At 35.7% G+C, this 72,089-nt stretch overlaps 1 protein-coding gene and 1 non-coding gene across 2 annotated transcripts; one reads left to right on the forward strand and one right to left on the reverse strand.

Moving 5' to 3' along the window:
* The first annotated feature begins 16,854 nt into the window (after nt 1-16,854).
* On the forward strand, nt 16,855-44,453 carry LOC143388729 (transport and Golgi organization protein 1 homolog). The gene is made up of 12 exons (XM_077108213.1): nt 16,855-16,935; nt 22,293-22,400; nt 24,245-27,044; nt 28,628-28,831; nt 31,066-31,214; nt 40,646-40,723; nt 40,810-40,920; nt 42,160-42,231; nt 42,429-42,533; nt 43,021-43,147; nt 43,241-43,348; nt 44,392-44,453. The coding sequence occupies exons 1-12, from the start codon at nt 16,855-16,857 to the stop codon at nt 44,451-44,453; spliced, it is 4,005 nt and encodes a 1,334-aa protein (XP_076964328.1).
* LOC143388733 (U6 spliceosomal RNA) lies at nt 34,229-34,335 on the reverse strand. Its single transcript, XR_013090065.2, has one exon. It is a non-coding gene; the product is annotated as a U6 spliceosomal RNA (small nuclear RNA).
* Nucleotides 44,454-72,089: the final 27,636 nt, after the last annotated feature.

The raw sequence follows: 72,089 nt of genomic DNA on the forward strand, positions 1-72,089 counted from the left end.
CATAATCTATTTGCAGATTAAAATGTTCTTCCCTGTATTATCTACAAAGTTTAGATACACCTCAAAATGTCCTGGAAAAGAAATTTCTTAACTCTCATCAAAATGAACTGCCAGGTTTTTTCCTACATTTGACATGACACAGTGTCAAGATTTCTAGTCCTGAATACACACTTTCTATAGGAAAGAGACATTTATCTTGGCAATTAACAGAACATTTATCTCATTTCATACAGCCAGTTTTTTTTCGTAAGAAAAGAAATGTTTATGTATTTGTTCTGCTGACTTTAATCTATAATCTAATCAGGGATCAACAAACTTTTCCTGAAAAGAGACTGATAATAAATATATTAGACTTTGTAGGCAAGTCTTCATTGCTACTCAAGTGCCAGTGTAGCACAAAAACAGCCTAGACTGTGGGTAAATAATATAAGCTTCTGTGTTCTAATAAAACTTTGTTTACAAAAGCAAGTGTTATTGTTGGACACCGTGGTGTACTCCAACAGTCGCAACTACTCAGAAAGCTGAGGCAGGAAGATTACTTGAGCCTAGGAGTTCAGACCAGCCTTGGAAATATGAAAGAAAGAGAGAGAGAGAGAGAGGGAGGGAGGGAGGGAGGGTGAGAGAGAAGAATGAAAAAAAAGAAAGAGAAAAAAGAAAAAAGAGAACAATTAAAAAAACTGGGGTCAGGCTGACAGCTATGATTTGCTCATCACTGTTCCAGAGTATTAATTAATGTTTATGCTCACAACAAATGTTTGGCTAAGCTGTGTATATACATACATACATACATGAAAGCAATTTTGTTCTTTTTGTTTGCTTTCTTTTATTTTTTCCATTTTTTTGGTGATACATCATAGTCGTAAATCATGGCGGTATTTGTCGTTACATATTTTCACATGCACAATATAACACTACAGTTTGGTCAATATCATTCCCCAGTATTTTCCCTTCACTCCTCCCTCTCCTGGTCCCTTTCCTACACTCTACTGATCTCCTTTTGATTTTCACTTTTCTTTTCCTTTTTCCTCTCTTGCTTTCACATATGAGAGAAAACATATGCTCCCTTGACCTTATGAGTTTAGCTTATTTTGTGTAATAGAATGTTCTCAAGTTTCATCCGTTTTCCAGCAAATGATATAATTCACCTTTATGCCTGAATAAAGCTCCATTGTGTGTATATGCCAAATTTTCTTTATTTATTCATCCTTGATAAGCACCTAGTTTGGTTCCATAGTTTGGCAACTGTGAACTGTGCTACTATAAACATGGGTATGCATGTACTACTCTAGTATTATGACTTTAATACTTTAGGATAAACATTGAGTAGTTGTGTAGCTGGGTTATATGGTGGTTTCCTGCCTAGTCTTTTGAGGAACCTCCATACTGATTTCAATAGTGGTTATATTCATTTACAATCCTATCAACAGAGAAAAAAGTGTCCCTTCTTCTCCACATTCTCTCTAGCATTTATTATTGTTCATATTCTTTTTTTTAAGTAGTTGGACACAATACCTTTATTTTTATTTATTTATTTTTAATGTGGTGCTGAGGATGGAACCCAGAGCCTCGCACGTGCTAGACAAGCGATCTGCTGCTGAGCCACAACCCCAGCCCCATATCTTTCGCATTCTTGATGGCTGCTATTCTGACTAGAGTGAGATGAAGGCTCACTGTAGTTTTGATTTGCATTTTCCTAATTGCTAATGATGTTGAACATTTTCATAGATTTGTTGCCCATTTTTATTTCTTCTTTTGAGAAGTATCTGTTTAATTCATTTGCCCAATTAAGCTAGGTTATTTGAGGTTTTGATGTTAAGTTTTTTTAAGTTTCTTATATAGTCTGGATATTAATCCTGTGTCAAAAGAGTAGTTACCAGGGCTGGGGATGTGGCTCAAGTGGTAGCGCGCTCGCCTGGCATGCATGCAGTCCAGGTTCGATCCTCAGCACCACATACAAACAAAGATGTTGTGTCTGCCAAAAACTAAAAAATAAATATTAAAAAATTCTCTCTCTCTCTCTTTAAAAAAAAAAAAGAGTAGTTAGCAAATATTTTCTCCCATTCTGTAGGTTCTTTCTTCATGTTACTAATTGTTTCCTTTGCTGTGCAGAAGCTTTTTAATTTGATGCCATTCTGTTTATTAACTTTTATCATTATTTTCTGAGCTTTAGGAGTTCTAATAAGAAAGTCATTGCCTGTACCTATATGCTAAAGTCTCAAACCTATATTTTCTTCCAAGGATTTGCATAGTTTCTGGTCTAATTCCTGGGCTTTTAATCTCTTTCAATTTTGTAAAGGGTCTAGTCTTATTTGTCTACATATGGATAACCAATTTTTCTGGCACCATTTGTTTAAAAGCCTGTCTTTTCTCCCAATATGTTTTGGCACCTTTGTCAAGGATCAGATGACTATGAACTGTGTTGGATCTTTTTCTGTGTCTTCTCTTGTCTCCCATTGGTCTATGTATCTGGTTTTATGTCGGAGCCATGCAATGGTTATTTCAATAGCTTTGTAGTATAATTTGAAGTCAGGTATTGTGATGATGCCTCCAGCTTGCTTTATTGACTTAGAATCGTTTTGGCTATTCTGAATATTTTATTCTTCCAAATGGATTTCAGGACTGTTTTTTCTAGTTCTAGAAAAATGACACTTCTTCTTCTTCTTCTTCTTCTTATTATTATTATTATTATTATTATTATTATTATTATTATTTTAAATATATGTATGACAACAGAATGCATTACAATTCATATTACATATATAGAGCACAGTTTTTCATATCTCTGGTTGTATACAAAGTATGTTCACACCAATTCGTGGGTATTTTGATGGGAATTGCATCAAATCTGTATGTTGCTCATAAAACCAATTTCAAACATATACAATCATATTAGTAGTGATTTTAGTGTCCAAAAAGAGATCTACTGAACAATAATTACTGGGCTGTTTTGGTGACTTGTAGTCCTAACTACTCAGAAGGCCAAGCCAGGAGGATTGCTTGAGTCCAGGAGTTGGAGATCAGGTTAGGCAACATAGCAAGACCCCCATCTTAAAAATAATAATAATTACTGATGTCAAAACACATCTCAATCATTATGATAGTCACTAACTCTTCAGTGTTTTCCTTGAAACTCTAATATACAATTAGTGAATGTCAATTTAGGACTAATTGTGCTGATTTATAGAGGAGAAAGTTGATTATAATGGTAAAAGAAATCAGCTATCATGAACTGATTTGTGTTTATTTAATTACAATTATCATGCTGATGACTCTACATATTAAGTCTCCACCTGTAGTCCCCTAGGTGCTAATATTAAAAACATGAGTTTTCATTAAAAATAAGAAAATAAACCCCTCCATATGCATTTCAATAATTCAAATTGTATCATAATTTGACTATTAACACAAAGAAAAATCAATGCAACTAATTCAGATTTTGATTTAAGATTACACAGTGCAAAAGAGGGAATAGTCTTGGAAAGGGAAGTAGAAAAATGTAAGATCTCTCTTAGATGTCAGAAAAACTAAATTCAAAAATGTGATTTTTTTAAAAGGTAGTGTTAACTTGAAGTGGAAAACAAAAAGCAAAAAACCTTTGAAGCAAAGTCAGTTGTGTTTACAAGGGCCTTTGGGTTTCTTTTTTGTTTTAGTGCTTCTGGTTTTTAAAATGTATTTGTGCAGGATGGGCACAGGGGATTGAATCTAGGTGCTTAACCACTGATCCACATCACCAGCCCTTTTTTACATTTTTTTTTATTTTGAGATAGGGAATCCATAATTACTAAAGGCCTTGCTAAATTGCTGAGGGTGACTTTGAACTCAAGATCCTCCTGCCTCAGCCTCCAGAGCCACTGGGATTACAGTGTGCATCATGAAGCCCGGCCTTAAATGTTCATTTTATAATCCTTTATTTTTAGCTGATAAGAGAAATTACAAAATACAGAATACTTGCAAACTACAAAATATAGGATACTTACAACTAAAGGTGCTTTGTTAAATGATCAGAGTTTAACTTAAGTTTCAGGCAGTGACTCTCAAACTGGGTGAGTGATACTATCTTATCAAGAGAAGTTTAGAAATGCCTGGGGGCATTTTGTTGTTGTTTCACAATGACTGAGGAAACTACTAACATTTTTTGGCCAGGCCCATAGATAGTATATAACCTTCAGCTAGAAGGAAGAGTCCAAACCAAAGTACCAATAGAGTTCTGTCAAGAAACCCTGGTGCAAAGAAGTAATCTACCAAGGTCTCTTCCTTAACTGCAAGGAAAACACAGTTGCAGTTAAGTAAGAGAACAGAGCAGGTGCCGGGTGCAGTACTGCATGCCTGTAATCCCAGTGGCTCTGGAGGCTGAGGCAGGAGGATCCTGAGTTCAAAGCCAGCCTCAGCAAAAGTAAGGCCCTAAACAATTCAGTGAGACCCTATCTCTAAATAAAATACAAAATAGGGCTGGAGATGTGGCTCAGTGGTCTAGAGCCCTTGAGTTCAATCCCTGTTACCAAAGAAAAATAGACCACCCAGGGGACTTGTTTGTACCAGTAGGTCTACCTAAAACGAAAAGGGATTTTATGCAGTCAAATTGTTTTATTATCCATTTAAATATAATTCTTTATTTCTTTATGTTTGCCAAGAAGTAAATATATTTAAGATAAAAATGAAACATAATAAAAGAATGACAAGTGTAGGAACCTAATGATGACTTACACTTTTTGATTACAGACTTGAGATTCATCTTAAATGACAATGAAATCCCTAGCTATTGCAACAGAAATCTTAACCTCTGAGTGAAAAAAAAAAGAGGGATGTTGAGATACCTTCAATCATCTTTTCTCACTTCTGCGTAAGTACCAAGAGAGGTTGGCCAAAAATATTTTAAAACCTTAAACATACTTTTAAACTTGGCTTTTCTTTAAAATAAGTGCAAATATATGATACGGCCTAGTGTTAATTTACGATCCCTACTTTCTTATGCTGCGACTGTCTTTAAATGTGCCCAGTTTGAACTGAGATGTGCCATAAGTCATATATCAAAGACTTATTATGAAGAGTGTAAAATAACAGTTATATTTTTATTTTTATTACAAGTTAAAAGGATGACATTTTGAATATATTGAATTATGTAAAATGTATTATTAAATGAAGCTCATCTGTCTTACTTTTTAAAATATGACTTCTAGAAAATTTAATTTACATGTAGAGTTAATATTATATTTCTATTGGTGGTTCTAAGGGATCAGTGAGAAATAAGAGAATGATCATGTTCAGATTCTCTATTTCATCATTTGGGTTTGATGTCATTCACTGATCCTCTTATGTATTCCAAACCATTTCAAATTTCATGTGGATTTGGGTAAGACTGAGCTTTCATACTATCGCAGAGAACTTTCCCATATATGTTTGATCAGTGTCCCCCGCTGAGTATAGTCTTCATAATAGTGTTTATGATCCTGTTTCTAATTTTATACTGCATGCATCAGTTAAAATGCTGAAGATTCAGGAGGGCTTGCTTTGCTTCAGTGTATGCTCTGGTAGACTATATGTTATCCCAAAGAACATATTTTCTCCTCCACTCTCCCTGTCTCCTCCAAGAGGTGCTTGTGATCTTCCAAGCACACTTTGGGAGGATGTTATCAGCCTTACTTTGTTTCAGTGAGAAGAGAACAGTTTCCAGAGTAGGCACTATCTAAAAATGGCTCCTTAGTGATGAAAGCATTTATTGCCAAGACTTTTGTTGCTTTGTCAATTGTCTATATTGGCTGTAACAGCCAGGATTTTGCTGTTTAATTATTTAAACCACATAAATGGCCAATCTTTCATATATTATCTCATTTTCTTCTTAAAAAATGAACTACACAATTTTAACTTTGACCCATATTTGTATAGATGAAATATCTGAGACTCAGAAAAGTTAATGATTTGCCTATAGTCACACAATTAGACTTCTGACTCTTACTACAATCCTTTTGGCTATATTCCTTACTTCTGCTGTTATTTTGGTAAGGAAGTAACTTATATTTCTGAAAACTAAATGGATGAAGCCAAACAGTGCGGGGCTGGGGATGTGGCTCAAGTGGTAGCGTGCTCTCCTGGCATGCGTGCAGCCCGGGTTCAATCCTCAGCACCACATATAAACAAAGATGTTGTGTCTGCTGAAAACTAAAAAATAAATATTAAAAAAAACCAAACAGTGCACTGTGGAAATTGAGATGTATAGGCCACATGTCCCCAATATCTGTTCTGCATTTATTTCAACACACCAAATATTTGACCTCCATGAAAAGAATGCCAAGGTAAATTAGGCAGAACCAGAAACAGGAACTCATATACATGCCATATATTAGTGGCAATTTCAGATGTTTGAGTTTCTTTCTTTGTACAATTGAAAGTGGAATAATATTTGTCAGGGCTAGACAAACAGTAGATGCTGGCAGAAGACCTTGCCTTGTATATGACTCACTCCCATTAGTACAGTATACTTTGACATGACTTTTTAATTGTGGGGAATGCCTCAGCCCTACTGGTCATGCCCAGCCTAAACCTCCATCTTCCCTGGATTTAAGGACAAGATACTTGTTTAAATTCCACTTAAGTTATATGATCTCTTTACTTAAAGTCTAATATTTTCTGCATTTTTATTCTATTAAGTCTAAATCCTTATGCTTGATTTTCAAGGAATTTCATAATCTGACCTAAGCACACAAATATGTCATCCTTTATAGAATCCTTTCCTCTTAGCAAAATGAGGTGTCTTTACTGTCCTTTAAACATATTTCTTTCTGCTGAGTCTTTCTTATGCTGTTTAATTCACTTGCTTTTTATTCTCTTTTTAGAATCTGAATCCTATGTACTTATCCAGGTCTAACTCAAATCCCAAGACTCATCTCTTACTTTTAACTCTTTAGTGTTTATGATTTGTACCAAAATGCATTTTAGCATTTATTTTGTGGCAGGGTAGGGCCCTTGCCACCCACCCACTGCACTAACTTTTACCAAAGAGGAAACTGGTGTTACCAAGAAAGACCTGTTTATTTTTTAGGAGTTCCCACTTTCGAGATTTTAATGAGGATCTAGAGTCACCTCCACCCTTGGAGATAGATCCAAGATTGGGTTCCTTAGGCACAGGTGTAAAGGTTGATCCATTGCCTAAACCTCTTACACTGGCACAGAAGATGAAGTACACACACACACACACACACACACACACACACGCCAAAACTCAGAAAGGAAGGAAGGAAGGAAGGAAGGGAGGGAGGGAGGAAGGGAGGGCAGGCGGGCAAGGAAAGAAGGAAGGAGACCCTTTGAAATCCATTGAGAAATGATATTGTTCTGGTCAACCTGAGAGAAAATGGATATTTGTTGTCATTTTCTGACTTACCATATTGTGACCAAGCATCGTGCTCTTATTTTTATTAAGTTTTTACTAAGACCTTTACTAGGATTCACCTGGTTTACAACTTTCTACCTTTAAATATAACTGAATCTGCTGGGAGGTGGTGGCAGAGTCTGTAATCCGAGGTATTTAGGAGGCTGAGCCTGGAGGATCTAAAGTTTGAGGTAAACTTGGGGAACTGAGCCAGACTCTGTTTCAAAATAAAACTAAACTGGGCATGGTGGCACACACCTGTAATCCCAGCGGCTCAGAATGGTGAAACAGGAGAATTGGGAGTTCAAAGCCAACCTTAGCAACTTAATGAGGCCCTGAATAACTCAGTGGGACCTATCTCTAAATAAAATACAAAAGAGGGCTGGGGATGTGGCTCAGTGCTTGAGTTCCCAAGAGTTCCATCTCTGATAGCCAAAAATAAATAAATAAATAAAAAAATAAATAAATAAATAAATAAAATAATAATAATAATAAAAGAATAAATAAAATAAAAAGGGCTGGGGATGTAGCTCAGCAGTAGAGCACCCTTGGATATTTGTACTAGGGAGTACAAAAAAAAGAATTTTTCAATGCATATTACTTTTTGTCTAGTTTATTTCATTCAGAATCTCCCTGTTTTTGCTATTATCAACAGTTCTTTATTCTTGCTAAGTATGTTTACAAAATTTATTATCTATTTTTCTATTGATATACATTGGGGATTTTTTTTTAAGGAAACCAGGTTATATTTATACAGTGGAAAATTATTCAGCAATGAAAATAAGAAGTACATTCACATTCAACAACTTGGATAAATCTTATAAAAATACATATGGAGCTAAAAAAGCCACACACCAAAGAACACATGTGTATGATTACACTGAATAAAGTAACAAAACAGGCAAAACTAATCCTTGTTATTAGAAGTTAAAATAGTGCCTAACTCTGGGGCTGGGGATGTGGCTCAAGCGGTAGCGCGCTTGCCTGGCATGCGTGCGGTCCAGGTTCGATCCTCAGCACCACATATAGACAAAGATGTTGTGTCCGCCAATCATTAAAAAATAAAAATATTTAAAAAAAATAGTGCCTAACTCTGGGGGAGCGGAGGGAATAATTAGGGGAGCAATGAGAGAGGTGCATTTGATGTCCAGTTTCTTGACCTGGGTTAGGGTTTAGTGGATATGTTTACTTTGTGATAATTCATTGTGCTATACGTGATTTTCTTTTGGCTGTTATATTTAATAAAAGAGAAGTTCTATTAACAGTAAAAAAAATCAATCTCTACATTCATGGAATAGTTAGTAATCAAATGCCTACTATATGGTTAATATGAGTATAAGGATTCTGAGGCATGACATGTTCCCACAGTCCAACATTGGGGATTTTTTGACTATTACAAATAAAACCACCATGAATAGTTGTGCACAAGTCTCAGTGTGGATGTATGCTTTTATTTCTCTGGAGTAAATATCTCGACAGATGTGATTTAATTTTTAAAGCAACTGCCAAACAGTTTTCTAACAGTTTGCCATTGTTTGTACTACATGTTATAGTCTGCAGTTCTAAGAGAGATACCATAGTCTTCATCTTTGTCAACATTTGTTATGATCAGTCTTAAATTTTGTCCATCCTACTGTATGTGTAATAACACTGCAGTTTTGATTTACATTTCATATTATGTTGGATATCATTTCATGTGCACATTCACCATATTTGTATCTACTTTGGTGAAGAAAAAAATCTTCTGCCCATCCTTTCAAATTGGGTCATTTTTCTTATTAATAAGTTGCAAGAATCATTTGTATATCCTAGATATCATTCTCTTGAGAGATATGTGTTTTGCCAGTACTTTGTCCTAGTCTGTCAGCTTACCTTTCCATTTCCATAACAATGAATATAGAATAGACAAAGTTTGTTGTTGTTGTTATTTTTAGTACTGGGGATTGAACTCAGGGGCATACCACCACTGAGCCACATCCCCAGTCCTATTTTGTATTTTATTTAGAGACAGGGTCTCACTGAGTTGCTTAGTGCCTCACTTTTGCTGAGGCTGGCTTTGAATTTGCAATCCCCCTGCCTCAGCCTCTTGAGCCACTGGTATTACAGGTATGTACCACCACGCCCAGCATGAGACAAAGTTTTTAAGTCTGATCTATTTCTGAGAGGAGAGAGAGAAAAAAGAGAGCATGAGGCAGAGAGAGTCTCTGCCAAGCAGCTTTTTATATTTTCTTCCAGAAGTTGTATAGGTTTAGCTGCTACATTTAGGTCTGTAGTCTATTCCTACCAGTAGTGTGTGAGGGTTCCCATTGATCCACATCCTTTCCAACTTATTATTACCTTTTTGATTATAACCATCTTAATAGATGTGAAGTAGTATCTCACTGAGGTTGTACATTTCCCTAATGGTGCTGGGTATCCTTTCATTTGCTTATTGGCTTTTGCTTATTTTCTTCGGAGAAATGTCTATTCTAATTTCTTGCCATTTGTCTTTTCATATTGAACAATAAGAATTGCTTTTGTATTCTCGGTAGTTATATTCTAACTACATGAATTGTAAATATTTTCTTCTATGATTGCATTTTTACTTTCTTCAGTGGTAGCCTTTAAAAGTTTTAAATTTGATGAAGTTTATTACTTTATTATTTTTTCTTTTGGTGCTTGGGCCTTTGGTGTATTAACTACGAAGTCATTGTCTTCTCCAAGATTTACTTATGCTTTCTTACATTTGGTTTTGGTTCTTACATATATATGTCTTGTCCATTTTGAGTTCTTACATTTATGTCTGTGGTCCATTTTGAGGTAATTTGTATGTGGGGTAGGGTTTAACTTAATTCTTTTGCATTGGGGCTGGGGATGTGGCTCAAGCGGTAGCACGCTAGCCTGGCATGTGTGCGGCCCGGGTTCGATCCTCAGCACCACATACAAACAAACATGTTGTGTCCGCTGAGAACTAAAAAATAAAAATTCAAAAAATTCAAAAAAAATTCTTTTGCATTAAAGACTACATCATTTTGAAATATATTTTTATTTGGAATGCTATTCTAGGATGTCAGTGTTTTTTTTCTTTCAGAACGTGAAAATATTGATGTACTTTTTTCTGGTTTGCATGGTCCTTGAATGAATTTTGACATTTTACTCTCACTCCTTTGTACATAATGGTATCTGTTTTCTGTAGATGCTTTTCAATTTTTTTCTTAGCACTGGTTTTAAGCATTTAGTGTATATTTGTGTCATCTTTATCATTTTTCTTGTTCATTGAGCTTTTTGAATCTGAGTGTTCATCAGATATGGAACATTTTTATTTATTATTTCTTCAAATGTGTTTTTCTCACCTCTTTTAGGAACTACCATAACACATATATTGGACTGGTTGAAGCTGTGCATACTGATGCTCTGTTCAGTTCAGTCTCTTTCTCCGTGTTTCATTTTGGAGAGTCTTTATCACTGCATATTCAGTTTGCTGATATTGACTTCTTCAATGTAGAATTTGCTGTTAATCTCATTCAGTGTAATTTTCACCTTAGCCATTGTTTTATCTGAGTTTGAATTAGATCACTTTTATATCTTCTTTTTGCTCCTTTACATGCTTATGCTTTTCCATAGCATCTTGAACATATGGTATACAACTGTATTAATGTCCTTGTATAATAACTCTGTCACAGTGTAATTAATGATCATTTCTATTAATTTTCTTTTCAACATGGGTTATATTTTCCTACCTCTTTGCATGCCTCATACATTTTTATTGGATTCCAAACATTGTGAATTTACCTTGTTGAGTATTGGATATTTTGTATTCTTTTAAATATTCTTGAGCTGTGTACAGCTTTTTGCTGAACTATCTTGGAAACATATTTTGTATTCTTTTATGTATTCTTGAGCTGTGTATAGCTTTTTTCTGAACTATCTTGGAAACATTTTTATCTTTTTAAGATTCTGCTAGACAGGAGTTACCTTCAATTATTGGCTGATTTTTGCCTTTTACTGACTATGTTACTTGATGCCTTTTTATTAAAGATTTTCCATTCCAGCTGGTGATTACAAAAATTGATCTCCATGCCAACAATTACCACCACCTTCCATCCTGTTCCTTTCTGAAGATTCTTTCTCTGGCCTTACATGTGTGCCCATTGTTACTTAACCACAGACTTCAGGGGAACCCTCCATAGATGTCTAGAGAGCTAGTACATGTACACACTCTCTCTCCCTCTGCAGTTCTCTACTCTCTCCTTTACTCTGATCTGTGACTTCTAGCTGCATCTGTCTCTTCAGACTTTAAAATCCATCTCTTCAACTCAGGAGATTTTCTATTTGAGTTTCCCTTCTCTGAATGTGGCCTGAAAAATTCTTTCCAGGGAGGAAATTGGGATAATCCTAGCACTCATCTCTCATGCTTAACTTTATTTTAGAGGTCACTCTTATGCTGCTTACTATCTAATATCTGAAAACTGTTGTTGTTTGTATTTTGTCCACTTTTTTCCAATGTTTCATATGCGAGGGTAAATCTGTTGCCCCTCTTGGAGAGATTTAGTCCTCCATAATGTTTAACACTATTCTCTGGCACATCATTTACAATAGATGAGGTTCTTCCTGGTAACGGCAACGTTAGGCCTTCTGAATGCTCCTAGGCAAGTGCTTTCACAAGTTTCCAATGGTATATGTTATTATGCTGCCAATTATTTGTTTCAGATATGTTTTTCTTGTCTCATTTAGATTGTACTCGGACATTAGGAACCCTTCATACTTAGAATTTTATGTCCCCTCCACCCAAACTGGATACATTTACCTTTAACAATTACTCAACCCTTACCCCGTAAGAATTCCCTTTGAGGTATTAAAGAATAATGCACTTGAGATTATTTATCTCCATGCCAACAATCACCACCACATTCTATCCTGTTACTTTTCTGAAGGTTTTTAACATAATCTTATATTAAACATCAATGCCACATATTTAAATGCTATGAGTAAAAGTGAATGCTGATTCATCCACTAATTGTATGTATCCTGGTAGAAAGAACTACCACTACCTTATTGTGGCCAGTTGAGAAATTTTCTTCTCATTATCCACCAGACTAGTTAATATGTCTTTAAGGCAATAAGTTTAAAAAATAATACTGATAAATCAAAATATTGAAAACTCTACAAACTAAGCAGCTAGTTCTTCAGTAACTGGAAGCACTAACTATGCATATAAAATTATATCTGATTATGAGTCAAAGTAAATATCAAGAAGATAATATGCAATTAGATCATTTTGCTATTCTGATTTTTCCACCAATGAATTATCATTAATCTCTATTCTATGATAAGAAAAATTCTACAACATACCATATTATATAATAAGAAAAATAAGAAAAAATTAAAACTAGTTTTTAAAGAACTACTTAAATATTCCAGTATCATGTAACCAAACAACTACTCTCCACAACAACTATGTTTTTATTCAACACAAACATTCAGGGGTACATCCCTGAAGTTGAGATCATTGGAACCATGAGTTTATTCAACAAATCATTAGTTAACTCTCTCATACATTCTAGGCGTTTCCCTAGTCACTGATGTAACAGTAGTGAACAAAACAACTAATTTCCTGCTCGTGTTGGAAATTGTGTTTGAGGTTGGGTTGGAGCACTCAAGTAGATAAACAAATGTAAGGCTAGTAGTAAGAGAAGTCTAAAGTGGTAAGGCAAGTCTGAAGAGAAAGAAAGGCAGGGTGATGGGCTTGATAGTCATGGCAAGAGGCTCTATTTTGTGTAGGGTGGCCAGGGAAGGCCTTTATCACATGAAATGCCACTGTTACAAAGACATAATAAAGTGAGGGGGGTAGTTAGCTAGTCAGATGATTTGGGGAGTTAAGGTTGAGGCAAAGTTGCAAGTGTAAATGCTCTGAAGTAGGGGTGGGCTTGGTGTATTTAAATGGAACTAACAGAGCAAGAGAAGAATGTTAGGAAATGGGGAGAAAAGGATGAGGGGAGTCACATTGATTAAGAGCAGTCCATAATAAGGCAGGGCAGTCCATAATAAAGTCATGGCTTTTTTTCCTTTTTTTCCTGATACCAGAGATTGAACCTCCAGGGGCACTTAAACACTGAGCAACACCCACAGTCCTTTTTAAAATATTTTATTTAGAGATAGGGTCTCACTGAGTTGCTTAGGGACTCACTACATTTCTGAGGCTGGCTTTGAACTCAGGATCCTCCTGGCAGCCTCCTGAGCTTCTGGGATTACAGATGAGTATGACCAGGCCTGGCTAAAGTCATTGCCTTTTATTTGGAAATGGGAAGCTATAGGAAGATTTTGAACAGAGAGACACAATCAAATTTATATTTAAAAATATCAGTCTAGTTGCCATCAGGACAATAGATATTGGGAAAATGAGGGCAGAAGCAAGGACAGAAGAAGGCTATGGAAATCATTCAGGTGACTTATGATGTGGGTTTGGCCTGTATATTGGCTTAGCAGATGCAGAGGAGTGGTCAGATTCTGGGCCTGTTTCAAATGCTTACTTGGAAAGAAGGAAGTCAGAAAAATAAATAAATAAAATGCTGTATAATTTATATCAAATTCTAGAAAATGCAAAACAATCTATAATGACAGGAGATGTTTGGAGACAGCCAGAAAAGGAGAGGGGAGGGATTACAAAGAAGGATGAAAGACTCTTTTGATTTTGGTGATAGTCTCATGGGTATATTCATGTCAAAACTTATGAAATTGTACACCTTAAACATTTGCAATTTATTGTAGGTCAACTATATCTCAATAAAATTATAAAAATAAAGACATAATATTGTCTAATGGACTGGAGTTGGAATGTGAGAGAAAAGAGATCAAAGATGGTTTGTAAGTTTTGGGCTTTGAGCACCTGGATAATGGGAATTAAATTGTCATTCTTATTTCTGAGATAGGGAAGACTGAAAGGAGCAGATTTTGAGAGAAAAATGAGTTCAGTTTTCAACATGTTGTTAGAGATGCCTACTAGATACATTTTATAACATAATAAATACATGGTAGAAAAGAAATGAAGAATGACTCAGACAGTTTCTCTCTATGATCCATTGGTTCTCCAGAAAGCGCAGAAGTACACTGGACCAACGGGGACCTCTCATGGCCCCTGTAGACAAATGTTTGTGCACACCTTTTTTCCAATGTTTTCTTTATTTAACATTATGAACATGGTGGACTACATTGTTTTCTCTAAGTTTTAAAGATTCAGTTAATTTGGGGAAACAACTGATGGGTTCATTGTTGGAGGTTGATGAATAACTTTAGCAGAGACTATAGTAACAAGCCCTTGGTCACAGACAAATGAGAATGGCTACACCAAGGATGGGAGCATTGCAGATACTCTTCCTTGGGCTGGCTAGCTTGTGCCTTTCCCCCCCCTTAACTGTACATATCAGTAATTCAGCTATATTATGATTTAAATCATATTTTGCTCCTCTTGTCAGAAAGTACAGCATTTGCTTGTTAGTTGATGGCTTGTGATGAAAAGGAGTCTACTCCTTGGGTTTGAAACTTAGCTCCATTACTCACTGTGTAAAGGTCAGGCGAGCGTTGGAGGAAGAGACCACCAAGAGACTATCTCATGCAATGGCAAAGGGTTTATTGACCAGCATGCTGGGGCTCAGAGCTCACTTGAACAGAGCAAAGAGAGAGCAAAGAGCCCTGGCAACAGCTTAAGCAGAGCTTATATACTTTCCTTGGAGAGGGCAGGGAGGGAAGTTACATTCTGCAGTTTGGCAGTTGGGGACAGCACATTCTGGGAACAAGATTAGCAAGCAGTTCGGCAGTTGGGGACAGAACATTCTGGGAACAAGATTAGCAGACAGTTTTTTAAGATTTCAACGGTGTTTTGTTGAGCATACAGAAAAACAGAGTAACAAGTACCTGTTTTATTAACCTTTAAACTGGATGTGTGACTGCCTCAATTTACTCTAAAATAAGGATTGGAATAGGACCTACTACTACTGTAAGGTCCTATTGTTATGAAGATTAAATGAATTGATATGTATAAAACCTTCAGAATAACAACTGGACATAAAGAAAGTGTTCAAGAAATGTTAGCTAATAGCTTTCTTCTCTGACAACCGGTTTTGACAGTTGGTTCCCACGAAGTTGTGGACTTTTTCAGACCAGGACCAGATATCTTGTCTTTTGATTTTCATCCACTCCCACACCATGCTAGGGCTTTGTCCAGCATCTGGCATGAATGGTAGCACAAAATGAAAGTTAAAAATATGCTGTTGAATTAAATGATTTCTTCCCTTATGGATAAAGATAAGAATCTCGAGATCTTAGCCCGAAGACTACTGTCTATCTCTCTGCCCTCACTTGTCCCCGCCTTAAAAAAAAGCAGGCCATAGTCTCCAGTTTACACCCTCACTCACAGTTCCATTCACTTTCCCACTTTCCCCTTTCCTAATCAGAGGGATCTTGGGGTGGGGCTTCAAGGAACCTCTAGGAGTTTGAAGGGGAGGGAGCTTGGAACCATAGACTAGCTGTGACAAGTCATGGGTGGGATTTGGTAGTTCAGAAAAGGTGGTACCAGACCAGGAATGGGGGATGGAAGTGATGGTGAAGTGGAGTAGGCTAGTTCAGGATGGACCACAAATGAGACGTTGAAGAAAGCCAGAGAAGACCGGTTGGCGGAGTGGCGGGGGATGGTGGGTGACGAATGGAATCACGCTGAGGGTCGCTTGTGAGGGCACCAAAGCAAAGGCAGGTGATTGGACGAGAAAGAGAGTCCTAGTTGCCACGGCAGCGACTAGAGGAGAAGGTCTTCAGTTGAGGAGCAGGTCTCCACTAGAGAAGGACGGGGAGCTCCGGCTCCCTGCATTCCCCAGTAGAGCCAGTGCATCGACCCCCATATATCCCTGCTGACGTGTCAACCGGGAAAGGCTGAAGCCTTCCCGGGTGCCGCCCCTCCGTGCCTCGCTACCCACCCGCTCCCTGAGCCCGGATGCCCGCCACAGCCTACTCCACCGCGTCACCGGCTCCCCGAGTTGACCACAACATGGCTGCTGCGCCGGGGCTGCTCTTCTGGCTGTTCGTGCTCTGTCCGACCTGGCGAGTACTGGGCCAACCGGACCCGAGCACTGGCCAGCGCTTCTGGAAGCACAAACTCTGTGCAGACGACGAATGCAGCAGTGAGTGCACAGGCAGGCGGGCGGCCCGGGGTCTCCGCGGTGGCTCTTCGGGGCTGCATGGGGCTCTGATCCCCCGGTCCCTAGCCCCGCGGGCTGGGCTAGGGGGTTGCAGGACGATGGGTGGGGTGCAGGAGTGAGAAGAGCCTCGGGACCCTGCGTGTGCCCCCTCCGGCTCTGCTGGCGCCCCCACCAGCCCGCTCCGGTTGCGGGGGCTTGGACTCCCACTTGTTCCCAGCATTTTATTTTTCTCTACTGACTGAGGCGGGGGTTGGGAAACAAGATTCCCCAGGGACTGCTCTCAGTTTATTCCCTTCCAGGATTTGCCTAGGATCTCAGTGGGTGATGGGGTTGTGCGCCACGCGCCCGGGGCTCCCCACACTGCAGCAGAGCGCTTTTCTGCCCCTGCCACAGGGACCTGAGCTGGTGCGGTATCAGGGCAGATGCTCTCCAGGGCTAGGTGGCCCTAATCCCAGTGGCAGGTTGATGGTGGGGCTCCTTGGGAAAGGCTCACTGGCCCCTTCGTTTTTTTGCTGCACTGGGGATTGGGCTGGTTTTGCCTTTTAACAGGGACTAGAGTTTAGGCTTGGGAAGAGCACCGAGTCCAGGCATGCAATGTGTTCCGAGGTCTCGGCCCCGACTCTGCTTCAACCTGTCATTTCTGTGCATAGAAGCCTCCCTTCATATTTGAGGTAGGGTAGCAGGTGGGCCAGTAATCTTTTGCTTTTGAAAGAGGCCAAGGATCTGCACGGGCCACCTGGGAACTGCAGCCTTTTCTGTGCACAGGAAGCGGACAGAATTGCTTCCCAGTCCTGGATTGGAGGTGGGCGGTGGGGAGTATGTAGCCATTCAGATTCAGATGAAGAGGTTTGTTGCAATAACAATAATAAATACTCCAAGATTTTTATAAGCCAATTCAGTTTTAGACTCAGTTGCTACTGTTGTTGGAACCTCTTTCCTCTATATATTTACTGGCCAGAATACTTCTTTTGGCCTCCCGCTTGGTTTCTAGTAACCTTGTAACTTGATGACCATGTTGTCCATAAATTGTAAGCAGTACATATTTTTAAATATTCATGCTGAAAAGGCCAAGAAGTTTACCTTTGAGCTCTTTATGCCTAAATTGGTGTTACCAAAAACAAATTTTATAATTTGAATTGTTTGTTCCACTCCAAGAAAGAAAAACGATGTCTCCAATATATGTTAAGCAGTTCCTAGAGGTAACCCTAAGGCTAGAGTAAATAAACACTCAGAAAAGCAAAGCAGCTGCCATATTTCCTTTCAGTTTTGGGTGAACAAAATCAGGCTTCCAGCATGGTAGAATGTTTGCTATTCTTTGCTATCAAGCGCTATCCTACGTGGGCTACCTGGACAATCTCATCACTGATGCTTCCTCAGTACTAAGACATGGTGTTGGTAAGGTTCAGTGGGGTAACATAACTTGAGAAATGGCCTGTGTCCAAACAGATGTGACCAAACACAACAGGTGGGTCTGTGTTGTGTTGTAGGAAGTAGTGAGGTGTGTATGTCAGGTGTCCTTGTGTGCCTTACAAATAAGTGCTCCAAAAAAAAAAGTACTTAATAGGTGCTCCATAGTATGCATTATGTTGTCACCTAATATATTACTGATTTGTAAATCCTCTATGACCTAAGGGGGAACAAGAGAAACATTGCCATTTCCACTTGTGATGAGAATTCCCCACCTTAAAGTTGGCCTCTTAATTATATATGAATTAGGATGCTGACAGTTTTGAAAATAGTCCTATTTTAGCTTGAAAGAAACAAGTTACCCTCTCCAAATCTGTGTTTGTTCCTCAGACATATATTTTTATAAAACACACATTCTTGTGTATTTTACTGCTAATTGGCTTTTAGAAAAAGTGTTATTTCCATTTCTTCTTTCTGCTTTTTACATACATCTATTGTCCATTTCATCTTAAATCAGAGACTGTGTATTTGGTCAACCAAAAGAAAAATGTTGCTTCTACCAGTTTCTAGATCAATTGTGATTCTAGTCCTGCATTTTAAGCATGAAGGTATTTCCTGACCTTTTCTCATGGCTAAACTTGTTCCTTGTCAGATAGGATACCCACTTTTGATCTTGTTTATTAAAAAAAAAAATACGAATGAGGATGTTTTGAAACAATCTTAATGTTGGATATAGTCAAAAATATTTGCTCAGAGAAAATACATTTCCTGGTAATTTACCCAGATCCTGAACACAGAGACAGCAACTCTGCTGCAAATGAAATTGACAGTGTTTATGGCTGCATGGTAGCACTTGCAGCCACTTAAAGGTAATGTCTTCAAGCGGGTAGTTCAAGTTAATTAACCCCTTGGGGGTTCCTGAATATTCTTCCCTCTTCCCTCCCTATTACCTCTGCATGAAGCCATACTTAAGCCTGTCCGTGTCTACACTTGGATTTACATATTTGCAAAATGAAGCTTTTTATGATTATGAAACAGAAAAAAATTGAGGCCTGCAAGAACCAAGAGTTTCACTGAAACCAGCCATGGTTGGTAGTAGCCACATTGCTTTTTATTTCTCAGCACAGAGAAAAAATAGAGAAGCTTCCTTTTCTCTTGTCTAATTGGAGGGAATATTGTATTTTATAGCAATAAAATCTCTAAGAATTTTAGATACTTTGAGCAGGTGAATTAAAAGTGATTCCAGGGAGTACTGGAAAAACTTGATTTTTGTTCATAGTGGGATTCATATTTCCTGATGGGTCAATGTGGATTGTGAAAAATCAAGTCCTAATGTTTGTTTTTCTTTTTTCAATGTTCATATACAGTGTTAATGTACCGAGGTGAAGCTCTTGAAGATTTCAGAGGCCAGATTGTCGTTTTGTGAATTTTAAAAAAGGTGACCCTGTATATGTCTACTATAAATTGGCAGAGGTATCACGAGAACTTTGGGCCGGAAGTGTAAGTAAAAGTTTGACAGGTGTTATATTCTTACTTTTGATGGGTTTTTCAGCAGTGTAGATTTAAATGACTGATTTCTTGGGGTCTTTGTAGAGTTAACCTGACCTCTCTGCCAGGCCCTGTGCTCCTAACACGCCTTAGGCCTGGCACAGCATAGAAAGTCAGTAGACTTTCTGAAACAGAACTGAACTGGTTGTGGTTGCTACCCCTCACATCATGTTCCAGAAGGCTCTACACATCATAAAGGTTGTCATGGTGAAAACCTGACAATTCTTAGCTTTGCTGCTTCAAAAGGGAAGGATTCATGGACATTAGAGTTAATCCTGTAAATTAAGTCAGGCATGCATATTTAAAGTTGATTTTTTGTGTATTTTACCTAATCATTTGTGCTGTTTTTACTCTAAAAAAGCAGAATATTATGTTCATTATGTGCTTTTTTTTCTTTTTTGCAACTTCTGGGTCATCCATTTTCTGCTTTTCCTATAATCAATGCCTGAAGGTTCCCCCAGGGATTCTACTTAGCCAGTTGTATGGATCTTCTGATGAAAGACATGACATTGTTTATATCATGCTTTGATATTTTAAATGGGGAGATTCACTAGGAGTGACCTCATTGAGAGACTGATGAGTATTGTCCTTTTCATTTAAAAAAAATGTGATATGTGGATTGTTTACTTAAAATAGTAGCAAGGGTCTTTGATGACTCTAGGAGTGTTCCAGTTTAGAGAAATTCCGGGTTGCATCCCTGAAAGTTCTCACCCTAAATAAAATACCACACAGCAGAAAATAAGACAGAAAATAAGAGTAATCCCTATGGGAAAACTAGTTTTATTTTGTTGCCATTTCTGATTCTTAGGGAATGATCTTGAAACTTGGTGCCTTTGGGTACAAACTTTATATTTAGACAGAATCCCAGTTGCAGTACTCCATATAAAGAACCATCTATTGTTTCTTTCAAGTATACCAAATAGGATTTGTAATCTTTAAACTTGGAACTGTTTTTCCATGTACCTAAGTGGCATTTTTCATACAGTAGTCATCTTTCTCCCCTTCTTTGAGCTTTTGGATAAATGGGCTTGATTTACAATTTCTCCTGTCACATTGTAGCCTGTTAACTATGTTCATCCCTAGGACTCTTGCCATTCTGGGTGGCAGCATTCATCCTGTCTTCCTGAGGAGCCCTGCTTTCAGCACCTGACCAGAAAGGATCTTTGCCGACTGATGAGTGTTTGGGTGGCACTTTGTTTGCATTGCTCCTGTGGCATTCATTTGTCTTCTTTGCCTTCAGTCAGGTTGTGTTTTATCTTAGCTCCCTATAAAGTGAAAAACCCAGTTAGGAAAGGACCCCTGTCTAATCCATCTTCCTTTTGAATATTTCCTTTCAGGGCAGTGGCACTTAAGTACATTTGTTCTGATAGTAGCTTATGCAGAATTTGTTCTCTTGTGGCAGTTCTTTGCTCCCCACCCACAAATCAAATCAGCAGCACCTTGGCAGGGATGATGTATGGAAGCAAAATTAGGTATAAAAATTATTTCCAGTCTGGAGCCTCCATGATTCTGCATCATTTTTTTTTCATATCACAAGAAATGGGATACCACCCAGTGTGTAATTATGGAGCTTTATATAATCTATGGTCTCAATTGACACAGATTAAGAAGAGATAAATGTGTTTCCTTTCTCCATACATCTCTGTTTTTTTTCCTTTTCCAAATTTAACCTTAATAGAATTTTCAGCAGAAGGGAAAAGTGTATTTCCCGTCAGACTCGCCTCTCATGTCATGAATGTTATACTTAGGAAATTAAAAACTCTTTAGTTTTCAAAATGATTCTCCTTTTGAGTTTTTAGTTTTCCTTCTGCAGTGTTGTTGGTTTTCTAGAGTCTCAGACTTTATCTGCCAGTGATGAAGCTTTTAATTGCTCCGTCTTATCTAATCTTCATGGCAGTATTCTACCACTAATACTGGCTCTCAGATGGTTTCTAGATATAACAAGAACATTCATGAACGGGGATATTTTGGAGTTAGTGATAATTAGTTCAAATAGTTTGATTTGCCTATCAGTTTCCTTTAATTATTGGCAAGAATCTTCTGTTCCTTTTAGTCAGTAGTTAGTAATAAGAGTGTCTTTCTCAAGGGGAACTTTATATACCTTTTGTACACTCTATGTAACTTCATAAAATTTAGCTGTTGGTGCTGAAAATAAATGGGGTTCTTTTCTGCAGAGGATTTATTTTGGGTGAAACTGAAGCTTGATATGTGGTTTAGTATGCATTATATTGTAATTTTATTTTCTCCCCAAGTACTTGTAAAAGTAGATTTGGAAAAAGCTAGGAAAGCATATACTATCAATACATTTGCTATAGTGGTAATACATTTTAGAGATTTTGTATTGTTTTTACTTATTAATTTTCATGACTGTTTTGTATTGGTTAAGAAAGACATAAATATTTGTTTATGAGCAATGCTACAAAATGTACAGGTAAATTCTTGCTAGAGGTTATTTGGAATTGCATTTATAACCAGCTTTGATTTATATAGTTTTAACCATATAATATACAATAATCTCCTATGCAGATCTTTTATTTACTTCAGAAGTTTTAACTTTATATGCTCTGTGTTGAGAATTAAACTAAATGTAAAATAGAAAACTTCAGTGGTTGGAAATGTTGTTTTAACAGTTCTGTACTTAATTTTTATTTGGAATAATAATCTCAGTGTAATTGTTATAGCAACTTTCTTTCTTGGTTATACCATATACCTATCTATTATGTGTATATTTCCTGCCACTTCTGAGAATCTCTTATTTATATTCCTTGTACAGAATTTATTTGATATTTGTCTCTTTTGCACTATAGGTTGGCCATATTTTGGCCATATTTGGCCATATTTTTGGATATTTTCCAAAAGATTTCATCAAGGTAGTTCGTGAATATACTAAAGAAGAGCTACAAATTTCAACAGATGTAAGTTATGGATTTCTTTTTTGTTCTCAATTGTAAACTGGCTTATAAATCCATCCGTTATATTCAGTTAACTGCTTCTGAAAGTTTTATAATGTGTTTATAACATTTGTGTATCAGATTTTCATTTGAAATCAGACTACCTATAAAAAAAGTTTGAAAGGCATTCAAGGGTGATTATATTATAATCTGAGAGTTTTCTAATATATTGAAACAGATATTCTTATAGAAGGCTGTTTACTCAACTATAGGGCTTTTCTCTTCTGTTTTATATGTGAAAAATAAATAATTTAATATATTTGTACTTGGCTATTAAATTTAAGAGGTAAATAGTTTCATTTTACTGGCAAAAGGAGGTATTCCAACTTGAAAACTACTCATTGGATAGTTATTAAACATTTTAAGTATATTTAGGTTAAATTAATAAACTCTAACTTTTATACTAGGCTAGAAATATGTACTTACAAAGGTTTTCTTATTCTTAGTCATATATGGGATCATAGTCATGTTATAGATTTGGAAATGGGGACCTGAGCGTTTCAGGTGATGTTCAGTCTCAGATCTTTTAAGGCCCCAACTGCTTCCTTTATACAGCATTCCTGTATTGTGCTCTGACTTAAATTGATTTTGTGACTGAAAGGATTTCGTGTTCTAGAATTCTCACTTCAGCTGATTATTTTCTAGAGTTTTAAATTGTGTAGTAATTGATGCCAACCAACACTAAAATATCTTTGTAGTGGCTGTAGAATATGCAAGCTGCTAGGCTAGGATAGTTCTTAGATTAGATGGGGTGAATGGATAAAGTCATCCTGTTTGTTGTTGCTGTTCCTAAAATTTCTTCATAATCTCAGGGGCCATAAAATCACTTCTGTTGCTTGTTGGACTTCATTGTAGGTAAAGAGAGTTAGTTCTTCGGATTTAAGCTGTGACAGCAGTTCACTGATTACAGAGAACTCATTTGTTTTGAACTCTGACTTCTCATTATGTTTCCCATTACATGCATCCCTCATGGCTTAGAAATGCATGTGATGGGGAGAGGAAATCACTCATCCCTACTACATTGAACTGCCTCCCCCACTCCCAGAACCCCCACAGAATATTATGAAGATTTAATTAGGAGATGGAAATTTTTTAAAAAATTTCATTCATACTATGACTCCTTTTATATGTCAATTTGCTTACTAGTGGCAAGAAGGAAGACTAGATAAATATATAGATAGTCCTGAGAGAGATCTTAGTGACTGTGAAACCCTCATGAAGAGGAAGGTGTATAACTTGTTGAATCTTGTTTTCAGTTTGTTCTTGTGGTAATAATAATGTGAGGAGCCTCTTTAATATCATTCTTTATTCCATCAAATGTACTTGTATCTCAGTAAGATACTTTAAAACTGATTCATCTTTCTCAATGCTGCAGGATCTTCCAGCTTCTCCTGAGCAAATGATTAAGAATTAAATTCCTGAAACATAGGTGTAGATATTAAGAGCTGGAGGATCCTATAAGTGATACCTTGCCTTTCCCTACTTATGCTCAGAGCAAATTGAGAGAGACCCAAGAGTCAGGCTGTTGGAGACCAAATTGTCACTATTTTTACTCATTATGCTTTTTAAAGAATATGACTCATGTTAAAAAAGAAAGAAAGAAAGAAAGAATAGACTTTCTAACACTGTAGTCTAGAAAAAGACAGATTTACTCAGCCATAGATGGAGTTAGCCAATGGGGGTTGGAGGAGAGTAATCTGGTTGACCACAAAGATTCTTTAGAACCAATCCTGAATTTGGGAGCGTGGATGAGTTTGCTTTTGTGACACTTTGTTATTGACACACTAATGTTTTCCTTTTCCTTACAGGAGACAGATTTTGTCTGTTTTGATGGTGGAAGGGATGATTTTGATAATTATAATGTAGAAAAACTTCTAGAATTTTTGGAATTGAATGATTCTGCAAATGAAGATTCTGAGAAAGCTATAGAAAAATTGGAACAATTTCCTGAAGTCTCCCAGGACGTTGAACCTGAACCTAAACCAGTAGTAGCAAACTCAGAGCAAATTGAAAGTGCATTCTCAGAAAACACTATGGATCTTGAGGAACAATTTTTGGCTCAGAAGAACCATCCTCATGCAGATAGTCAAACAGATAATGCTCAGGGTGAACAAACTTCATTTGAACCCTTTGAAGAAATACTACAAGATGAATTGAAAGTGCCAGAAAGTGAAAACAACAAAACCAGCAACAGTTCTCAGGTCTCAAACAAACAGAAGACTGATGTTTATACACTTTTGAAAAAAGAAATGACATTAGACTTGAAAACCAAATTTGGCTCTACTGCTGATGCACTTGTGTCTGATGATGAGACGACCAGACTGGTGACTTCATTAGAAGATGATTTTGATGATGAGGAATTGGATGCTGATTATTATGCATTCGATAAGGAAGAAGAGGAGAAAGAGGAAAGCTTGGGGGAGCTCCCATTACTAACCTTTATAAGTGAAGAAGGCATGAAATTCCCAGTGGAGTTTGGAGTGGAGAAATATTCAATAGGTGAAGAGCAAAATTCAAATGAAGAAGATAAGGTTGAGGTAACTCTGCCCCCAGGCATCATGGATGATAAAAATATACTGACAACCTTGGAGGATACTTTATATATTGGCACAGGTGGTGATGAGAAAACAGATATGATGGATTTGCGGAATTCTTATTCAGAAGAAGAAAAAGAAGATGAGGAAGTTTTAGTTCCAGACAGAAAACAGAAGAAACCACAAGCAGCAACAGATTATATTTATCCTGAAAGTGCAAAATATGGTATTTTTGTGGAAACCTCTAAGACAGATAATGATGAAGAGCCAAAAGTGGACTTCGAACTTCATATTAAAGGAAAAGAGACAAATGTTCAGGAGCCTAAGAAGCACCTGATGCAAGATGTTTCAGAATTAGAGGATGAGAAGATAGAAGGGATGATTGCATATACTTCTCCCCAAAGCAATAAGCTCAGCTCATTGCCAGCTGTTGAAAAGGGCAAGGACACATTAAAATCAGCCTTTGAAAATAACAAGAATGACCTAAAAGAAGCAGTTATCCGTATCTCAAAAGAAGTGAATGAAGAACTCTCTTCACCTGGAGAGAAGATTTTGGAAGATAGCTTAGAGAATAAATCTCTACATAAAGCTGTAGGGAGTCTGATGACCCAAGAACAGAGTAAACCACCAGAATCCTTGGGTATTGCAACATTCCTGGGAGATAATCAAAATGATGCATCCAAAGATGGAATGGAGGAGCCAGGTTCAGTAAATACACCAACCCTGCACATAGACTCAGTGGAGCATCAACCTCAGCAAATTAAAGAGGGACTAGTTCTGAAAACTGAAAATCAATCTGGATTCTCCTCTCCAGATGGAATTGGTTTGTTAAGAGAACCGGAAGAAGAGGTCCCCAGTCCCGGAATAAATCTTTCTTGGCAACAAGAAAGAGATGTGATTGTTACAGTTAGTCATGTAAATGAGAAGATAGGGCTTTCCAAGGACGAGGGTAAAGAGCAGTCCTCGGCTGAAGAATTGATTCAGCATAAGGCAACACAGGGGACACAGAAAATTAAAAAAACAGAGCAAACTGACGAGGTAGAAGTACCGGGTCTCCATTCCGAAAGGCCAGCAGCAGTAGAGGAGGGTTATTATCCCCCTGAAGAGCTTCTGGAGGATGAAAATGCTGTAAGTGCAAAACAGTCAAAAGAAAAACATTCTGGGATTCAGAATGTTAACCAGCACGTTCTTGAGAAAGCAATTTTAGAGACTATCAATCCTGATCTAGAAACCAAAGAAAACAAACAAGAAACGAGTATAATTTGGGAGATTTTTAAGAAAAGTGAAACCACAGCCAAAAGGGTAGACATGATGGACAAGGAACGAGGTGATATGGAAATGGGAAAGGAGGAAAGTCCTCTGGCAGATGAGGAAGCCCAGGGACTCTTTGACAGAAGTGATGAGGAAAACACTCAGACTTCAGGGATAAGTGAAGTATTTCAGGATAAAGATTCTGACGATCTTGAAAAAGACAACCCTAAGGAACATCTGAACACTTCAGGGTCTTCAGAAAAGGCTACTGGAAAAGAAATCTCAAAAGAGGACCTTGAGGACATAGGGCATATCACAGACACAGAAAGCCAGGGTCCTGCTTCTGTAGACCTTGAAGATGATATACTTCCACAGAGTCTACATACAGCCCTAAAGCCAGAGCTTAGCGATCAGGAGGAAGACTTGCCCATAATCCGCAGCTTCTTTACAGAACAAAAGTCCTTGCAACGCATCCTGAAGTACTTTGATGGCCAAGAACTGGAAGCCATGTTGCAGGAAATGTTATTAAAGCTGAAGTCGGCACAGCAGGAGAGCCTGCCCTATAACGTGGAAAATGTTCTAGATAAGGTCTTCCGTGCCTCTGAGTCACACATTTTGAGCATAGCAGAGCAAATGCTTGATAATCGTGTGAATGATATTAGAGACATAGGAATAAAGAAAAGTAACATATTTGAAGAGGCTGCCGTGCTTGATGATATCCAATACTTGATCTATTTTGTAAGGCACAAGCACTCCACAGTGGAGGAGACTGCTCCATTGATAACAGTGCCTCCTCTAGAGGAAATCTGGGCTAAAGCTGAAGGTAAATAACTGCCTGCGGCTTGAGCTGGAGAAAAGGAGTTGTTCCATCCAGGTGTTTTTGTGTATTATTGTAAAGTTCTGTTCAGTTTCCATGTGCCTAAAGGAGAAAGAAGGCTGACTCAGGAGCCCCATATGTTCTTTATTCATTCTTTTGGGCTAGAGCATGAAAGGACATTGCTTATTCTTTTTTTCCTTTAGGACAGTTGGGATTGGTTAGCATGTTCAAAGAGAAATTTTATAAAAAGCTAAAGAGAAAGATATGCACAAAAAGAAACTAATGGACAAAAGTAGACCTGTTAACAGTACAGATTTTATGTTAAAATTATAAAAGGGCTTTATTAAACATAATTTCTTAATCATAAAATATCTGTACTAGATCATGTGGGTGTGGAGTGACTAGCATAACTTTTTTTTTTAGAATTTAATCTCTTTTTATGTGGTGCTGAGGATCGAACCCAGTGCCTCACCTGCACTAGACAAGTGATCTGTCACTCAACCCTAGCCCTAGAATAACTTTTAATGGATAGCTTGCCTGAATTCCCCTCCCCAGCATTTATTTTTTGTGGATACCATGCTATTTCCAGTCTCTTGGGGGAGAGGTCACTTATTCTGGTTTTACTCCACTGGTTTCTAAGGTCCTTGCATTCATATTAATCAAGGATGGAACCAGGATGACAAGCCTTATAATGTAGTGCTTGACACATAGAAGCCTTTCAATTAAATATTCGTCAAACTGACAATGAGCCAATATCCTGATAAAAGCTTTCAGTTTCCTGGTTTCATATTTGATCATCTCTATCCATTGTTTTTCAAAATGAAATATTTCAACTGAGAGTATATGATAAGAATTCCAGAAGGACATAAAGCCATTGGAAAAATTTACTTCCCAAGAATGCTAATTTTACCTGATAATTTGGGGAAGAAAACAGTTGTACATTTAATCAAAGCAGATATATTTTGGATAAGAATGCAAAGTACAAGTGAATGTTCAGGGTAGAATATGAAGCTGTAAAGAGATAATCTTTGCTATGGATCCTATTGGTCTATGTCCTGAGCTCAGGAAGGAGATAGGTTCACCATTTGGCTCCTAGGTTACTTTGAACATATTTGAAAGGCACATTAGCAAGCTAGACTTACGGAATTCCCTTCTCTATACTGGCTCGGTGAGACCAGCACACTTGTAGATGAAAGAGTTCCTGTTATTTCTGTTCAGAATAGACATTTCACATTTTTGTTCTGGACCAGAATTCTCTTCTGCACATTTATTCATGTGGGTGTATGTTGGTTTGCCAAGGGAAGGTAAGTTATTGAAGCCTCTATCATAAATGTATTTGTTTATGAAATACTTTGGATTAAAGGCTTCTTTATAAATTTGACTGTATAGTTCAGTCATCCTTTAAATGGGATGAAAACAAGTAACCCTCCCGTATCCTTGCCCAGTTGTTCTCATGGGCGCATGCCAGGGCATGGAGGGCAGTGTTGAGGTTTCTGGAGCTGTGTGCTGAGGGGGAGTGCTGATCATTTGGCTTAAGTGGGGGTAGATAGTGTCATCCAGCTGGCTCAATGCATTCTTCTCCCCTGTAGAGATGCAGCCACCCCATGAAGATGATTTTCCTAAAGAGAACACAAATCATCTTAATAGAAATCTTCATGAAGAGCCTCGCCTCCTGAGTCACCATTTAAATATGAACCATCCTGAAGAGCCCAGCCTCTTGAGTCAACCTGTGACTGAGGACATGGGTGTCTTAGAAGTGTCTCAGATCCCAAATACTGAGAAAGTAGACCCAGGTAAAGCTTGCCAATTTTTCTCTACAAAGTAGAGGCATTATCATAATGAAGGCTTTCAAGGATATTTGTTGCCAAAGGTACAAAATAGAGCAGAGAGTGATATAGGTACATGTGAGTTAAAAAAAAATCTCTTAAGTGAGAGAAAATCAAGAATAAAGATGACTAGAAATCAAAAATAGGCCAGAGACTGTAACACACCTAAAAGCAAATGTTTAGCTATGACTAGCTTGTGTAAACCATTTACAACTAAAATATTATTCTTCAAAGGCCTTATGCTCTAAAACTAATTTTCAACCAGACCAACAGCAATAGAAACTCTGGGGGTGGGACCCACAATCTGTGTTTAGCAGGCCTTCCATGAAAGTCTGGCCTGGTACAAGTTAGCTTGAGAATCACTGTTCATAGTCTCATAAATTCTGTGTTTTTTCCCTTTTCTTCTAAATGGAATGTAATATAGCTCAAGTCCTGTTTTGACTTGCTTCCTGGACATGGTAATTAAACTTTTTCAAATGCAGTCAATGGTCCAGATCTTTATACTATATACTTACAGGAAACAGTACAGAACTGCAATCCATTTTAGACTGACCCTTATGAATACTTCATCATAGTGCACAGCATCCAGTGGGAGATGAGAAACAATTTTTTTAAAAAATCCCCAATAATGGCATCAACAGCATTCTACTTTTGTGTTGCTCATTCTCATTTTATCTGTAAATTAGATGATTACTAATTGTTTTATTTTATCCATCCAGTATGGTGCTATGAAGCCATAATTACTGTATTTTGTGTTTTTAAACGTTCTGGTCTGTAAGCATAGCTATAGCATTATCCTGCACCAGTGCAGGGCTTAGCAGCACTGATCCTGACCCCCCCCCATCTGCCCACAGAGTGTAGGAGAACTCATAGCAGGGGGGATTCAGTTAATTTGAGAAGGAATAACATATCAGTTCTCCAATTTTCCAGAAGACGTTGCATCCATATATGAACACTACTGACTTATCAACTGTGTTTAACTCCATAAGGTTCTGAAAATGAATAACGCACCATTAAGATTTGTTATTTTCATGCTCCAAAACTTTCAAGATTAGGGAACACTTGGCTTACAAAATTAAGCATGAATTATTTCCCTAGCCTTTTAGGTTCCACCACAAAATGATGTCAATCATCTTTATAGGTAAAATCTTCCCAAATGTCATTTAATGTGTCTCAGGTGCTGAGATGCTGAGCCAATGGGCAGACTTCACCAGCAGTCAAATTCATATACCAATAGTGAATGGAGGGCCTGGGGTTGTAGCTCAGTGGTAGAGTGCTTGTCTAACATGTGAGGCACTGGGTTTGATTCTCAGCACTGCATACAAATAAATAAAATAAAGGTCAATCAAAAACTAAAAAAAAATTTAAAAAGTAGGCAAAACTTAAAAAAATAGTGGTGAATGGAATCGGCGGACACAACATCTTTTTTTTTTTGTATGTGGTGCTGAGGATCGAACCCTGGCCGCATGGCCAGACGAGTGCATTACCGCTTGAGCCACATCCCAGCCCAACTGGTCCAACTTCTTAATAACTGCATGTTGGACTCCTAGCTGTTTAATCAAACATACTCCAGGCTCATGTAACTCATACTGAAATTCCACACCTACAAGCTCTCACGTCTAACTGGAATTCTACCTCATTCACAGAGCCTCAATGCAGGTCTGTACCCAATTCCCTTTAGTCTCTCTTGGTATTACTGTGTTCTTTTTAAATAGCTGTCATCTGTCCACTCAATAAATAGTTGTTGAGTATCTCTGCCAGGTGCCAGATGCTGTGTTAAGCCTTGGCTCATTCCACCTGTAAATCTGCAAACCAAGACTCCCTCTCTTTCAGCTTTCCTAAAATTTTTAACACAAAGTTTCACCAGCACTAAATCCATCTTTGTTGAATGTGACCCTGTCTATATCTCTCTGGTTTTAAAAATTTTCCTTTAGTAAATATTGTTCTGATAGCAGTTGTATGGCCATGGAAGTAGTGGAGAGTAGACTGGAGATTGTTCATTTTATAATTGAAGGGTCTAACAGCTTTAATTAGGATTTTGAAGTTTTTTTCTCTGTGTTAATTGTCTTTAGGAGAGCCACATATTCCAGGCACTGTGACTCATATATTTAGTGAAACACTCGATGAATATTGAAACTGAAGAGAGACAATTCTTATTCTATAGCATAAAATAAAATAGCCATTTCCCCTTTCAATTTTAGAGCTACTTATAACAGAAGGTACTCCTGTTGATGATGCTGATACAGAAGACCAACTAAAGGAGATAAAGGTGGAAGAGCCACCAGATGCCACCCTTTTGGACAACATGCTTTCCTTGTTATATTCATACTTGCTTTATTTCACTAAGATGGTAAGTTTGACATAGTTTCTTCAATTAGAATGTTGATTATTTATTAGTTTTTAAGTGGCTTCTGGTCATGAAGTGAAGAACTTAAAATGTCTTTATGAAAATGATTCCTGACCCTTTGAGTAGATAGCTCCTAAAACAAAAGCCATAGGGGTGTGGCTTAATGGCTACTTAGTTTAGCATATGAGGAAGATTTGCTGTCTACCAAGGCTGGACATTTGTACACCTGAAAAAACTTGGTTCTTCCCCTCAGAACCTTTCGTTCTTGAAACACAGTAAGATAATGGCAGAAAGAGAGGTATTTATTTGATGGTTGAACATTATTGTCCATAAATGCATTTATTATGGTTGGAAGGGTGATCAATAAGGTCAGAAAGTAGTTGAGATGTGTTTGAAGCACAGGCAAAGGGCAAACAGGAGTGTGTCATGTGGTTTGTTGTTGATTAGACAGGCTGGGGTGGAGGATGGTGGGGGAAGCTGGCAGTCAGAAGAAATGTGTTCAGAGAAATGGAAACATGAAGAAAAAGATATTTGGGGAGGCCAGGAAAATGTGAATAGTTGGTGTTGTATAACGTGTGAAGTTGGAGGGGGATGGTCTGTTGGAGAGGCCAGCAAATCTTAAAGGAAGTCATGAGCCAAAGTAGCATTAGACCATTAATAGTGGGGATCCTTAGAAAGTTTTAAGAATGAAAGGAATTAGGTTAGATCTGTTTCTTAGAAAGAGTCACTTAAGGCTGACCTTTCTAAAGAAAATCATGATCCAAACAAGACATTTAATCTGTCTAGAAGCTTATCTAAGCATTTTAGGACTTACCTCCCCCTCATGGTATTTGTTGATGTTGGACTTTTAGAGTTTAATTATAGGAATGAGAAAGCTTTTAGAGCTTGGAGGATAAGATGGTCCTAGGGCCATTGTGACAGTAATCCGTCTCAACTGAAGTTGTTTCCTGTAGGTTGTGTTATTTCAAGACTTGTGTAAGAAAAATGATGTTGTTGTTTTCCTTGTAAAATGTATAGATTTTGAAGCCAGGTAGATCTGGTTTCAAATCCCAAGGTTATCATTTAGAAGTTTGGGCAGATAACTAAACTTTTGAATATCAGATTCCCCATCTGAAAAATGTAGATAATGCTTACTCCAATCATAAGAATTAAATGATTTGACAAGGTAAAGTGTCTGGTGAGATGTCTGGCATTTTGTAGGGTTTTACCCCCACGAACCCCTAATTCTCATGTAGGCAGTCAGACGTGGTATAAAGACAATGAATACCTGGGGAGGAAAGACCACCAGGGTGGAAAAGATGTGATGGGGAGAAATGAATCATTTTTCAGTTGGCTCCATGTTTGTTCATGGTGGTGGCAGCCACCTGGGTAAGGAGTATGTACAAGCCAGGCAGTTAGAATAATGATATTTCCAGTGATTAAAGCCCAGTCTTCCACAGTCATAATTTGATTATCAGAATGAATCAACATCACTTGGAAAGTTTACAGCCTCACGATATGGGAAGGATTTCTTTATTCATATTTTTAGGTATGCACAGAGCACTCCTCTAGGTCTAGGTCGGGGTACACGAATGTGGTGCAGGTATGGTCAGTGATTTTGTGGTGATAGGTAAGACATTTACGTGAGTGGCAAAGAAGAGGCACAATGTTACGAGACTGATTTGAAAGGAGCCTTCAAAAAGGCATTTTGATGGCCCAGTATGTACAGGACATTGTGCGAGGACTAAAAGAGTCTAACAGGTATAAGGCATGATTGTGACTTTTGAAAGCCTTAAGAAAAGGACTTAACAAATATATGCAAAAATTATGAACAAGTCAATGTAAAATCTTAAACAAGTAGTATGATATCTGATAGGACTGGAGAGTAATAGGCTCTGATGTGTTTGGGAGTTGTGCACCAATCAGATTCATTGATCAATGGAATCTTAGTAGAATCTTAGTGTTAAAAGAAACCTTGGAAGGCTGTTAGTCTAGTTTCTCACTCATTGGTGTAATTTTCTTTACTGTGGCCCTGACGAGTAATTATGAGGCCTGTACACCAGTATTTCCTAGCATGAGTCACTCTCTTACAAGGCTATATGTTCTTCTGTTGTCTAGTTCATCCTTGTATTGACTCCAAATTTTCCTCCACATGATTTCCTCTATAAAATTGAATTCTTTTCTACATAGAACTCCTTTAAATATTTGAAGTTATATCTTAATTTAAAAATTATTTTTAGTATTTTTATCATGGAAACTTTCAAATAAGAGCAGAGAGAATAGTAGGGGACTATAGGTAACCATAACATATTGTACATTTCAGAATACTAGAAGAAAAGATTGTGAAAGTTTTACCATAAATGATGTTTGAGGAGGTAGATATATTTAACCTGATTTAAACGTTACATAGTGTATACATGCATCAAAATGTCATGTTACCTACTTCAATAATTAAAATGTTTATTTCTATGTACTAATTAAAAAATAAATTTAATTAGAAAAGCTTTAAAGAAAAGCATAGAGAATAGTATAATGAACCCATGGGCCATCACCCAACTTAACAGTAATTCCTTGATAGCCAATATCAGTGAGTTTTTTTTTAAATTTGTTCTAATTGGTTATACATGATAGCAGAATGCATTTCGATTCATTGTACATAAATGGAACAAAACTTTTTCTAGTTGTACACAACACGTGTAGTAGTCCTACATGTACCTTGGGTAATGAAGTTCATCTCATTCCACCATCTTTCCTATCCCTATGCCCTCTCGCCTTTCCTACCTCCCCTTTGCCCAAAGTTCCTCCATTCTTTCCATGCCCCTTGCCACCCACCTCACCCCCATTATGGGTCAGCATCCACTTTCAGAGAGAACATACAGTTTTTGGTTTTTGGGATTGGCTTACTTCCCTTAGCCTGATATTCCCATTCACCCGCAGATGCCATAATTTTTTTCTCTTTTAATGCTATAAGTAACATTTCATTTTGTATATGTACCACAGTTTCTTTATCCATTCATCTGTTGAAGGGTTGTTTCCACAAAACTATGGAATGTTTCACAAATGTGGGTGTCATCCTTGCTCAGGGACCATGCTAATTTTTTCTGTATTGCCCCAATTTTAGTATATGTGCTGCCAAAGCAATCACACTCTGAGTTTTAACAAATGTAGATACCCATGTAAAAACTACCATTATCAAGATATAGAACAGTTTTTTCACTAGAAAAGGGGTTTCCTTGGGATCCTTCTCAGTGAGTTCCTTCACCACCTGTTCCAGGCAACCACTGATAACTTTTTTTTAAACTATAGATTCATTTTTCCTACAGTACTATTTCATATATATGCCCCTATAAGTGGACTCATATCTAGGAGTGCAATTGCCTCCTACATTTAATGTATGTTTTTATCTTATGTGATACTGTCAAGCCATGCTAATAAATGACCACAATCATTTTATACTTCCACCAGCAATTTAGGAGACTTCCACTTGACTTCATCTTCACTAGCACTTGGGCCATTCTAGTGGGTATGTCTTTGTGAGTTTATTTCCTGATAATTAATGATATTGAGTGAACTTTTTTTTTTTTGAGATAGGGTCTCACTAACTTGCTTAGGCTCTTGATAAGTTGCCAGCCTCAAACTTGGGATCCTCCTACCTACACCTTCTGAGCTGCTGGGATTACAGACATGTGCCATCATGCCTGGATCAAATACTTCTTCATGAGCTGGTTGACCATACTGTTTTTGTATGTCAACTCTATCTGGTTAGCTGGAATCCAGACTTCTCCCAGCTCAGTGCCAACTGTGGGATTGGTTAGCTTATAGTTGTTCTTGGCCCTTGCAGGTACTGCTTAGAATGTAGCCCCAAACTGAAGACCACCTCCATGCAGATTTCTGGAACTCTTTTTCTTTGTGGCTCCCATCTTTCTGGTAGTTTTCTCTACATGTTTTGGCTGCTTAATCTCCTGGAACTCTGGTCTCTTTCTCCTCAGTGAGACTGTTAGGCCCCATTTGGGTTCCCCTTCCCAAACTGAGGTCTAGAGGGTGCCTGAAGGTAGAATGCTCACCTATTTGTTCTCCTGCTCTTAGGGGTGACAGTTGCATGTTCCTTGTGGCTTTCTATCTGAAAAATAGCTCTTTAAAATATATATTTTGACTGGGCATGGTGGCACATGCCTTAATATCCTAGTGGCTCGGGAGGCTGAGAGAGAATCATGAGTTCAAAGCCAGCCTTAGCAAAAGTGAGGTTCTAAGTAACTCAGTGAGACCCTGTCTCTAAATAAAATACAAAATGGGGCTGAGACTGGGGATGTGGCTCAGTGATCAAGTGCTCTTGAGTTCAATCCCTGGTACCAAAAAAAAAAACTATATATATATATATATTCCAACTTTCTGGTATCTATTGATTTCTCCTTTTGTTGTAACTTTTTGCAATAATTGAAAAAAATATGTTTGTGGGACTTCTAGGATATATTGTAGTTTTGGTGAATAAATGACATTCCCCTGGTACAACAATTTAACCTGTTTTCTCTATTGCCTTTTTTTTTTTTTGGTGGTGCTGGGATTGAACCTCGGGCTGCATGCATTCTAGGCAAGTGCTGAGTTAACAACCTCAGCTTCTCTCTGTTGCTTTATATTTCTTGGAAATTCGTAGTCAGGTTTAGGTTCAATTCTTTTTCTTATGAAAACTTAATAGGAAATATTGCATTGACATATGCATATCCTCTCCTTTGATGTTGACTACTAGTCAACAGTGATGTTGGTGAGATTTGCTAATATATTATAGGTTGCAAAATATCAATGGTCTGAGTTGCTGGATTTTTCTTTCTTCATTTAAAGGATGGGATGCCTACACAAATAAAAATTTGATTATTCTTTTTTCTTGGCGGCGGGGGTATTGGGAATTAAACTCAGGGGCATTTGGCTAGTGAGCCATATCCCCAGCCCTATTTTGTATTTTATTTATATACAGTGTTTCACTGAGTTGCTTAGCAATTCCCTTTTGCTGAGGCTGACTTTGAACTTGCTATCCTCCCTCCTCAGCCTCCCTAGCTACTGGGATTACAAGTGTGTCCCACGGCGCCTGGCTATGATTGATTATTCTTTACACAGATATTTGGTTTGTAGAGTTAAGGCAGGAGATAAATATTTGATTCCTTTTCTTTATTTAAACACTTTTCAGAATAGTAAGGTATTTTTCTAGCTTATCAAATGATACCCAAAGGGGCTTGAAATCTTTTTATTGTTTCATTGTTTTTATTTGTTGCCATAAAATTAATTAGTTCTTTCATATATTTAAGTTTTTGTCTTAGATGAATTTTTTAAATTATAAAAACCAGGTTATCTAAGAGAAAAGAATGATCCAGAGGGATTCTAGCCAGGTGTTAGACAACGTGATGATATAGGGCCTGTTACAAACTAGAAAATTTAAAGTATGCTCAATTTAAAGTATTTAGATTCAGGCTGGGGTTGTGGTTCAGTGGTAGAGCGCTTGCCTAGCATGCATGAGGCACAGGGTTAGGGTTAGGGTTAGGGTTAGGGTTAAATTTAGGGTTATGGTCAGGGTTAGGGTTAGGGTTAGGGGTTCGATCCTTAGCACCATATAAAAACAAAATAATGTGTCCACCTGAAACTAAAGATACATAAATAAATTTTTTAAAAAAGTATTTAGATTCATTATACTTGAAAACACTGCAAGTGAACAAAAAATATGAGACTGTCAGTATCCTTTCTCTTGAAGAAACTATTGGAAAATATTGAGGAGGTGGATTTCTGATGAGGAGGTTGGTTTAGAATTGCCATGATTCTTTGTGACTGTTTTGTTATAAATTTAAGGTTTCCCATTTCTTCTAATTTGTCTGTTTCAGCTGTTTACTACATTGCCTGATGAGTATCAACCTGGGCCTGATTTTTATGGACTACCATGGGAGCCTGTAGTTTTCACTGTTTTCTTTGGATTGGTATCCTTTGTCATTTTCTTTTGGAGAACTGTTCTTGTTGTGAGTAAATTAACTTACTTATACCTTAGCACATAAGCACAAGGATTATTTTATATAGTCACTCCCCCCCCCTCTTTTTTCCTTTTCAGTTGCTAAAACACAAATTAGTGGTTTAAGTCAAACTAACCTTATAAAATAATTTAGTGTGGGTGCAGTTGGTAGAACTGGTAATTCTTACAGCCATCCTGACCAGTAGTTTCATACGTATCAGAAGTCTTTAAAAGTGGTATAAAAGATGGTATAGGTTAGATAAATATCCTTTTATGTAGCATATATGTCTAGTAATCTATATTAAAGAAATAACTATGCTTTGAAGGTTTTGGTAATGTTTTTCAGTGGAACAGTGTATTAGATTGAAGACTTAGCACAACATAATTCATTTAGGGGATATTGTATGTTCGCTTAATGGAATGGTAGGCAGATTTATCTATTTCAAAGCTTTGAGGTACAGAAAATGCTCACAATTAAATATGAAGTGGAAAAAAAAGCAGAAACTAAGATTTAAATGTTGATGAACTGTATGTTAATATAAACACATATAAACAGGGGGAAATGCTACAAAGAAATACAGTAAAATGAGAAAAAGGAGATAAGATAATTTTTCCAGTCTTTTATATATATTTTTTCCAGATTTTATGATTTGATCATATGTTCAGAAAATACCTTTTTATTTGGAAGTATAGATTATGTGTTGTCCAAAAATCCATTAAATGTTTTGTTCATTAAGTCTTTTTTTTCTGAGCAGAATTAGTCTATCTCTGTGTATGTGTGTACATATATGTATAAGCGTATATATATAAGCTTATACATACATATGTTTGTACCGTAGGTCATTCTGTTTCATAGTTATTTAACATAATTCGAAGAAAATTATTTTAGGTAAATGGACTTTGCATATGAAAAGCCTAACAGTTAAAGAGGCCAAAAGCATTGGATACAAATCTTTTCAAATCTGAGTGTTCTTTTTCTGATTTCTTAACTATATCAGACATATCATTGTTAAGATAAGTTTCCTCTCCTTGTACAATTGAGTGTAAAATCTCTTAAAAAGCATTCCCTTCTTAAATAGAAGAATCGTTTGCCTGGATTCCTGTGAGGAATTTTCACAGTTCAATCTCATTGAACTTTTTCTCAGCTAAAAGGAAAAAGGAAATAAAGAGAAGGGAAAAACATGAAAACACTTTATATTTCTCTTTTGTTTCTTTCATTTCAAGAACCCCAGTACCTGTTTATCTTTTCACTAGGTTATGTGGGATCTGGTTCCTAGCTATTGCTCCTCAGTTTCAGCATTTGACTTTGGAGCTTTAGTCTCTTCCTTAGATGACTGCTTTTATGCTACTTTCCATTTTCTTCTGTTGTCATTTTGAGTAAAAGGTTAGCAAGGCTATGACATTAAAGAAATGCCATTTCTTTCTGTGTTGGAGTTTTCTGAATGCAATTTCCTATTACAAAGATCCCATGGATGATCCATGGACACATCTGAGTATCCCATCACCATTTATAACATTTGAAAGGACAAGTATAGCTAAGTTACAAAGAAATTTAATGATGTTTTTAAAAAAATTTCTGCTTAGGTTTTATTATCAGGCAGTTTATTGCTGTCTTTAGGAAATGATTGTTTTTGTCCTTTCCAGAATATGTTAATTGTCATTTCTCTTATTGCTTGTGCATTTTCTTCTAGCAGTCTTCCCTTTCAGATTTCTTGCTATATATTTAGTGGTTTGTAGAAATAAGATGATGTAGCCTATTAGTTTCTAAATTCAGCCAATAGCCAAATTTAAATTGGAGTTCTAAGATGTTTTCTGGTGAGTGAAAGTGGCATATCTTAGTACAAAGATTATGCCTTAATATCTTTTCCTCAGATTCCTTTTGAATAGTCATTGTTTCTAGACTTTATCCTGGTTATTTAGAATTCTCAAGTAAATGATTTTGAGTACACACACACACACACATCTTTACTGTGAAATAAGGTACATATCTTAGTGTTTTTATGTCAGAGCCTATTTATGAAATATAACTACCAATTATATTTAAAATGCTTGTTAACCTTTACTTATTTTTAATCCTATGAATTTATTATTCTGAACCAGAATGTTATTAAATTCTCACTTGGTTATGATTCTGACTGTTGTTTTAGGAATGCTGTTTCTATTGAGCAGATGTTTGACATCAAATTTAATCTTTTTTCTCTCTTCTAGGTAAAAGATAGAGTATATCAAGGTAAATTTTTAGGTTTCTTAAACTTCTATTGTATTGGTGTTTGATGTGTGTTTTATGTATGTTAGAAGTAGATACAGTGACTTTTAATGTCTATTACTTTTTTACCTCCTGAAAATTTTACTATTCCTAGATTGCTAGCATGGATAACTGAGTAGATGATGATGGTTCCAACTCTGAGATAGGCGATAAAGAGGAGGAACAAATTGTGGATAGGGAGATGATAAGTTTTAATTTGGGGCAGATTAACTTTGAATATTGATGTAATGCAGATGTATTACATTTGAAGAGTATTTCTATGCTAATGATTTAATCATGCATTAAGTAATTGAGTAGATAATTTAAAGAATTGTAATGTGAATCAGTATGCTTTCATTTCTGTTTTTCTTTGCAAAGAATTAAATGATTCCATTTTCTGAAAAGAAAGTGTTTTGAGAAGGGAGGAATATCAAGCTACAACACTTTACTGTATTTCCCATCTGTGAAATAAGCTTAAATTGAAATATCATTTTGGATGGGAGGGGTACCTGGGATTGAACTCTGGGGCACTCTACTGAGCCACATCCCCAACCCCCTATATTTAGAGACCAAGTCTCACTTAGTTGCTTAGTGTCTCACTCTTGCTGAGGCTGGCTTTGAACTTGGGATCCTTCTAGCTCAGCCTCCTGAGCCACTGGGATTACAGGTGTGCACCACCGCACCCAGCAAAATATCATTGTTCTTATATTTTTCTTAAATTTTAATAATTTTATACTCTTATTGCTAATAAGCATAGATTGCTTTTTAAAAGCATAATAGTTATGGTAAGAAGTATTTCCTCATAGTACCATATAACATGTCTTTGCTTTTAGTAGATTGGGTAATTGAATTTCATTTAGTGATTGTAATAATCTTGTGTATTTCCCCCTTTTAGTCACTGAACAGCAAATTGCCCAAAAGATAATCAATTTCATGAAAGAAGATGAAGAACTGATACAGAAATTTTCAAAGTATGAACAGAAGGTATAATTATTTTTTTGTTTCTTTCTCCCTTGGTTCTAGCTTGAATCATTTCTACCTGTTTTAATTTAAAAATCATATTTTAAAATTTTTATTTCATTATTTCCTACAAATCATCCAAATTCTAAGCAGTCATATGTATTAAGTACTGCTTTCTTCTGGAAAGGGTCACTTGTCTGGAAGTAACTTGTATAGTAGCACTATAATTTCTGTATCTTAATTCTGAATGCTTTATTTACATAGATGAAGGAATCAGAGAAACAGATCCAAGAAACCATAAAACAAAATATGATTCTTTCTGATGAAGCAACTAAATATAAGGTAAAAATCCCTTCTTTGGGGGGAATTACATTCTAAACTCAAAAGTAAATGTAATGAGTGAGTAATCTTGACACCTTTTTTCCCAGGATAAAATAAAGCTTCTTGAAAAAGCTAAAGAATTTCTGGATGAGAGAGCTAAAAGTCTTCATGTTATGTTAGAATCTGAAAGAGAACAGAATGCTAAGAATCACGACTTGGTAAGAGTTTTGCTGCTAAGTGTTGCTTTAATTTGGCTTTTGAAATATTTTGTAAAATTGGTTAAGTTGAACTTAGTCCAGCTGTTAACTAAAGTAAGATTAGGAGTCAAGGAAGTTGAACCCACGTCTGTGCCCATTTTGTGGAACTTTTAAGTACTGATACAACAAATGATTTTTATGGGCCTAGGAAATATTTTTATTCTCAACCTTGGATAATTTTCATATTGCTTTGCTCTGCCCTTGGAAACATGCAGATCAACTAAAAAACTATTGTCCAATTGAACAGTATTTGTTTACTTTTTACTTGAAAGAGTAATGAATTAATCAACTTTCTGTACTTAAAAAAATTTACTTACATATTTCATTTTCAATTTCTATAAGTTTCTGTAATTACATAAAAGTTGCAAAAGATAGTAGAGAGTGTGTTCTGAAATATCCTACCCCCAAGTAAGCTTGATCACCTAGCTGAGGTAGTATTTATCAGATTTCTTCACTGTAAAAATTCTTTCCAATCCTTTTTATATTATATTCTTTGGAAGTTACCATGCACAGCCCACAGTTAAAGTATGAAGAGTTATGAGCTCAGGATGCAGCTCATGGTAGAGCACTTGCCTAGCATGCATGAGGCCCAGGATTCAATCCCAGGCATTGCAAACAAAGATTGGGGAGTTATGTCCACTTCCTTAAGGAGCGAATATCTTTATAAATTTTTGGGAATTCTTCTGTATGTGAGATTAGTCTATACTCCCTTAAATTTTATCATTTTTTACTTCAGATAAGAAAATTTTAAAAATGATCTTGGGAAATTTTTTTCTCTATCACTAGAAAAAAAAATTACTAATTTGAACTGGTTTATTTGAAAACAGTAATTAATTAATTTTCTATGCTTTAAAACATTTTATTATTGCATTATGATTTTCTATACTTTGACCTTTTTTTCTGGTTATCTCATAAACAGTAAGGTTGTGGATGCCATGAAATATTTATGACTTCATTTTCCCTCATCTCTTTCAGTTCTTGATTTTTTGCTTAGTCCAAAGCTGAATCCCCTGCATTTACCTGAAATGTAATGGGATGGCTTGACAAATATTTTGTTGTGTTTATCTTTTTTAGTATATATATATATATATATGTGTGTACACACACACACATACACACACACACACACACACACACACACATATCACTATTTCTACTGAAATCCTAATGCATATTTTGTGTTCTGTTTTCACTTGGCAGATAATGGAAAATAAGAAATCTATAGAGAAGCTTGAAGATGTCATTTCAGTGAATACTTCTGAATTTTCAGAGGTAAAGCTGCCAACTCTTGCTAATGGGATAGTTGGCATAATGGGATATTAATATTACATCTTAGTTTTGTTGCAGACCAAAAATTTGAAGTGTGCTAAAATGTGCAAAAAATGAGAACTATATGATGTCTGGTTTGGGAAAGTATAACTTTGTTTTTTCTTTTGAATTAATTCACTAACTCTAGTGTTTTGCATTAGCTTCAAATTGTCTTTAATGAAGCTAAGCTTCGTGAAGAGAAGGTGAAGTTGGAATGCTGTCAGCTTCAGAAAGAAAATACCATACTTAAGAAGACGAAAGAGCAGGTAAAGAAAATTTGATGTCATACATAATGTAAACTAGAGAAGTGAATGTCATTATCTTGTATCTTTCTTGGATCTGTTTCTGAGGTAAGGAATATTCATGTAGGACCTTTTCTAGATATGCAAAGTTTAAACATACTCCCTAAATTGAGTGCATATATATGTTCTCCATCTGTTTTGGATTTTTGGATTATTGCTTTTCCTATCAAATGTCAATCCTGCTGGAGGTAAATTATTTGAATTGGCAGCAATTTTCTGGGGAATGCAATAAACAGGGTCAACTTCCTGAGAGCTCTGATGTTCTTACTGCAGCTGTGAGAGTTGGGGCCACTCTGCCCTCTTCCTTAACCAAGGTCTCAACCTCCTCGATTGAGGCAGGCCACCGAGGAGTATGGTTCTCTATTTCTTTGTCTAAGTCTTGTAGTCCTGTTGTATCCAGTGCATAAATCCCTCCCTAACCCATAGGAATTCATGTATTTTGACTTTTCAGTTGCAGCAGGAAGTCAAAGACTGGTGTACATCACACGCTGAGCTCAATGAACACATCAAATCATTTGAGAAGTCCCAGAAAGATTTACTTGTATTTCTTAATCACAAAGATGATACTATTAATGTAAGTTTATACTCCAAATACATGTTTCATCTCATGATTTCTCCTGAAATCTTCTGAATTAAAATCGAGAGTCTTCCAACCTTTTGCTTCTTTTTAGGCTTTGACTCATTATATCACACAGTTGATCGGTTACAATGTGAATCTGAATCTGAGGATCAAAATAGAGAAGATGAGTCAGATGAATTAACCAACGGAGAGGTAGCAGGTAAGATCAGTCTCAGGGAGGTTGAATCCTTTTTTTGCTTTCCTGTCTTTAATTAAGTATTTATACAGATGCCACTTTTCAGCTGGCTGATTTTCTTCTTAAGCTTCAGGGTTGTAGACACATATCACTGGATCTATAGATATGTCTGTTGCATTGGCAGAGGTGGGTTGCTGGGGTATAATGTAGCAATAGGCATGTGAAGAACACTGACTTTTTCTATCCCATTGAAAATTAGTAAGTACACTGCAGCTACAATAGTCACATCCTGTACAATACTTAGAGTATTGAACATTGTACAGTAAGAGAAATTTATTTCTTAACTTATGCAGATGATAGTTGATTTTGATACTCATCATCTCTATGGGTCTGTGGTTTTAAGGTCCACAGTCAGTCTTAAGAGTCTGGAGGTAGTTGGAACCATAAACTAAGGCTGTGAGAACAGAGGCTAGAGACTATCAGAAAGCTAGAGAGAGGGAGTGTAACAGTGTTTACTGATGAGGAAAATATTTCCAGATGTTTTCTCCCAAGTTGGATATTGCTTACATAGCAAGTATTTCAAACCACACCTGGTAGTAGATTCAGGGAAAAAATAGAGGATTGAATCTTTCTAAATAAGACACTTACTTGCCCAGGTGAAAATAGATCTGAGAGAGAAGAAAAGCTTTTATCTTACAAGAATAGCATAGATAACATTTTTAGTTGTGTAAACTAGAAATTCACCTTTTTTTTGTTTTGTTTTTAAGACAGACACAGTACTTTTATTTATTTTTATGCTGAGGATCAAACTCAGTGCCTCACACATGCTAGGTGAGCACTCTACCACTGAGCCACAATCCCAGCCTGAAATTCACCTCTCTCTCTCTTTTTTTTTTTTAAATCTAAGCTTGCAATTCTCTTAAAAGTCATTAGTCTAATCAGTTTAGTTATTTAATTGATTTTTTTTTCTTCTGATGATGAACACAATCATTATTTAGTTTGGGGAAGTTAGGAGAATATAGAGTTAAAAGTAAGGAAAGAAAAAGCTAAAGTCTTTTGTTTTTTAGGTGATCGGAACGAGAAGATCAAAGATCAAATTAAGCAGATGATGGATGTCTCTCGGGTATAGTTCTTTGTAAGAGTCCCATAGTGCCTGTGAATTCTTCCTGTGCCTCACTTTTAAGAATACCTCTCTTTTCTGCAATTTTTAGACACAAACTACAATATCAGTAGTTGAAGAGGATCTAAAACTTTTACTACTTATGCTAAGAGCCTCGATGTCCACAAAATCTAATCTAGAAGGTGGGTTCTTCTTGAGAAGAAATTGCCATGTTGGAAAGACTTAAAATTTTATTGGAAAGATAAAGAATGGCTTCTTGCTTTCATGCTTCTTACTTTTCTTGGCACTACTCCCTCAAACAAGTTCTTAAGTCCTTGTACACATATAGAGATAAGCTGTTTTATCCTTTACAGACCAAATAAAGAAATTAGAAGGTGACTGCAATTCACTAGAGTCTTCTAAAGTTGGACTGGAAGAGGAATGCAAAACTCTAAGGCAGAAAGTGGAGATTTTAAATGTACTCTACCAGAAAAATGAGATGGCACTACAAAAGTAAGATTTTTCATTGTTTGTTATTGTTATCACTGTGTGAACTAATAGATAATTTTATCTTTTCTTAAGATTATTTACAACTTCTTCTAGTTGCAATAAGTAGAGATTTGTCTTTTTTCCTTTGTGTTTTGTTTCCTATAAGTTGCATTTTTCTTTCCATCGTCAGTCTTAAGAGTCCTGAGGTAGTTGGAACCATAAACTAAGGCTGTGAGGACATCGTAATCAATTGTCAAATTCATATGAAGGCAAGAAGTGGTAAAATGCTATTAACAGTCACTGATGTGGAAATACCTCTCAAAGTTCTAGACCCTTTCTATGATCCCCCTATTTATTTTAATTACCTTTCATTGTGATCAGTTATGTTCTAATGTTTTGAACTTGTATCTCTAACTCTGGACCTTTAAAAATACTGAGTGATTTGGAATGACATGTTTTAGTAGAATAAAAACTTCAAAAAGGAATAATATTTACTTATTGATGGTACAAGTTTTGGACTTGAATATCTCAGATGTTCACACAAAATTGAACTGTGGCAAGGACCTTAGGAGTTATGATTACAGAAGAACTTGTTTGTAGAATATATTTATATATTAATCTTCTTAGTGTGGAGCTAGTTATTTTTTGAAAGTTCATTTGAAGTTTTTAATCCACAAAAATACTTGGATTCTCTAAAAATAGGTTGTGTCAGATTTTATTTGTTTGCACCTGATTTTACTCTTCGGTATATATATATATATATATATATATATATATATATATATATATATATATATATATATATATATATAATCTTGTAAAGCAAAAACAGACCTTCTTACAGACCTAACTATTTTTAGGTATTTTGACTTCTGTTGCCTAATTAATGCATTAAATATTGAAACCTTTCCATTAACTTTTCTAAAATTCTGTGATCTCCAAGCGACCTTTTTAGAATCTCAAATTTTTGTTCAGGCCAGTTCTAAATTCCTGGCCTGTTTCAAATAAACATTTCTCATTTTATCACTTTTTTTTAAAAGAACACTTGTTTTCTCTGTCACTACTAGTAATCTGAATGACCTAAATGGCAATTAATTTTTTTGTAATGCAGTTAAATTGTAGCACTATTTTTCTCAACTCCTCCAAAATTCATTCAGTCATCATCTGTGGTTTTTACTCTTTTTACTCATCCCCAGGTACTATGTTAGTTCATGCCTCTGCCATCTTTTCTGTTTCTAACCTAGATCATCTGTCTTCATTCTCCATTTTTTATATTTGTATATAACTTATTTCAAATTCTTAGTAGTTTTCTCTATAGCCGCTTGAGTGGACTTTCTAAAATATAAGTCTATCCATGTCAATATGTGCCTGTGGTTTATGAAGAATTTGCTTTCTATTTGATGACCTGTTCTTTTTTTCTTCCTTGTATCTTTTTAATAGTTTAAATATTTTTAATTATTTTCCTCATCCCCTGTATAAGCTTGATGTAATCATAAATTATAATGGAATTATAATTATATAATTATAATTTTATTCATCTTCTCATAATTTAAAGGCCATGGTATATATTCTGGATTTAATAAAAACCTGACATAGATTAATAGGTTTATTTTTTTTTTATGGGCTTTAAGTAGCTCCTGAATCAGATAACTGTTGTGGCATTGTATGTTAGTACTTCATATAGTGTGAACTCCACAAGACATTCATTCAATTTATACACATATTTAAAGTTTCTGTAGTTCTGCATTCTACACTGTTGGTTTCTTATTTGAAATTATTTTCATTTTATTTGAACATTGTCCTTTAATGATAGATTTGATTAGTGTATCAAAGGTAGTGCAAGGATAAACAGAGAATAGTATTTTATTCACTAAATATTGCTACCTTTATAATCTGTATTAGGTTGACATGAACTTCATGATTAGAGTTAAAACCAGTTTCCATTTTTAAAGGATCTTTCTTTTGGCTACTGAATTTTGACTGTTAGTTAGTTTTAGCAATTTAAAAATATCCAATTAATTACCATCTGTTTTAAATTTTTTCTTTAAGGAGTCCATTATCATTGTTGTTTGGTCTTATCCCTCTTCTAGTTTCTGTAGTCCTTTCTCTGTTTTTTTAACAGTTGTATTGGGAAATGCCTAGGTGTAGTTTCCCCCACCCCACCCACTTTTTCTCTTGCAGTTATGTTGCTTGGGACCATTAAACACTTCTTGAATTTTCGAGTCTTTTTCTAAATGTTGATTTTACCTCATTCTCTCTTCTGATTATAATAATGCATATTAGAATTTGATTTCCCCTGCCTCCTACATTCTGGATTTACTTCTTCTGGATATTTTCTTCTGACCTGTGTTAAAAGCTCTAGGATTTATTTCACTTCCCAAATCTGCTGCTAAAATCATTCATTGAGTTTAGGATTTTAAAAAATTCAGGGTTTAAAATATTATTTTAGTTGTAGATGGAAACAATATTTTATTTTTTATAGGATTTTTTTAAGAGAGAGAGAAAGAGAATTTTAATATTTATTTTTTAGTTTTTGGCAGACACAACATCTTTGTTTGCATGGGGTGCTGAGGATTGAACCTGGGCTGCACGCATGACAGGCAAGCACACTACTGCTTGAGCCACATCCCCAGCCCAACACAATATTTTATTTATTTTATGTGGTGTTGAGGACTGATCCCAGTGCCCCACACATGTGGGGCCTGTGCTTCACCACTGAGCCACAACCCCAGTCCTATTTCAGTACTACAGCTCAAACCCAGGACCTTGAGCCATGTGCTCTACTATTGAGCTACCTCCCCAGACTCCTTGATTTTTCTCATAAGGGACTAGGGTCTTACTGCTTTCCAAGCTATCTTTAATCTCATAATTCTGCCTCTGCCTCCTGAGTATCTTCGACTGTAGGTAGGTCACCACACCCAACTATTTCTTGGTTTTATAGTTTCTAATCCTTTGACAAAATTCATAATCTTTTTTTTCCTCTTTTGTGGTGCTGGGGTTTGAACCCAGAGCCTTGTGCATGTAAGGCAGCACTCTACCAACTAAACTATATTCCCAGCCCTGAAATTCATAATCTTGACTTTACTTTTTTGACTATATAAAGAACAGTGATTTTAAAACATGTGGGGATAACCCCATTAGCTGGTTTCCTTTTCTGTGGGATTTTTTCTCACAGAATTTTGTCTGATGGAGTGCCTGGTCAGTTTTGATTGGCCAACATTGTTGTGATAATTATAGATGAAATTTGAGGACTAAGACGAAGTTATCTTCTTATAGAAAAGGGTTGAGATTACTTGAATAAGATTGTCACTTTAAACTTAGTCAGAAATTAAGATAATTCAAAAATGACTTGTCTTTTCAATGTTTTAGTATTTTTCCTTTTGGATTTTTTTGCCTGTTCATCACTTAAGTGTGCAGTACTTTCTAATCTAAACTCAAAGGCTAGGGCTTTTATTAAGGGTCCCTTTATTGGTAGCCTCATTTTTCCTCTAAGCCCAGGAATTTAATGAAGGCTTGGTTCAGACTCATATCTTTGTGTTATCTTCAATAGGAGAAAAGATGTTTTGATTGTTCTTAGTGCTCTCAGACTAACTCTTTGATAATTGGAAACAAAATTCTCTCTGTCCTTTAAGATTCAGTTTTCTCCATATTCCTTCTTAAGCCAGTGGGGAAAATTATTATATTTCTTTAGGCATCATTTATACCTGAAACAGTGAGCTCTTTTATTCTTTAGCATCTTACAAGGTAACTAGTATATTATAGCCACTCATAAAATACTTGCTGAAGAATTAAATGAGAAGCTATATAAGAATATATTATGCCTTTTTCTATTTGGTATCAGTAATCCTTTTTTACTGTAGTTCTTCTGATTTATGGAAAATTAAGTTTCAAGTTAATTATCTTTTGAATTGGAACTATTTCTAAAGTAGTACAAAGATAGCAGAAAGTAGTATTTTTTAAATCATTAAATGTGGCTACCTTTGTGTCAGTAGATGAACATCTTGAGTTTCATGATCAGAGTTAAAACTTGTCAGTAGATAATACTCTGATAGTGGGTCAGTTTGGCTTCTTTTTCTGGTTGATAGACATTACCAAAACTCAGATTTTTCTTTTTGCTTAATTTACAATTCTTTTGAAATAGATATCTAAAGTGTGAAAAAAGTTCTGTGGTTAATTGCATAGCTAAAAGACATATTCTAGAAGATTTCTTCTTTGACTGACTATATGGTACCAGTCTTGAATTGAGAAAAGAGTTCCTCCATGACAAAGATATACTTAGTGTCCTCCCCATGGCAGAAATGAGAAAAGAATTATCCCCTGCTTTATCCTAATATGTTTAATTATGTTAGGTTGATCAGTCTTGATCTTCCACATTGAAGTAAAGTGAGTTTTTATTATCTTACACACAGGAGACTTGGCCTTGGGGCACATGTTGTTTTCACATTTATTTTATTTACTGGTAAGTAGAGAATTAAGAGGAGGAGAAGTTAGAAAATGTAAGTGATTTGCCAGAGTTTGATTTATGAAATTGCAGGTTTGAATTCCTATTTTATGTGCATAAGCATTTTATATAATTGTGGGAAGTGATATTCACAAAGAGAAACTTTTGATTTGATAACTGGCTTTATTTTAGGAAACGGAGTCAAGAAGAATGTGAGAGACTAGAAAAAGAGCAGCAGCTGTCAGCTGCAGGTGAAAAGGTGGTTTCTGCTGTACAGGAAGTTAAAAATTACAAGTGAGTTCAGTTTCTAAAGGAGGGTGTCAATGTCTAATGAATTAGTGTTAGCTTTCTTTTTAATCTTTTTTTTACATTATGTAGATAGAAGAAAATAGCATGAAAGTATAAATAATGAGAGGATATGAACACATTCAATTCACACAGGAGAAAAAATAAATTTCAACTTAACAAATGAAAAATGTTAACAAAAATTTACTTGTACCCAATGGGCAAGACCATAGGGAACCTGGTCAATGCAAACAGTTCTGGGGGTTTTGTATGTTGTAGTAATTCTTTAAGAAATCAGTTTGCTGTGTGTTATATCAAGACCCACAAAAGTGTGGCATTTGATAGACCTTGGAAATCTTCTATGGATATAATTTGAAAAAAAGAAAAAAAGTTTTAAGGAGGAAGATATTTATAGCAGAATTACTTGAGAACATACTGATGAACAGTTAAGGAAATTATAATTTATCAATTCAGAATCTCTAGCAATTAAATGATAAAGAAGTTATTAGTATTAGGTTTTTATTTTATTTATTTATTTTTGGTGCTTTACTACTAAGCTACATCCTTAGACCTTTTTTTTTTACTTTGAGACAGGGTCTCAGTTGCATATGTTCCCACTTAATTGCTGAGACTGACCTCGAACTTGTGATCCTCCTGCCTCAGCTTCCCAATCATTGGGACTACTGGCATGTGGCATTGCACCAGGCCTGTAGTATTAGTTTTGATCACACTGGATTCATATAACTATAGAAATGTTTTTCTTATGTATGATAAAAGTCTTTAAAAGTATAGCTGATGGAATAAAGGGAAAATGGTCAGAATGTTTCAAATTTTATTCAATTGTTGTAATTCTTAGGCGGAGAATTGAAGAGATGGAAGAAAAATTACAGAAAACCGAGCGCTCATTTAAAAACCAGGTAGTAATTAATACTGTCCTGTAGTTGCAGAATTCTTTGATATCTAATACAGACAATTATAGGCTATTATAATGAATCCCTAAAAACATTTTTTTTAATGTGTTGTCTTTTTCAGATTGCTGTGCATGAGGAGAAAGCTCATGATAATTGGGTAAGATTTTTTCCCCTTTTCTTTATTTTTTGCATAGCCTACCACAACTGAGTTTGAATATTTTCTCTTTAATAGCTCAAAGCTCGTTCTGCAGAAAGAGCTATAGCTGAAGAGAAAAGGGAAGCTGCTAATTTGAGACAGAAGTATGTGATTTTTGGTATCTTACAGTATGTTTTATAGTGTTTTAAGGTTATGCTAGATATTATCTATGATTGCTGTTTCATAATTCAGCCCATTCTTTCTCAATATTCAAGACTACTAGAAATGACCCAAAAGATGGCAATGCGGCAAGATGAACCTGTGATTGTAAAACCAATGCCTGGGAGACCAAATTTACAAAATCCTCCTCGGAGAGGTAGGGGGCACTTTGTAAAAGGAGCTATTTTATTTCTTGGTGCAGAATGTATGTAAATTACTTTATATTTCTGTGTATAATGGTTATGAAATAATCTGAATGATTTGCTAAAGCGGGAGGTGTGGGGGTTGGTGTCAAGGAGAAGGCTGCCTTAAAGTAGTAACACGGCATTGTTGTCTTTAGGTCCACTGAGCCATAATGGCTCTTTTGATCCATCCCCCGAGAGTGGTGGAGAATGTTCCCCTCAACTGACAGCAGAGCCAGCTGGGAGACCTCCTTCTGCTACTCTTAATCAAAGAGATATGCCTAGAAATGGATTTGGTGAGTATTCACATGTTGCTTTATAGTAAACTGCTTCAAGGTTTTGGTTTTTTTCCCTTTTGAATATTCTAATAAAAACATAGAATTTGGGCCTGTACAATATATAGAAGATAATTTCTTGCTTTATCTTAGTGAATGTTTTCTGTAAAATCTGTTCTAGAATAAAAAACATTTTTTTTTTCCTGGAGGTCCCTGTATTGTTTTTTTTCTTTTAAATTTTACACTAGGAAGTGTAAACCTTTATCTTTAAATTAAATCTCTATGGTGTTCCTTTTCCAAATATTATAAAAGTAGCCTTAAACTTTATGTAGCATACATATTTCCAATATGAAATACTGAGTCTTATTTCCAAATCTAAATAGGACTGTAGTCTTGGTAAGATTGGAAGTCAGGTTATACAGACTAAAGAAAAGCCAACCTACACATACTTCAAGTCTATAGCTTAAAGTTTAGGACCAGTACATTTTAATTTGCTGTTCTAACAACCCAAGGCAGTTCTTTATTTTACTTAAGTCTCTTCATAAATTGTGATTTACGTATTGGGCAACCCATTTTTTTTTAATATTTTTAATTGTAGATGGTGTGGTGCTGAGAATCAAACCCAGTGCCTCACACATGCTAGGCAAACACTCTACAACTGAGCTATGACCCCAACCCCTGGGTAACCCATTTTTAATGTTGCTTTCTAGTTATTGTTGAACCCTGACCTATCCACCAGTGGTTTATTTCTTCTGAAAAATACATACTAGGGCTCTGATCTTTCTTTCCCAAAGGTCAATGGATGGACCTTTACCTTGTACTCAATGGTCTTCTGAGGCATCTGGGAAATCCATTGCCTCTGGTAAAGAGACCAAGTAATTTCAAAGAATCTGTAATTGTGGATGCAGGATTTTTATTCTCTTCATGTTAGAATAAGTCTGAATCCATTCTTAGATCTCTAACAGACCCAGGATGTGGTCCAGCTCACATGAACAGCAGCTCCAGAAGTTCTTCTCCAGCTAAGGTGACGGATGAGGGCAAGGTAAGTTCTGTAGTAACTGTGAATCACGTAGTCGTGCAGGAACATGTTGCTTTCCTACAGTACTTGCTCTTTGCTTTATCCTTCTTTGTGTTCTAGTTGTACTATCCCATTTGTTTTTTAAAAAGCAAACTGTTCCCCAAGAACCTGAGACCCCCTCAGTTTCTACCATTACTTCTTTGACTGAGCATCCAGTTGGAGTAAGTACTTAGAGGTTGAGAACTGAATTGGGTTTTATTCTGTGCATTTCTGGGAAGGATATTCAGAGCATGACACTGATCTTGTTTGCTTTAAACTGCATGCAATATTGAGCTTACTTTTCTCCTTAACTTGGAAATGTGGCTTAAGTGTGTACAACTATAATGAACTATAGAATGTGAAAAGTTATCACTCTAACTTTATATGGTGTTTTGTGCTGAATGTTCTAAGGCAAAGTAAATTCATTAAAAATTATATAATTCATCATTTTTATTTTTGTTTGGAAGAATGCTATTTAAGAATTCCTCCATTTGTGCAAACCCTATTTTGAGTGATTTGAATTAGATTGGTATCAGATTTTCTGAAAATGAAATACTGTTTCAGTGCAACAATGATAATCTGAAATGACCTCTTGAGCCAGTCCCAAGCAATGGTCTCATTTGTTCACATAAGTGCATTCTCTGGTAACTGTGTTGCTATTATATCTGGTAGGTCTTCTGCAGCTCTATAATAAAATAAATTTTTAATTGTTTAGTTTCAAACCCACTACTCATAGGAAATGATAAATCAATATCTCAAATGGTGTACAGTAAATGAAAGTAAATATTAAAGCCTTGTCTTCCTAATTTGTGTATATAGCATTGTGTTGGAAAATACTTCTCAAGTTCCAGTGTATACATATTCCAGGAATATACATCTCTGGAGCAATCTAAGGGCAGCTTAGATAAGACCCCCCAAACCCCTTTGTAGTAGAAGATTTAAAAGAGAGCAAAGACCCGTTGTTAGAGAGGAATAGAGGTGGGAAAAGCATGGCTTGTAGGCAAACCTGGGATTGAGATCCTTTAATATGCAGTGTGGCCTTCAACAAATTATGATAATCCATTTGCTTTTGTTCCTTCTTATTTAAAACAAGACAGTCTACTTAAAGATCTCAGAGGTTGAATAATATATGAAAGACTTACTGAAGATACTCTGAATAGTAGCTATTATTACATGGGTAGAGAATGGATTTTTCATTTTATTCTGTTCATTCTTAATATGGAAGTAATGAGCTATTGTGATGAAAGGGAAGTGATGGGGAGGTGGGGGGGACTCCCTTTGAAATAGGTTGTAGTGAATACAGCATGACATACTGGTCAGAAATCACCTCTGTTAATAACCTCTGCCAGTCCTCTTGCCTTTCCCTTTCCTGTGCAGATATAATCAGTAACAAACTGCTTCCTTTTGTGGAATTCTTCTAACTTCTGTAAGCTGTCAGTGGGAATACACAGGAGGGGTGGGTAGAGTTTTGTTGCACTGATGGTGTTCTCTGGACAGGTGCCTGTTTTAGGTTTTAGCTTTTATCGGTGTTGGTACTTTGTCTTAATACATAGGAATTTTAAAACTTTTAACTGCTTTCAAATCTTAAATTGCAGGTTAATATGGCTATGAAAGGGCCCCCTCCTTTCTCAGGGGTACCCTTCATGGGCCCCCCTAAGGAACCCCCGATGGGACAACCTCCACCACCTCCCTTTTGGTATGGACCGCCATTTCAGCTCGGTGGGCCTTTTGGGCCTCGGCCAATTCCTCCACCATTTGGTATGATGATATGAACAGTAGTGATTGACTTATAAATCACATTCATCTTTCATTTCTATTGCTTGCTAAAACAGTTGGTTGCTATCTCAGGTCTTAACAATGAAAGGATACAGCTGAGTACATTTTAACGTTTCCTCCAGTTCTCTTGGATATATGGGACACTACATAATCTTATACTGAGATAGGCAATAGCTATCTCATAGACAAGGATAAGGGGCTATATAGAGAAAAGCCAGAAATATTACTTCTGCAGATGTTTGTTGAAAATATGTTGATATGCACTGCAATAGATGGAAAGGTAGATGAGACACATGCCATAACTTAAAATTTTGTCACAGATATGAAAATCCTATAACATAAAGTTTGTAATCACCCATAATGGAAGCATAAGCAGTAGGTTATAGAATATAGAAAAGGAAAAGTCAAACCCTCCTTACCTTGAGAAAAGTCAGAGGGAAGTGTTAAAGAGGAGGATTTAACAGTGACCTAATAAATGTTGCTGATTTAATTAGGTAGCTGTGGAAGGCCTTTTCCAGGAGGGCATGCACCTTGATTCTGATGGCATGTGTAAAGTCCATGCTGAAATACTTCATGAATTTTTAATGGATACAGTAATAAATAGTGGGATTTACTTTTATCAAAATTTCTTTGATGTAGTAAAGTTCTTATTTCATAATCTATCATCTTGTCATGGTAATATAGTACTTCCAAATATAAATGGAGCTCTTGTGAGATAGAAATAATTCTGCAATTATATAGTAGGGAAAGAAAAAAGATAAGCCTGGAGCTAGGTAGAGCCATGTTTAAATCCTTAATATGTTGCTTCATGGCTGGTTGGCCAGGCTATAACCTAAACTTGTTCCATTTTAGTTTGCCTCATCTGGCAAGTCAGGATGTTCACCAGTTGATGTTCTAGGCTTGGGAGAAATTAAAGACTATATTAACATACTTGAAATCACCCAAGTTCAGAAATTTCTGGGTATTTACATAACTTCCTTTTTATTTTCCAGGTCCTTGTATGCGTCCACCAATAGGCTTCAGAGAATATGCACCAGGTGTTCCACCTGGACAATGGGATTTGCCTTTTGACCCTCGTGATTTTTTTCCAGGACCTGCACCATTTAGACCTTTAGGCTCATTTGGCCCAAGAGAGTACTTCATTCCTGGTGCCCCATTACCACCTCCAACTCATGGTCCCCAAGACTATGGGCCACCACCTGGTGCAAAAGACTTAATGTCTTCAGGTTTTAAAGATGAACCTCCACCTACACCCGATTCTCAGAGTAGTGAGGGCTGTTCACAGGCCTTAAAACAGGGCCCAAAAAATTAACCTCTGACACTTAGTCAGAAAGTGGACTATGAACTATTCATTGTGTTGAAGGATTATTGGCTTCAAAATATAAAAGTTTATTTTAAATGGTTTATGTTTTTAGAATGAAGCTGCCTTGGCACAGTATACATTTGGAGCCAAAATATTTTCCCCCTAAATATCCCCCACTTAAACTAGAGTATCCTTCCAACTTTAAAATGTGCAATAAGGAATACCTTTGTTTTAGTTAATGTAGCATATACAATTGCTAAATGATTTAGAATGTCATAGTTATGGACATTTTCTGTGGAAATGCTTTAAGAACATGTATTTCCATTATCCTATTTTTAGTGTATTCCAGCTGATAACAGAGAAATAGTGTTTTATAAGCTTGACTTTTCTCTTTAAATATCTGGTCGCAGAGACTGTTACGCTAAAAATGTTTACTCAAAGATCATAAACTTCATTTTCCTTCTTGCTGAAGTTCTTTGTTGTAATAGTTCATAAAAAATTGTTTATTAATATTTCCCAAGTGTCTGTTGATTCATTGGATCATCATGAGACTTTGTGCCATTGGGGAAGCATGTAAACTCACTCTCAGAACTAAAGATGGTGACTTGGCAGCATATTTTCTGTTGCTCACTGTTAAGGAGGCTGGACCTTGGTCAACTGTGGATTTATACAGAGGAATTTCTTTTACTTATGAGAAGTCTTGTGGCTCTATTTTTGTAGCACATTCATGTACTTTTTTCTAACCACTGTCCATGTGAGAATGGTTTTCTGAGAATGAGTTTACATTAGTAGCAAGAGTTGTTTGACCTGAAGTTCTACTGCTTTTACCATTATTGCATTATAACAGTAAAATATAGGGTGGTATGTTGTGTCTACAAAAAATAAGAAAATTAACCAACAATAAAAATTAATTTAAAAAAATAATAAGGAAATTTCTTTTTAAAAAAATGTACACACACACTCTTCTCTTTCCCATACCTTGCCACTGATTTTCAAGGAATATGATAAAAAAATTAGAAAAGTATAATCCTCTGAGAAAGAATGAATGAAACTCTAAGGCTTATAATGTCTTTAATCAGCAGCTATGGGCTGAATTAAATTCTTTTTTTTTTACAGATACTCAAATATATTTTATTTAAAAATCAATTAAAGCAAGTCCTGAATCTGTAACTACTGTCTTTAAAACAATGTTCCTAAGAACTAGCTCTCCAGAGCTGTAATTTTAATTACAGCAATTTTAACAGTACATTTTAAGAGGTTTAAGATTTAAATAAAATTATAAAAGCCTGGTACTTTTGTTTACTGCTAGACCATATTCTTCCATTCTTTAAAGTTCTAGAAAGTAATTGGATTGTTGGAACCTAGAACATATCATTGTTCTTTTTATGTCCCCTAAGTATTCTCAAAATAGGGGCAAAAGCTTCAGTGTGAAACAAAATCTCTGTGAAACAAAATCTCTAAACTACTGAAGATGACTCAGAATCAAAAAGAATTTGAGTCCGTTAGGAAGAATTCAATCTACATAGCCTCCATTTAATATCAGAAGCAGCAGCTGTGTGTAAGAGGAAAACCATATAATACCTTATGCCATTTTTAGCCATGTAAAATAAAATTTATGTCACAAACACCAATTTTGAATGTATCTTTCAACCTCTACAGGACACAAGGCAATGCTGAAATTACTATAACTTCTAATTTTAAAATAGCATTTAAGTAAAGGTGATGTCAGCTAGGAAGATAGATTTTCAAGGAAAGGCAGATTTATTTTTTTATTCAAAGCAACAGTAGTTTTCCCTCTAAAGCCTTTTTTGTATTTATTCTATTAGTAAGCTATAACGCGTTCTATGTAGTTTATCTGAGCAGTTCTGAACCCACCCATAGTTGCCTCTCCTTACATCCATCTGATTGTACCACTTCTGTAGCAAAGCCCAAGGTAGCTGCCCATATACCGGTTGTGAGAGAATACTGTCCCTTGATTCAATTATACTTTTGTATCTCAAAAGTTTTAGATGTCCTCTCCATCAAATTGTGTTTGAGTTTAGTTACTAAAATCATTTCATTTGTGAAGCAGTAGTGTTTCAACCTGAAAGTATTACTGCTATAGTTGTAATTATTGTCCAGTGACTCATCCCCTCCCACACTAGAAAGTAAATTTAAACAACTAATTTGTGAGATACAGATTGTTTTGTGTTAATTGCTTCAAGATAAAACAACCTTTTTTGGCGGGGGAGGTTTGGTCATTCAGGTCTGAATTAAAGCTAAGCTAATGACAATGTTCAATTTAAGTTTGTTTAATGCTGATGAAAGACATTCATACAAAGCATCCTCTTTTTTTTTCATATAACCCCATTCTTTTTGGCAGCTGGGGATGTGGCTCAGTGCTAGAGTACTTGCCTAGCACAGGCAAGGCCCTGGGTTTAATCCTCAGCATCACATAAATAAATAGAGGTTAAAAAAAGCATTCTTATGTGAAGGATGCTAAATGTTTCTTCATATAAATTATTACTTTGAGGGGCTGGGGTTGCGTGTGAGGCACTGGGTTTGATCCTCAGCACCACATATAAATATAAAGGTACTGTGTCCATCTACAACCAAAAAAAAAGAGGTTTTTTTTAAATTATCACTTTGATATACATGTTTTATAGTCTATGAAAAAACAGAAAGAACAATGTATCAGTTTTGCTACATTTTAATAGTAGATTTTAAGGGAGCAACTTCAACATCAGTAACATCAAACAAAAAGGTACTGAGTACTCCACAGGGTACAGAGTGCTGCCAAGCACCTTGGAAAGTTTACATGACATGGAGAAGATGAGGCCCTTCTCTTGAGAAGTTTACAGTCTGGAAATTTTGACTACTCAGAGTTTCAGTTGAGTGAACATTTTATTAAGGCAAATTCTTCATTTCCTAGAACTACTGTAGAATGAACTATTTTTGCACTTGTGAAATTAACCCAATCCAGATGAAAGAAAAGACTAAATTTGGTTGAGAATTCTTTCAGGCTCATATAGTTTTATTAACATTCATCTAGTAAACAAAATTGACCTAACAGACAACTGAAAAATTAAAGACTAGATCTCTTGAAGTGCAAGGGCTAAAATAACTGTTATTCGTTTTAAAAAGCAAACAGATGGTATGATTAGGGTTTACACTAGTTTAAAAATAGGCCAAATATTGCATTCCCTTCATGCATTGTTCATTTAAAATAGTGAATATTAAAATACATGGGTTCTACATGTAACCCACAAAAAAGCTCCTCACAAAACTTTATGTTCTGTGTATCAAATATCCACCTTGTGTACTATGAAAGTTTTATTTATGTCTCATCATTAGGTTAAAAGTAATGTAAATGGTGAAATTATAATAGGCTAATGACCTGCATATTTTCATATGAATGTCAATATATCTAAATAGGAAATAAATGGCAGTTGTATCTACCTATATTAAAAAAATAGAATATCTTTCCAGATTTTGCATACTCATCACTTTATAAAGACAAGGTATGCAGGTTTTAAGGTTTCACAATCAGTTGTCAGAAAAACAGCAGGTGTTCCTGCAGTATCTCATTAGCATCTGACTCAATTATTTTTAGATGACATGATTTAAACCCACCCAAAAATTTGTAATTATTTTGAGAGAGATGATTTTAATGTTAACCCTAGAATCGTTAATGTTAACCGTAGAAACAATAGCAATGTGATGTAGAACAACTAATCAACATGACTAAAAATATGCTTACTTTCAGAAAAACAATCTGGTCATCTGGAAAAAAATCACAGCTACAATCTGGGGGGGCACTCCCATATAAGATATTGATCTGGTCAAGGCACACTATTTCTAAGTAGAACTATCAGATGAGGGTGAATTTAGGCCAGCTCTAAGGAACAGCCTATAAGACAGACCATAACTGATCCAATTTCCTTTCAAAGCAATCTGGTACTATCCTACCCAATTCAATTCAAAAGTTTGAAGTTAATTCAAATCAAAAGACCATATTGGAGCAAAAGTGAGCAAATGTGTAAACTCTAGCACATTCTTATTGCTGTATTTTAAAGTTTGAAGATGAGCATACCTACTACAGCAGTATTGTTCCAGGAAGCAGGGTAGGAACAATGGTAAATTAGGAAAAAGACTATTAATTGCACAATTAATAGAAAAGTAAAAACATGTTTCAAAATCTACAATAAACCTTGTATCCAAAAGAGTCATAACAATGAGGTTCTGGACTTTAGTTCTGTAGGAACAGTGGTAAATTAGGAAAAAGACTATTAATTGCACAATTAATAGAAAAGTAAAAACATGTTTCAAAATCTACAATAAACCTTGTATCCAAAGGAGTCATAGCAATGAGGTTCTGGACTTTAGTTCTGTGGTACAGCTTTGCAATGGACTCACTGGCCTATAGGTATGGCTCACTTCCTGCCTCCTGAAAGATGAATATGCTACCCAGAGCTATGATGGTTTCTACTGAGTGGTAAAATTCACAGAAATTCCACATTACTCATGTCAGAATCATTCATTGTGCAAAGTTTGATGTAGATGAAGATAAAGTGGTTTCTTGGTCAATAACTGCAATTTCTTTCTTTTAAAGTCAGTGGGTTTCTTGTATCTGTAACCACAATAGAAAGATGATTGTTTAAAATACTTTGATGATTGATTTACTCCATTGTTACATTCTAGATAAGAGGGACTAAGAAGAAACATGAACTAGTAACCATTAATACAGTATGAATCCTATATGTATATCACAGTTCTATTACAATTGGCCCAGGTTTAATCTCATTCATCTCCATGAAAGCAAAACACTTGGTGCTGGTAAACCTTTTTTTAGGCTTGTAGTGTTTGAATTCAAAGAAGATAGCTGCACCTAAGGAATTAAAACAAACCACATAAGCCAGAGACCACACATTTCTTATGTGTCACCAGAAGCCTATGATTTTACAAAGTAACATGTGTCAAATAGTCTGATGACACAACTGTTGACAACTCACTGTGGCTGTCACTCCAAGCTCTTCTACCATGTCTGAGTGACATTTCTCCATATCATTTAATTCTACAAAGTACAACAAAATTGTATGGCAAGAATGTAAGTTATGTACACAGGTAGAATCATAAACTACCAAAGAATATAAAATATTAAATACCACAAGAAAAACAGAAGTTACTTAAGTATCAGCAGTACCTATAGAAATGGTTTCAATAAGCACCTATATTACAATAGAAATTTAAAAGAGTTCCTTTGATATTTTATTTCTCTCCCTCCTGAAACCTCCATGCCCAGATTGTCCTTTCCATATTCTTACAAACTAACTGCCAGTTATAGTATCTTTTTACCCAATGCATCTTATTGAAAGAAAAAAAAATAATTCCTTAACTGTTAGAAAGTAATCATTAGGTTCCTAAAAAGACTTAAGGTAATTATTAGAGAACCTGCTTCCTTAACTCTGTATTATGAGAAATACTTCCCTGTCAAATAATATTTAACCACATTATTACACAACTAGATAATGCAACTGCTAATTCTCATATTTTAAAAAAAATGTTGATTTGACTTTCTTTAAGTCAATATTCATAACTATGTGACATAAGATCTTGTTTTAAGTACACTATCAACACAAACCCAGGTAAGAACTGTCCTTAAGAAGTCCTTAAGAAGTCAGTAACTGATAATTACAAACCTTTGGTTAATTTTTCAATTTGCTTCTGGAGCTCAATGTCCACATTAAAATGAACATATGTATCTTCTTGAAGCCACAGGAGTATCTTGCACAGGAGTTAAATCTATGCCATTCAGATCTGGAGAAACAAATAAGTTTCTGCTTATGAACATTCACATATACAGACGGAAAATCTAGAAACTGCAAAGGTTACAGTTCCTAAAGAGGCATGGAAAGAGCTGAGAGGAGATTCTCAGGCTAAGAGATTCCTATTTGGTGTGAGCAAGTATGTGAGAGTTGTTGAAGTTCATGGGGTATGTGGAGAGAAATGAATATAGACTGGATAGGAGACCTCATGAAGGGGACAAGGAAGCCTTTACATGGCCAAGTGGACAAAACTTGATCTTCATAGTGAAGTGGAAAAAGAACAAACATGTTTTCCTTAGGGAATAGCCCACTATATTTTTCTATGCAAAAAAAAAAAATCTGGAGTATATAATTTGCCACAATGGAGCTCTGCCATCAATTTCTAACTTTGATCAAGTATATGGCTTATTTAGAAAAGCCTTTAAACCTAACCTTATCATAATTTCCCTGTTAAGAACCAAAAATGGATGAGAACAGCCAACAAAAACCCTTTGGTTAATGAATAATTTTTCATATATATTATCTAAATTCTGGTTATACTGTTTACAACATACCCTGAATTTACAACAACCAGATGGTATGTTATAGTTTTAATTTTCTGGGTTTTAAAATCTCAGTTTAATCAAATTCAACATGGACTCATTTAATAACTCCTCAGTGTTTATGTGTTATTCATTTATGTGTCTCAAAAAGCTCAAAAACAATTTAGTACATTTAATAATTAAAAAATATTTACATAAAAATATTTCAGTTTAACATATGCAAAGGTAACTTAACATTTACAACATCATTAAATATTTTTGTGTTTTAAGTATACTTTCTGAATGAGTATGCAGTTTTACAAATGGTCTATCAAACAATGTAAATATTTTCCAGTATACTATATATTTGATAACTGGTAACATCAGAATTTAAAAGTGTACCAGTATTAGTGCTGTGGATTATGTTCTTTAAATAAATCTCTTTCTTTGTGGTCATATTTTTCTTTTAATTAGCAGTAATGAACCCATGGATCTGACTTTATTTCTGCAATTGATAAAAGTTCCTCCATTAAATTTCAGCACCGATCTGTTCCTTTGGTGCAAAACTACAGATTAAAATAAGCCATTTGTACTAACTATAGTTATTTCTGTAAAATGGTATAATTTATTCCTTAATCACATCATCATCCCACGGGATTGCTTTCAGGGCATGGATGTTATGGATGCACCCTACTTCCCTGTCCCCTGATTTTCATCTGCCTCTGTAGGACTCACCTATGTAGATACCTCAGTAGCACAGGAAGAAGAGGGGCTGAAGCAGGAGAGATGGGAAAACAGGACATGGGGCTTTGTATAGAAAACTACACACGCATGGAAGGTGAGAAGTGCTATTGTTAATCTACATCCTGAAGGCTGTAGCTGCTGTTAAGGACAATGTGTATGTTTAGTCCGCACATTAGCTGGAATCTGAAGAGCAAAAATCTATACAAACTCAAAAGCAAGCAGGAAATATATTTTGTAAGTCATTCAGAACTATGTTCTGTTACGATCTCTTCTAGGATTTTGCCTCATTATAGAATGCATTAAAGTAAGTTGTCACATATACAAGACCATCCCCTGTCAAAAACTTGGTCCCATATGAGAAAAAACATAATGCAATTTGCCAGTTATTTACCCTTTACACTAACTGTAATATAGGGATCGATGCACTGTCCAGTGTCTTTCAGACCAATTTTCTCAATCCTGATAGTGAGTAATGTCATTCCCGGTTCTGATGGCAACCTTGGTAATAAAGTACCTGGCAACAGAGAAACCTCAATAAAAGTTAGCTCCACCAATAATTCAGAGTAAATACTTTGACAAACAGAAGATATAGCCTACCTCTTAAGAACTAGCTAGGCATTATGTATTTTTATTTCCAAAATTCATGAACATCTGATTTATACTTTTTTAGAAAAATATTTAATTTTACACATAATATATCTGCATTTCCTAACCATACAATCACCTTTAAGCAGAAATAATAATTTCTATAATAATAGTGTATAGTATGTATAATAAAAGTTTGTTAAAAACATCACTTGAGGAAGCCCAACTATACATAATAGTATAATATGCTCACATAATATTTATATTCCATATGTACTTCTATATTATTCTCAGCATCTTAATATGAAGTGGTAGAACAAAGACAAGAAAAGCTTTTAAAATACTTGTTATTCTGTTCTAAAGTCTGAGACATTTAATATCAGAGTTGATCAATACATTCTTTCCTTTAGTTACTCCTAATAAAGAATAATTTACAATTTGATATTTATGTTTTAATTTAACTATATAGTCTAACTTCTATTCTTCATTCTATTTTGTATGATTTATTCTCAGAAATTAGTACTATACAGACTGCCATATAAAAGGGCCATTTGTATAACTGAACATTTTCCCCAAAACCAACTAAAATTTTTAAAACTAAAAACCCACCCAGAACAACATGACAACATTCACCCACCAAGAACATATGAAGGAAGAAATCAACTGTTCAGTATGTTCCCTTTTTTGAAACTACCAATAGAGAACAGATGCAAATAAGCTGATTTTAATCAAGTATGTATACAGAACCTCAAAATACATTTAACAAAAGATTTTGGTAGATGTTTTTCAAGTTTCTATTCATCAATGTGTTATGCTATTTTTAATGATGAGTTATTTGAAATACATGAAGCAATCAACACACTATATTTGAAAATATACATTTGATTGATGGCAAATGTGGCTTGAGAAAATTTTGGGAGGTGATGGGCATGTTCTGAACTTGTATAGTGATGACATATGCAAAACTCTATAGAGGTGTCAAAAATCAATGAATTTTATTCTTACAGAAGGGAAATGTTATGATATACAAATTATACCTCAACAATGCTGTTAAAAATGTATTATTTTCTAATTTAAACAAATATGAAGACAATACAGACAAATGCAAGAATGGGAAGGCCTGGAGGCTGCATTCCACTGTTGCATTAACAAACCTAAATGGGCTCAGGCTGATATCATTAAATATATACATAATACCATTTATGCATCTTCTTTGATTGACAAATGAGGGTACTTTTTGAAGAGGGGCTTGTACCTGGACATCTGGGATGAACTTCAGAGAGCTAAGAAACACCTCTGAAATTTTATGAAAAATGTGAATATGTATACATTTATATTTATATACATACATATTCACATGTTTGTATATCATATATGAATTTTTCTGCAGAAAAGTTCATTCTATTTTGTAGTACATGGCTGTATAAATATGCTACAGTTTATGTACAAATTCTTGTGTTGATAGATATTTGAATTACTTCAACTGTTTGGATATAGTTAACAAGGCTATTATAAATACTCTTCTGAACATCTTCTGGTGCCCATAAGCACCCATTTCTGAAACAGAGGAATCACTAAGTCACCTGGCATGTTACCTCCATACCTACTATGTAACGACAATCCATTTCCCAAGGTGGTTGTGCCAATTTTTATTCCTAGCCCAAGTGCAGTAGTGTTCCCATTGCTCCACTTCCTCATTAGGTACTGTTTTCTCAGATTCTTCATGTTAGCCAATTTTGGTAAAAAGAGATCAATCATTTTAATTTGCATTCCTCTGAAGATTAATAAGGTTGAGCACCTTTTTGAATAAATCAAATAAATGATTTCCTCTTTTATGAAGTGTGTTCAAATATTTTGCTCGATTTTTTATTGAGATGTCTATCTTATTGAGCTGTAGGAGGTCTCTATTATTTTGCTGGACAAATGTTTTACAAATAGCTTCTTAGTAGTTTTCTTTTATATAGACTTTTTGTTGAAGTAGAGCATATACATTTTAAAATGTACAAATTGTTAGCACAGTTTGCTGAACTTTCACAAAGTGAATACACCTGTATAACTAGCATCAGATCTAGGAAAGATATGATCAGCCTCCTGGGAGTGTCCTTCCCCACACCCTATCCAATTCACTCTTCCAAAAGACAGCAACCGTTGCTAACTTCTAACACCAAATATTAGTTTTGAATGTTAAGAATGACTTTTGTCTGCCATGGTGTCTTCTGATTATGATAAATACTTACTGCTAGTAATATCAAATTTCTTAATATCTTCCTTTACAATCAGTGCTTTTTATGTTATATTTAAGAAAACTTACCCCACTCCAAAATCATAAAGGTATTATCTTGAAAGCATTTTATTGTTTTGCCATTCACACTTAATTCTATATGTCACACAGAATTATTGTCTATGGTGTATAGTAGGAGCTTTAATTTCATTCAATTTCACATAAATACTCAATTGTCTCAGCACTACTTATTAAAAAGACTGACATTTTCCACCACTGATCTGCAGTCCCACCTCAATCATAAATCATGCGGCAATCACTTTCTGAGTTTTCTGTCTTACGGAACTGTTTATCCTCTTATCACTAATACAGTATCTTAATTCTATAGCTGTATAAAAGGTCCAGGAACTGCAATAAAAATTCAGATGAGTTTCAGAAAGAGTCTATCTTTATAAATTACTTCTTCTAATTTATGAACTAGTATATATCTTTACATTTTAAAAATCATAACATTTATTTAATAGAAGTTTATTTGACCTAAAAGCCTTCAGAAATAAAGACCTACAGATCCAGGGAAAACTCCTGTTTTTATGTTTATGTTCCATGAAGAATGGATGGCCATGTAGAAATGACTAGAAAGGGGGTGTGAGCTAATGGTAAAAGGCTGCCAGGGTCCTAGCAAGCCCTGTCTGGTCAGATTCTTCTTGGCCTCTCTGTATAGCCTTCCTTTCTTCTGGACCTAAGGCAGGTCCTGTCTGAAATGAGGGTTTTTAAGAGAGGGGGGAAGGGAGGGTAAGGGGACAGGAAGGGAATAGCAGGGAGGGTAGAGGAGAGAGAGAGAGAGAGAGAGAGAGAGAGAGAGAGAGAGAGAGAGAGAGAGCTTTCTAGGTTTTAGGAGAGAAGGCTTTGGGAGAGAAGGGTGAAGGACAGGAGGGCTGGAGGAGGGCAGAGGCTTTGCTGCTGAGGTTGCTTTCGGGATTCCAATCTCCTTCCGTTAGAAGTTCTCAGCAGGCCAAACCCCACCCTTTGGGCTATCATATTCTGATCTGACCCTGCCCACCTTCCCCCTCTCCCTCCCTCCTCCTCCTTTTCTCCTTTTAAGAAGGGAATGTGTAGATCTTTCCATCTTCTAAGATCTTCTTTGATTTCTCTGTTTAGGGTTCTGTAGTTTTCATTGTATAGATCTTTGACTTCTTTCGTTGATTCTCAAGTATCTTATTTTTTTTGAGGTTACTGTAAATGGGGCAGTTTTCCTCATTTCCTTCTTAGAGGCTTTGTCACTGATATACAGAAATGCCTTTGATTTATGGGTGTTGATTTATATCCTGCTCCTTTGCCGAATTCATTTACTATTTCTGGAAAGATCTACCTTGCTCTTGGGATAGGCAGAATTAATATTATCAAAATGACCATACTACCAAAAGCACTATATAGATTTAATGCAATTCCAATCAAAATCTCAATGGCATTCCTCATAAAAATAGAAAAAACAATCATGAAATTCATCTGGAAAAATAAGAGACCAAGAATAGCTAAAGAAATCCTTAGCAAGAAGAGTGAAGCAGGGAGTATCACTATATGAGACCTTAAACTATACTACAGAGCAATAGTAACAAAAACAGCATGGTATTGGCACTAAAACAGACTGGTAGACTAATGGTACAGAATAGAGGACACAGGGACTAACCCACAAAATTACAATCATCTTATTTTAGACAAAGGTGCCAAAAACATGCACTGGAGAAAAGATAGCATTTTCAACAAATGGTGCTGGGAAAACTGGAAATCCATATGCAACAAAATGAAATTAAACTCATAACTCTCACCATGCACAAAACTTAACTTAAAATGGATCAAGGACCTAGGAATTAAGACAGAAACTCTGTGTCTAACAGAAGAAAAAGGTAGGCCCTAATCTTCATCATATGGGTTAGGCCCCAACTTCCTTAATAAGACTCCTATGGCACAAGAATTAAAACCAGGAATCAATAAATGGGATGGATTCAAACTAAAAAGTTTTTTCTCAGCAAAAGAAACAATCTGTGAGGTGAACAGAGAGCCTACATCCTGGGAGAAAATCTTTACCCCTCACACATCAGATAGAGCACTAATCTCTAAGGTATATAAAGAACTCAAAAAGCTAAGCACAGAAAAAACAAGTAACCCAATCAAAAAATGGGCCAAGGACTTGAACAAACACTTCTCAGAAGAGGATATACAATCAATCAACAAATATATGAAAAAATTTTCAACATCTCTAGCAATCAGAGAAATGCAAATCAAAACTAAGATACAACTCTAATCAGAATGGCAGCTATTATGAAGACAAACAACAATAAGTGTTGGCAAGGATGTGGGGAAAAAGGCATACTCATACATTGCTGGTGGGACTGCAAATTGGTGTAGCCAATCTGAAAAGCAGTATGGAGATTCTTTGGAAATCTGGGAATGGAACCACCATTTGACTGAGCTATTGCTCTCCTTGGACTATACTCAAAGGACTTAAAAACAACATACTACAGGGACACAGCCACATCAATGTTTATAGCAGCACAATTCACAATAGCTAAACTGTGGAGCCAACCTACATGCTCTTCAGTGGATGAATGGATTTTTTAAAATGTGGCATATATACACAATGAACTTTTTAAAAAGAGAATAAAATCATGGCATTTGCAGGTAAATGGATGGCATTGGAGAAGATAATGCTAAGTGAAGTTAGCCATTCCCCAAAAAACAAATGCCAAATGTTTTCTCTGATATAAGGAGGCTGACTCATAATAGGGTAGGGAGGAGGAACATGGGATTAATAGATGGATTCTAGATAGGGAATAGGGGAGTGAGGAAAAGGGAGGAGGCAGGGGATTAGCCTCCTAATGAATGTGGAATGAATGTGATGGACATCATTATCCAAAGTACATGTCTGAAGACACAAATTGGCTGTCAACCTACTATATATACAAACAGAGATATGAAAAATTGTGGTATATATGTGTAATAAGAATTGTAATGCAAAAAAAAAAACCAATTACATGTATAACGTGAATTGGCATGAATATGCTTTATACAAAGATATAAAAAATTGTGCTCTATATGTGTAATAAGAATTGTAATACACTCCATTGTCATGTATTTAAAAAAAATAAAATCAATAAAATAAAAAGAAAGGAATGGGGAATGGTTAGGAAAAAACTGTGGAATGAACCCAAACTAACTTTCCAATGCACATATGTGAATATACTATAATGAAACTCATCATTTTGAATATCTATAAGATACTAATTCTTAAAAATGTAAATAAATAGATCAGTAAAGTGGATCAAAGGGAACAGTGGGAGGGAGGATGGGGAGGGTGAAGGGACTGAATTGGAGAAAATTATATTCCATTCATTTATAATTAGTCCAAATGAATCTAATGTCAAGAATAACTATTAGGAACAAATGAAAAAAAGAATAATGACTTCACTGTTTTTATAAAATGCATTCTCATAAACAATTCAATCAAGAGAAATGAAAAAAGTAAAAGAGAACGTACAATTAAACATCTCACCAACCATAACAATTATTAAGTCACTCTTCCATCTCTTTCCCTAATTTCAAGATTACTCCAGTTTCCTTTTCCTTTTGATATTCTTTTCTTTCTTTCAACAAAGGTTTATTTTCTATATAAAATTCTTATATTTATTTTGTTGAATTTATAATAAGGTCCTTGATATTATTTAATACTACTATAAATATTATAATAGTTCATTTTCTAAGCAACTATTACTTGTTTGAGATAGAATTGATTTGTCTGTACAGATTTTATATCCAGAAACTGCATTATCTTATTAATGAGTTATGAATAGGTTTTTTTTTGCATATTCTCTATATATTCATAAATATGCAAATAAAGAACATCCCCCCTTTTATTTCATTTTTCTTATCCTAGTGCAGTAGCTAGGGCTTCCAAAACAATTCTGATGAAAAGAAGTAATAGACACTCTTGTTTTGTTCAAATTCATCATTAAATGATTTTGGGCTGTAAATGTCATGTAGCCATGTTTTATCAAGTTAAGGATGTTTTTCTGTTCTTTGCCAAGAATTGTTTAAAATCAAGGCTGTATTTCAAACTTAACTGAGAACTTTTCCTACATTGTTGACAACATTATGAAATGTTTCCCCTTAATCTGCTAATGTGAACTACCTTGATAAATTCTGCTAATAATATATTTTGAAAAGTCACTCATTATTTCATGGAGATTTTCTGAATTATTTTCTACAGCATCCTATGTATCATAGTTTATTGAGTCAATCTTCATATGGCAGTTACATTATTTCTAACTTTTTATCATTATAAAAAAACACCTCAACAGAGAATCTGGTATATATGCAAGTGTTTCCCCCTCTTTTTCCTGTATTTTGCGGGTGCATCTTCAGAGTAAATTCTCAGGAATGGGATTGCTAAGGAAAAAATATGTACTTATATGTTGTTAGAGAATGCTCAATTTCCCTCCAAAGGAACTGTACCATTTTTCTATTCCCACCAGTGATTAATAAGTACCTATTTCCCCTAAGACTCACCAACAGTAGCTTTAATTTATGTTTTTTATTAAAAATAAAGTTGAGTATCTTTTTATATGTTTAACGGGTATTTTTAAATGTGTGTGTGTGTGTGCGCACATGTTGTCTGTTCCTCTCATGTATTCTGCTTTGGTTATTACAATTAAAATTTTTCTTTATATATTAAGAATGTTGGGTTGGGATGTAGCTCAGTGGCAAAGTGTCTGCCTTGCATTTGCAAAATCCTGGATTTGACCCCTAGTTCCAAAAAAGACAAAAAAGAACCCACCCTACCCCACCGCCCAAAACCCCCAAGAATGTCACCTCTTTTATGTCTTACCTCTTTACTACCCTTTTTTTGACAGTCAAAAGATGATTGCTTTACAGCTTTCGAAGTCTTTTTGATGTTAAGATTATTTTTTTCCAAGTTGATATTAAACTTGTTGTTACTTTGGGGTGAGTCAATTTTATAACCTGTCATCATCTAGATCTTTCAGTTGAAATGGTAGGGCTGATGCTACATTCCTTACCAACAATCTTTTTGCCTGAGACTACACAGTAAGGTTTAATGTAATCATTATGCTTCGAATAATTTAATATGGAGGCAGTGATTGCAAGTCTGAATTTCTTGTTTAATTCAAGGTAGAATGTCAAACATTGTGCTCCATGATGAAGGAAGCTGACTGTAATTAAGATCTTAGATTACATAGAAAGGTGCCTATTTAAGGTGTTTCAGAATGGTCTATGATGTGCTCTCTCTCTGCATGGTCAACTCCTACATACTCAGTGAGTCCTAAATCTGGCTAGATTTATTGAACTCCCTCAGCCCTTCTTTTTGCCAACCTATGACATTGGTGCACATCTCTAATCATAATCATGTGCTTTTGGCTCTGTCTTGCTGACTACACAATAAGCATCCTGAAAGGTGTGGGAACTGTTCCTTTTGTAGTATGCACAAGGAATAAACAGATCTTTGTTGAAGAAATATTTTATTGAATGAATGACTGAATTTCCAGTTCTAGAGGTTATCATGCTCTAGTAAACAAATGGCTAGAGAATCTATATCAATGAGTGAAGAAATAATAAACATAAAAGAAGATCAAATACTAAAATAATACCATACCATCTATAGCTCCCGGGTTAGATGAAAAAGGTTGCATGTTTTTGCATCAAAGATAAAACCATGATAGTTGTAAATTGAGCCAATGCATTAAAAGGAAGATTTCTAAGTGAAGAATTAACATATCCAATTTCATAGTGTAATATGAGAACAAGTCAAGTAAATTCATAAAATCTGAAGACTCACAAGGATAAGAAAGAAATCACTACACACAATCCAGTGTAAACTGTGGTATTCCAGCTAGATCATCTGCTCTCAGATCTAGAGCAAAGATCAGAAGAAATGTTCTTCCACATGAAATTGCTATGTAAATAAGAAATAGCTAACACTTGTGAGCATTTTTGATGTGCCACGTACTGTCCTAATATCATTTTCGAAGCAAAACTCAAACACAGTTTGTTGTAATTAGTAACCCTAATATTACCAGTAGATGTATGACTACTTGGATTGAATGTTTGTATGTGAATACCAGATTTCATGTATTTTTGAAAATATCATTTCAATCCATTATTTAAAACTATTATACTTTTTATTCACCGTATGGTCTATTTATGCATCATCTGTATATACGTAGACCCAGGGTACACCTATTTTTATCCCCAAACTCTGAATGATAGGGTTTCAAAACATGCTCCCAGAAATGGTGGAAGACATATGCATGTCACCTGCTCCATCTATTCTTTTCATCACATCATCTTCTGGACACAAAATGCAAAAGTCACACTTATCTTATATTTCTACCAAAGCCTAATTTTAATGACAGCATGAATTACTAAAGTCATCTACATCTGCATTGCCTATTGTTTTCAAATTTCAATCCTACAGTGAGTATACACTTGTTTCTTCCTAGAATAGTGTATTCACCCATCCCCCTGTTGCAAATGTCCCTGATCTTATCACTCATTTTATACTTTGCCCGATCTCCTAACATCCCTATGGATATCTATTTCCCCAAGTGCCTTGTTGTGACTGACTCTTCTTGTGTGTTGACATTCCCATTTACACTCCAATGGAAATTCATTGGATTGCAAAAAGGGCCTTTAGTCCAAATCCTA

The sequence above is a fragment of the Callospermophilus lateralis genome, unplaced genomic scaffold, assembly GCF_048772815.1.
Source record: "Callospermophilus lateralis isolate mCalLat2 unplaced genomic scaffold, mCalLat2.hap1 Scaffold_205, whole genome shotgun sequence".
Lineage (NCBI taxonomy): Eukaryota > Metazoa > Chordata > Mammalia > Rodentia > Sciuridae > Callospermophilus > Callospermophilus lateralis.

Bases quoted from the DNA above. Each gene is read 5' to 3' on its own strand.
- LOC143388729 (XM_077108213.1), top strand. From the start codon at position 16,855: ATGGGGTTGTGCGCCACGCGCCCGGGGCTCCCCACACTGCAGCAGAGC. The intron at 22,401-24,244 runs GTAAGTTATGGA...TTTTCCTTACAG, and splicing joins AGCTACAAATTTCAACAGAT to GAGACAGATTTTGTCTGTTT. The intron at 27,045-28,627 runs GTAAATAACTGC...TCTCCCCTGTAG, and splicing joins AATCTGGGCTAAAGCTGAAG to AGATGCAGCCACCCCATGAA.